The 69,451-nt window shown below is 35.7% G+C and overlaps 9 protein-coding genes and 1 long non-coding RNA gene across 14 annotated transcripts in view; 6 read left to right on the top strand and 4 right to left on the bottom strand.

Moving 5' to 3' along the window:
• The first annotated feature begins 6,344 nt into the window (after positions 1-6,344).
• Positions 6,345-12,056, top strand: LOC143470105 (CTD nuclear envelope phosphatase 1A-like). Its single transcript, XM_076968004.1, has 8 exons — positions 6,345-7,052; positions 7,565-7,631; positions 7,861-7,985; positions 9,094-9,165; positions 9,395-9,511; positions 9,825-9,936; positions 10,288-10,372; positions 10,609-12,056. Exons 1-8 carry the CDS (start codon positions 6,915-6,917, stop codon positions 10,670-10,672), a joined length of 780 nt encoding a protein of 259 aa, XP_076824119.1. The 5' UTR covers positions 6,345-6,914; the 3' UTR covers positions 10,673-12,056.
• Positions 12,057-12,737: 681 nt separating this feature from the next.
• LOC143470104 (uncharacterized) lies at positions 12,738-24,059 on the bottom strand. Of its 4 annotated transcripts, XM_076967999.1 has the most exons (8): positions 22,932-24,059; positions 22,678-22,780; positions 21,135-21,237; positions 16,343-16,510; positions 15,616-15,839; positions 14,939-15,012; positions 14,258-14,850; positions 12,738-13,987 (listed from the first exon to the last, which is right to left on the bottom strand). In XM_076967999.1, the coding sequence occupies exons 1-8, from the start codon at positions 23,105-23,107 to the stop codon at positions 13,437-13,439; spliced, it is 1,992 nt and encodes a 663-aa protein (XP_076824114.1). In that variant the 5' UTR covers positions 23,108-24,059; the 3' UTR covers positions 12,738-13,436. The 4 variants fall into 4 exon arrangements, with proteins under 4 accessions (XP_076824114.1, XP_076824117.1, XP_076824116.1 ...); XM_076968002.1 differs by lacking the exons at positions 21,135-21,237; positions 22,932-24,059 and having other exon boundaries at positions 22,678-22,753; XM_076968001.1 differs by lacking the exons at positions 21,135-21,237; positions 22,678-22,780; positions 22,932-24,059 and adding an exon at positions 20,593-21,097.
• A 571-nt stretch (positions 24,060-24,630) lies between these two features.
• LOC143471326 (uncharacterized) lies at positions 24,631-27,244 on the bottom strand. The gene is made up of 3 exons (XM_076969774.1): positions 26,959-27,244; positions 25,903-26,035; positions 24,631-25,767 (listed from the first exon to the last, which is right to left on the bottom strand). The coding sequence occupies exons 1-3, from the start codon at positions 27,136-27,138 to the stop codon at positions 25,607-25,609; spliced, it is 474 nt and encodes a 157-aa protein (XP_076825889.1). The 5' UTR covers positions 27,139-27,244; the 3' UTR covers positions 24,631-25,606.
• Positions 27,245-31,999: 4,755 nt separating this feature from the next.
• On the top strand, positions 32,000-34,860 carry LOC143470567 (uncharacterized). Its single transcript, XM_076968788.1, has 2 exons — positions 32,000-32,957; positions 33,231-34,860. The coding sequence occupies exon 2, from the start codon at positions 33,238-33,240 to the stop codon at positions 33,805-33,807; it is 570 nt and encodes a 189-aa protein (XP_076824903.1). The 5' UTR covers positions 32,000-32,957; positions 33,231-33,237; the 3' UTR covers positions 33,808-34,860.
• On the top strand, positions 34,861-36,513 carry LOC143470568 (calcineurin subunit B type 2-like). Of its 2 annotated transcripts, none has more exons than XM_076968790.1 (2): positions 34,861-35,330; positions 35,632-36,513. In XM_076968790.1, the coding sequence occupies exons 1-2, from the start codon at positions 35,328-35,330 to the stop codon at positions 36,169-36,171; spliced, it is 543 nt and encodes a 180-aa protein (XP_076824905.1). In that variant the 5' UTR covers positions 34,861-35,327; the 3' UTR covers positions 36,172-36,513. The 2 variants fall into 2 exon arrangements, with proteins under 2 accessions (XP_076824905.1, XP_076824904.1); XM_076968789.1 differs by having other exon boundaries at positions 34,861-34,938.
• Positions 36,514-36,558: 45 nt separating this feature from the next.
• Positions 36,559-39,922, top strand: LOC143470566 (protein GUCD1-like). The gene is made up of 5 exons (XM_076968787.1): positions 36,559-36,706; positions 36,796-36,896; positions 37,879-38,090; positions 38,324-38,525; positions 38,627-39,922. The coding sequence occupies exons 1-5, from the start codon at positions 36,576-36,578 to the stop codon at positions 38,710-38,712; spliced, it is 732 nt and encodes a 243-aa protein (XP_076824902.1). The 5' UTR covers positions 36,559-36,575; the 3' UTR covers positions 38,713-39,922.
• A 7,765-nt stretch (positions 39,923-47,687) lies between these two features.
• LOC143470400 (m7GpppN-mRNA hydrolase-like) lies at positions 47,688-51,506 on the top strand. Its single transcript, XM_076968514.1, has 2 exons — positions 47,688-48,003; positions 49,187-51,506. Exons 1-2 carry the CDS (start codon positions 47,738-47,740, stop codon positions 50,133-50,135), a joined length of 1,215 nt encoding a protein of 404 aa, XP_076824629.1. The 5' UTR covers positions 47,688-47,737; the 3' UTR covers positions 50,136-51,506.
• A 2-nt stretch (positions 51,507-51,508) lies between these two features.
• LOC143470402 (uncharacterized) lies at positions 51,509-52,846 on the top strand. Its single transcript, XM_076968515.1, has 5 exons — positions 51,509-51,699; positions 51,777-52,038; positions 52,133-52,222; positions 52,430-52,557; positions 52,637-52,846. Exons 1-5 carry the CDS (start codon positions 51,529-51,531, stop codon positions 52,823-52,825), a joined length of 840 nt encoding a protein of 279 aa, XP_076824630.1. The 5' UTR covers positions 51,509-51,528; the 3' UTR covers positions 52,826-52,846.
• Positions 52,847-52,964: 118 nt separating this feature from the next.
• On the bottom strand, positions 52,965-54,483 carry LOC143470403 (triosephosphate isomerase B-like). The gene is made up of 6 exons (XM_076968516.1): positions 54,303-54,483; positions 53,980-54,103; positions 53,809-53,908; positions 53,615-53,732; positions 53,346-53,519; positions 52,965-53,229 (listed from the first exon to the last, which is right to left on the bottom strand). Exons 1-6 carry the CDS (start codon positions 54,406-54,408, stop codon positions 53,111-53,113), a joined length of 741 nt encoding a protein of 246 aa, XP_076824631.1. The 5' UTR covers positions 54,409-54,483; the 3' UTR covers positions 52,965-53,110.
• Positions 54,484-68,879: 14,396 nt separating this feature from the next.
• Positions 68,880-69,451, bottom strand: part of LOC143471086 (uncharacterized) — a 723-nt gene continuing 151 nt past the window's right edge. Inside the window, exon 2 of the long non-coding RNA XR_013119474.1 lies at positions 68,880-69,398. This is a non-coding gene — a long non-coding RNA (uncharacterized LOC143471086). The remainder of the gene's footprint in view (positions 69,399-69,451) is intronic.

Below are 69,451 nucleotides of genomic sequence, written 5' to 3' on the forward strand. Positions count from 1 at the left end.
ACTTCTTGCACGATGACCATTCTCTGCACGACTTCAATATCATTGATAAGATTGTTTTGTGCACTAGGATATTGCATTACGAGGAGCATGTTTTAGATGTTTTTGCAATAGCCTACATCAGCGTGGTCCAACTTCTTTTCATCGCTGGCCAAAATCAGAAAATTTTTTTATCTTGCGGGCCAATGTTTTAAAATTAGAACTGAAAAACAATATGACATTGATATTAGAACTGAAATTAGAACTGAAAAAAGTTCTCTTTTTTTATTAAAACTGAAATTAGAATAGTTCAAAACTTAGCTATTAAATGCTGATCAATGTGACTTCTGCGGTCGAGGTTCTTCCTCGACAATAGCGACTATCAAAGCTGACTATGAGTTCGCGGGACAAAAATCGGTGCTCGCGGGCCAACTTTGGCCCGCGGGCCTGCAGTTGGACCACGCTGGCCTACATCATTTCCGCATTGTATCATTAAATGGATAGGAGCCCGAAAGTTATTCTCGTTGAACGGATAGCTCACCACTATCCCCGTGTCCACTCAAAGCTTGCCTAAGTCGTCCCAGGTGTTAAATTGCTTTGAGGATTTGTTTGAAACACTATCGATTCTTCCCTCGCTTCCCTGCAAAGATGTTCATCAACTGCATAGCAACGCTTCTAGTGTCATTTGTCAATCGAAGTTGCAGCTTATTTGCCCGTCCCACACATTGTGCAAAGAAATCCGTTTGAGACCACTCAGCTTAACACCTTGAACTGCATTCACGCAAATATCACGCAATATTTGCAAAATAAGCCATTTTTTAAGAGAGAAAGCAAAAGATTCATTTAAACCAGAAACATGTTGCTTTCCCAAATAATTTTTTCGCTATTTTTCGTCGTCTTTGCGCTCGATGATAGGCCAAACAAAGCTGTCAGGAGGACTTCACACATTGTCCAACAGTTCAAGACGCTTTCGGTCATCTAACACAGGAATGTCACTGGCATGTCCAATGTCAAATGGTGACACTGCATCCGACAAACATTTGACATCCTTTTTACTAGAACAGGGAACGATACTGTGACCACTTACAGCCTTGATCGTTTCAAAAACTAACAACATTTTCTGCATTTTTGACGCTGAAAAATAATCTTTTATTCCTCGTTTCATGACTGACTTCCCTATAGAGAAACTGAAACGATGCTATCGGCAAAAACTCTTTATAAATAACTGTATTCCTTGAAAAAGCTGAAACAATGGCCATTTGAAACAGTATTAAGAAAGATAATTAAATTTTTCATATTTCAATTAAATACTGCAGTGGTTCCCAAATAGTGTGCTGCGGCGCACTAGTGTAGGAAGGTTCCAGGAGCGCTGAAGCTTATGTGTTTCTTCTAAAAGGGAACACAATTAAGAAGAGGGCTTTGCGTATTTGCATGTCACCCACCCGTAAATACGCTAGTGCGAAATAATATGATGGGTAAGCTCCGTCTCAAAACCTAGCCATCCGTACCGTTTGAACAAAATTGCGTAATCCACACCAGCAAGCACATTTCAAAACAATCTTAACATTGTGTATAGCTTTAAATCAGAAATGCAAATATCATTTGGCATCGTCATATTAATTATTATCAACCGCTCAGTTTTCAAAAATTCCCGTATGGGCCTATACATTCTGCAAATCCTGTTTTGCTTTGCCTGAGTTGTTTTTTTATCGTAAATAGAAAAGCTCGTGGCCTTTCGAATCTTATTAGCAAAGCTGTAAAAGTTAAACTTCTTTTATGTTAAGTTTGACTCAGTACTGTAGTACGTTGCTTACTATATATTTACGATGAAGCTAATTCGAACACACTAGTGAGACACACAGTGATGAACGAGCAATAGAAAAAAGCATAAACGATTCATTACTTAACGCTTCGCCATAATAGTAATGGTCTATTTATGTTGACCGTTCCTGTAACAAATTTTTATCTCCAAAAACTGCTAATGCATATTTTTTAAATTTTACGGTCTATCTCTCATAAGAACACACTATTATGAAAAACTTTGGAATCGAAACCATATTTGTCAAAAGTGTTTTCATTTAAAAATTCGTAGCTGTAAAATCACTAACTTTACCACCAATGGCGCCAGACCCCTCACTAAAAGTTCTGCTTGCAATCTTGTACCGGTATGTAGAAATGTATCATATGAAAATCTAGACCTATGCCTCAACCGATTTTAACTCAACAAGGTAAAAAGTTTGTTTTGTTTTGCCAAAGAATCCTCTGCACCAATCTTCGGGACGAAAAAAGGATCTAGTGCAAAAGTGCACAGCCGCGTGATGCATTTATATCCTAGGTCTACCAGAGACCCCTGCTAACCAAATTGTGACGTCAATTTGTTGTGCAATTAATTATACTCATTAACGTACTTGACAGTGGTCAGGTAAGTAGCCTAAGCATTTTCCCCGTATTGTGTATGCATGGAAGAAGGCATGTCATTGGTCAGACTGCAAAGTTAGGCATAGGCGCACTCGGTGATGCAATGGTATAGACTGGGCTATTGTATTTCATGAGCTTAAGTGGTGTACTTACAGACTTAGGCTTACCAGTAAGTTGCGTTTTTTTTTTGCACCTTGCACATGACTTGGACAGAGCTCTTGTGCACTAAATTTTCAATTAATTTAAAGGTTGCATAAGTCAAACTTTGTACATTACTGTGTATGAATTGCGCACATAAGAAGGTGTAGTGCCATTGTTTCGAACAGACACTTGTACACTTTGTCATTTTTGGTTGTTTAGCGCACGCAAGATCTTGCTGAAAACGGCCATAGCCTACTCTGCAATCAGAGACGGGTGAAATTTTTAAAGTTTTGGTGAACGTTTTAGTTTCTGGGCTTTGCCATTATTTTCCGCTTGTTGATTGGTTGTGCATATGTCTAATTATTTTTTGCTATAACAAGATCCAAAGCACTGAAGCACCAATCTTTTAGTTCCCCACAGGCAATGGCAAAAAATAAAATAAAGAAAAAATAAAGAGATCTAGGCCTAGCTTAGATAAAATATTTTGTACCAGATACTGTATTAGGCCTTTTTCCCAGCTAAGCTTGTGATGACCCGACAGGAAAGTTTGGCAGTTTTCAACGAGTATTTTTGCGTGCAGAGACACAAATTTTGGTCTCATGGTTACATAGAAGGCTCAATTGTTTATTTGTCATAAATCGGTGTGAAGTAAAAAAGTTTGACTTGCATGTTGATGAACAACATGTGTGTAACAGCGCAAGGAATGTCATTTCCACATTTTCCACTATGAGGACAAACTTTTGAGTTACACCACCAGATTTATTTTTTAATTGTCAAAAGTGAGACTAATAAATCTATCAGCGAAAACCTGATGGTCATGCAATTGTGATTTTATAACTTTGATAAGCAGTTGCCGGTGAAATAGGGTCTATTGGCGCTATTGCGACCAACAAACTTGAACTTAAAGTTAAAAACAACCCAACAAAAAATTTAAACTTTTTTTGATTAACGTTTACAATCTAGTTTTCCTTAGGTTAAGTTAAGCAAAATCAAATGTGTTGCTTTCTATCGTGTCGCATATGTAACGTTAGTTATGGGCCGAAGAATACAAGTATCTCAAAAACTGGTTTTGCTGATGTTTGAAAATAAAAAAATAGGATTTTGAGCACAGTGCAATACCGTTATTTTGTTACTTTAAAATTTTAGATTTCTTTCTCAATTTATTCTTTATCTTTCTCCAATATATTTTAGGGTAACAATAATTTCAAAATAACCCCTTAAATGCGTAAAAGTTGGGTTTTTCCTTTGTCTGATGCATGTTGTTCGTACATGTTTTTCTGTTTTTTTTTCATGTTTCTTTAACTCATGTTTACAGAACAGTTGTCTTGAGCTTAAAATAAAATTATTTCAATTAAAATCTAAAATTAAAGTTTGAATGTAAAAAACCTTTTTTAAATAACTAGTTAAAAATCTCTTGCAGCAAAAGCCTGGATTACCCTTGAAGCGTGTACAGTACACGAATATCTTTCACTTTAAAATTTTAATGTCTTACTTGAACCCTTACAAAACAGTGTTACCTTGGCGGCATAATCTCCATATTATCTCAATAATTTCAATATTATCCTGTGACCTGTGGTCCCATGGCTTGACACAATAGTTAAGCCAGAGAGTAAACAAATTCATAATGTCTGCATGGAGAATGTACCGAAGCTGAAACACGAATTTTAGAGTTTATACCCTTGACCACTAGATGAAGACATTGAACAACACCCCCTTCACCCAAAACAGGAAATTGCCCCAATTGCCTTTATGATAAGTTGTCTTCAGATAGCTTAAAATTAAGTTGCCTAAAGTACATACTATACTTCAATTATTATAAGTTGTTAGTTCAGGAGTAAATAATTTTGGTTACGTTTTGTTTTGATGACTGGTTTTTGTTATGATTAAAAGTAAGTGAGTGATAGTTTCGGTTATAGTAAGATGGACATTCTATGTATCTATAAATAGCCTTTAATGTCATCGAATGCAGAAAATGGTAGCATACACTTTGTTTATGTTATACAAATCTTTTCACGATTTCTCTAAAAAATTGGGCAGCTGTGAATAGGCTTATTGCTTACGTTAAGACTATGTGGAATTTAGGCTCTTTGTTATACATTACTTTGACCAGACATATTCTTTCATTTTAAATTAGTAAGCTTAAAAAGACACGTGGTCTGTTGTACCAAGTGTTATTTCTCTGTTAAAGAATTTGACAATATGTCACTCCTAAAACAAAAAGAGAACATGGAGAATAAACAATGGCAGGAACACGATAGTGTTTTAATGCAGCTCATATTTGGAACTTGCTAGCTCTACATTTGTAATAAATTTAAGAAAGGCATTGATGTCGGTTGCTCCAGTTCATTGGTCCTGGTAAACGGTTTAAAATTTGGGCTATATGGTTTAACAAGACAATATGAAAACAAGTAAACAAGAATATGTATGTATCTATCAGAAATTGTACAAAATTCCTGGTTAACCAGCGCTCGAGCGATGAAGAACCATTGCCAGGTTTAATTCATGCAAAAGACTTTCCCCAATCCAATTATATAGATGATACCATGGACCCATTGAAGCGTTTGTTGGCGTTGATGCATTCTTTTTGAAACATTTGAAGAACTTGCTTTTCACTGCATTGATCATTTATTGAATTAAGGCTTAGGCTTAGATTGGAATAAACACTACTTATTCTAAGTGACAAAAACCAGATACGTTGTGCAAAACAAGCATGTTAACCTGGACAGACTCTGGCTGCCATAAAGCATGTTAACCTGGACAGACTCTGGCTGTTTGTGCCCAGGTGAAAACTCTGATAACATGGTGAAACATTTCAAAAAATAACAATAACAACAATCAGAAAGTAATGAAGTTAAGTATATTCTGGTGTAGTGGTACTATAAGAAGTTTCCCAAACTTAAAATGCAAGTACTACACTCGAAACAGGCCGTTGTGTAGAATTAGTTGTTGATATGCAATCTATACAAGTGGGCTTGAGCTAGCTGTTGGTTTCTGCATACAATATCGTGTCCATTAGCACTTATGCATGATGTTAAGTATCCAATGACACTTGCCTAAGTATTTGCCTCATCTTTAGGAAGAATATTTACATTTATTAGTTCTTTCATTAACAATTTGTTTCTTTCTTCATTTAATATTTTGGTGCTGGTTTTACAAACGAAAGTTTTTAATAAATTTCTTTTTATGTATGCAAATGCATGGCTTTACCTGAGTCAAGTACGATTAAAGGTTTATTATGTCATAACTCTACCTTTAGGAGTTACCTTTCCATTTAAATCTTAAGTCCTCACTTGGGTGTGCAATTGTGTATAGTTGTAAAATTGATCTTAGATTAATTATCAGACCGTCATTGTCTTAATTTGTAGATGTACCCGGTCTTCTCTTCTACAAATTTTTTTAAACATAATCTCCAGCTATAGTCTATGACATAGACTCTATGTGATGCAATCGTTATGATACATATGCATAAATTCAAATAGCATAACATTGTAAAGTTTTTTGTATAATTTTATGTGGCTTTTGGTTGAACGTTTCTCATTCTTTTTGTTACAAGTAATAGAAATTTAATTACCGATATCTTTTTGAATTCAGTTTATTGCAAAATCGTACAAAAGTATTGTACAATATGCATAATAAATAGTTATAGTAGTATTGGTATCATACTGGTATCATATTCTATTTGCTAGAATGGTGGTCAAAGTAACTGCAGAAGTTACTTAAGCATAGAAGTATTGTTAAGAAGAAGTATTGCTGTTTAAAACTACTCAAGTATGAAGTAGAAAGTAACACATTTTGAATTACTTAAGTAAGAAGTAGTTTGGGAAATCATTATCGATCTAAAATATGAGGTTGTAAAAGCCCAAATTACCAAGAGCTTACTAAAAGCAATACGACTGCAAGGAAATACATACTTTTTATGAAGATAAATAGTTTCAAACATACGTTTGTCCTTTGTCAGAGTATTGTTGGGTGAAAATGAAGTTATAGACTGTATATACACGCTTTGTGCGGATGTGATGGCAAATGAAAACTACCGCAAATTCTCTTCGAACTGAAACACTGACTACTTTCTATTTCAGCATTGGGAAACCTACTCAAGTACAATACTTTGGCCTAAAAACTACTTAAATAAAAGTAGAATTACCCATGTACAGAACTAGTTAAGTAAGTTGACAAAGTAGAAGAAATTTAGTAGTAATGTAGTAGAAGACTTAGGTAAAACTACTTCGTTACTAACCACCACTGATTTTCTCCTTGTTCTTTAATACTATATGAATTTATCTCTATTTAGCTTCAAACATTTAGGGAATTTATTGCTTTTACTTGTAAAAATTGGTGGATCAGTGGCATAGTGAAGCACTGTGTCATTACGGTGTCATATGCATGCCACAAATCTATCCGAAAACTCACATCAGTCATCGAACTGGCTCGAGCCAATGTTTATAAAAACATTTTGCAACATTTTATCCGCCGTGTGGAGTTTCCTGCTCTACTTCTTCCGCAAAAATGTCAGAAAGGTATGTATTGTTATTTGTCTGTTGTAGCAGTAAAAGTAGTTGTAAAAGGGCAAGATATTGGATGACACTGTGGAGTTGACTTTATTTTTAATTTTTCAACACAAGCTTTCGCAAGCAGAAGCTTGCCTCATCGGGTGTACTAAGAGGTGGCTTTTTTATAATTCTTGCTTTTTTATTACTAATTATACTGGGTTAACACGGTTCAGCCACCATCAAGTTTTTGTCTGTCAGTGAAATACTTTTGAATAATGCGAAATTGCAGCATGTTTTTAGGAATATATATATCATTATGCCTGATGATTAGGTACATTATCTTGATGAGCACTAAATTTTAATTTGCCCTTAAGCATTTTATATCAAGGTTTGAAATTTGCGGTTTCAACAACAAATTAAGCATACACCTTACGTGTTAGATAGATTTATGCAGTATATTTGATCTAATGCATTCGTAAAGCTTATTGGATACTTTTTGTTGATTACGTGTTTTCTTTATGTTTACTGGTTTTAAACAGGTAATTGCCCACCAAACTGTACGTTACGAAATCATGCCAATCACTCCAATATCCAGACTGCGACTAAGTAAGAAACTAAATATCCTGTTAACTGTACAATAAATTTACATACTGTTTATTTTTCAAGTTTGAAACTCACCATTATACAGAGAATACATTGTTTAAAACCCAGCAACAATGACTTTTTAAAATAATGAATCTCTCAAACTTTAAAATTTGATTTCATAAAGAATTGATTCATCGAGCATCTTTTTTTTCATAGCAAACTATGTATTTACAATCAATTTACACAATAGATCAGTTGAAGAAAAAAGTTCTTGTTCTTGACCTTGATGAGACATTGATTCATTCGCGCCATGACAGTGGAGGCTTATTACGACCGAGTGTAAAACCTGATACACCACCAGATTTTGTATTAAAGGTACAGTAGTTCTACTACGTTTTAAATCTATCTTTTTGTGTATAATGCACTTTTCTATTTTTCTGTAAAATGCATTTTGATACATCATGTTTAGTTGCACAGGCAAGAGAGAGCTAAGATTTCAAAACAGACATAGTGATGGAAATTTTTAACGCCTCTCTTAGATCAAGCTCGCATTATTAACTGACCAATGGGTGGTGATTAAATTATGTCGAACACTCTTTAGCATTCTGTCATATTTTAAACAACACAGCTGCAATAAGCCAATGCATGGAAGAACAAATGCACCAATGTTAGAACATTTTTATGGATTACTTCCAACTGTTTGGACATTGCAAATAAGTTATTTTACTGTTCATTATTGGTTCACTCAACAACGATCGACTTTCATTGCAGCAATGTAAACACAGTAGGCACTGTGAACTGACACGCCTATTAACTGCAGATATCAGTATGCATGAACCATTCCGCCAGAGATTTATGTTCGGATTTGATAATTACATTATAGTGAGCATTTCTTACTAAGCTTTGTTTAAGGATTTTAGGCAGATTTTGTCTTAACATACTTTGCTGTTTTTACATAATTTATAGTGTGTTTTAAATGACCACAATGCTATTTATGCAATATAATTGCTGTAAGTTGAATGGCATACTATTACTATTTGACTAACAAATACAAAATAAAAACTCAGCTTTGTATGAACTTCACCAAAACCTAGAATGTTTAATTTGACCGCTTTTTCCTGGAAAGTTTGCTTAAATTACTTGTATTAACTGGATGTTTTTATTTGTATTTATTTGTATTTCTTGCAATTTCATGCATATTCATTCAGCCCTGTTAAGGTGTGTGAAAAATATTACTAACAGCAATTCTTTTAAAACAGTGTATTTGGATACAAAAACGATCAATCTGGTATATTTGTCCAACGGTCTCTCAAAGTTTATATTTTTACATAATAATAAGCAGTTAGTCTTTAAACGTTGTATTTCCTGTTTATTCATAAATGCATTGTATAGTCGTTAAGATTCAGCACTTGTTGTGTATATATGTGGTCACGGACATGTTATGGTTTTAATTCCTACTCTATGTTGATGTTATATAACACAGGTAGTGATTGACAGACACCCTGTAAAGTTTTTCGTTCATAAGCGACCACATGTTGACTTTTTCCTAAATGTGGTAAGTTTGTTGTCTGCTTCTACAAAGCTTTAGTTGTGATATACAGAGCTGCAAATGCGATTTATAGAAAGTTTGAAATATCCCGTCATAGTTTGTAGATAGCATAACCGGAAGTATGTTGTTATGAACAATAAAATTCCGTTTCACAGCCCTTTGTAAACTACCATATATTGTATCCTATTGGACTTGTATGTATTTCTTAAAACAGCTGTATATTTGAATAAATTAGGTCAGTGATTGGTATGAATTAGTCGTTTTTACTGCATCAATGGAAATATATGGATCTGCTGTTTGTGATCGTCTGGACAAAAACAGGGGGGCACTGACCAGAAGATATTATCGACAGGTAGTTATGAGTCATACTGCGGTTAGGAAATATTTGTGCAATGTTCTAAGTGTCCTAACTCTCCCCGCTGTCCTGATTTATATTGTGAAGATTTTAAGGAAAAAGCCTGGTGCTGGCCAACAATGAGACATCATTTTTGTCAATGATAACATTGACTATCTTAACATCAGTCTTTTTGCGTTGCAATCTTAGAATGTAAAAGGTGGTTTTTGTATGCTAAAAGCTTTTCAGTTAATAATTTTGATGTTACAATTTCAAGTTCATGTGTGACTAAATGATATGATGCTGTTAATGTACCTTTTTCTTTATTTAGCATTGTAAAGTAGACACTGGCAGCTTTACAAAGGACCTTTCATTTGTTCACAACGACTTATCCAGCATTATAATTTTGGACAATTCACCTGGGGCCTATAAAGGATTTCCTGGTATTGATTTTAAAATTTTACAAGAAAGCTGTTAGCCTTATCGCCATGACAATCATTATCTCGTATAAGTTGATAGCTTTTTACTATCACCATTCCAGCAATACTACGTCCAGTACAACTTCTTATTAATTGGATATTTGCTTGTATTAATTTGTAAGGCAAAATTTAGAGTGATAAACAGATTAAGTTCCTAGGAGCTCGGACGAAAATTTCACTGAAGTTTTGCAAAAATCATTGTACTTAGGTTTTACCTCACTCAAACTTGCACTCATCAATAATACCTTATGTCATGGTTTCAATCAGCGTTATGTATTGTAACATTGATTTTGATGAATCTTTTCATTTCAACAGAGAATGCTGTTCCAATTAAATCCTGGTTTGCAGACCCTTTTGATACAGCGCTTTTAAACGTTTTACCCATGCTTGATGCATTAAGGTAAGTTTTGATGTAGGCATCTTTATAATGAAAATAAATTTTGTTTGAGCAAATGATAAGATTCTTAACAATATTTAAAAGAACTTGCTGCTATGTTAATGTTTTTCTTTTTAACATGCAAAATATATTTGTATATGTATTTAAAAATATTATTTATGTGCATATGTTATCTAAAAACTTTCTGTAACTTTTGATCATAAAGCCGGTAAGTTTGTTTTATCTGTTTTCATTTTCAGGTTTTGCAATGATGTTCGTAACATTTTACATAGGAATAAAGTCCAGCACATGCAGTGGCAATGACAACCGAAATGTGGTGTTTCAAGACACCTGAAAGTATTCTGTTTTTTCACAATTATTTTTGGTGAATATCGACCACTGCCATTAAGCATTTACTTGACATAGTCTCCGACACTTCACAATCACAGCATGTTTTTTGGTCACATTTTGGGGCCCACATAAACTTTTTTGGTATTGGCTGTGCAATAAGTGATCACTCACGCATCTTTACAAATTCCAGTGGCTGGATATGTACTGCTTTTATAAAAACTCAAACGAAACAATGCAGTTTCCACTTACTCAACCATACTCGCCATGCAACCTCACGTGTATGGAATTCGCTGATTGAAAAGGATTGTGTGGTTTAATCAGACCAGTTTCAAAGTCATTTTAAGAAACCTGAGGCCGTGGAGATGCGGATTAGCTTTTTTACACAACTTATTGCTTCTCTATAGCTTTTTAAATTAATAGGTTGAAATTTTTGTGCAAGATTAACAACTAATGTGGTTGTTTTCATGTTGCCCATGTTTTACTGTGAGCAAGATCATTGTCACCAAATGTACAAACTAAATTTTATTTTGTATCATTTAGCATAATTTTAGTCATATTTTGTATTCTTTTATTCCTCGTAAACCTAAAAGCTATTGAAAATGCCGTTTAATTTTCCAGCACTGCTTAGCGTGATAATTTCAGTAGACACAATCCTGTAACCGTTTTCAAAACCGTATTTATTTTTTCCTGTGCATCACATCAAACTATGCTTATCCCTGCTAATTTAAGACACCTATTATATTTAGTTCCTGGAGGTGTTGTTAGCACATCGTCTGCATTCAGTAGCAACAATTATTTGGACTCTTGTACGCGTCTGAAAAGATATCTGCGATCCGTGTTGAAAAGAGTAATTTTCCATATTTCTCTCAACAGAGGTCTTGGTATTAGGGCCATGTACAAACAGATTGCTTTACGATAAAGTTTTTTTAGCCTGTTATCCAAGCAACCACGGTCTGGGAATTGTTTTAGTTTGAGGTGGTTGCAGCCTTACAAAGATCACATCTACAGCTTGTACTAAAATCTCCGCTAATTATTTCCACCGGCATTGCACTATTTTTGTGCTGTAACTTGTCCAAAGAAACTCCAGATGGCTGAATTGAAAAATCGTGTTTGTTTCGACGTCATCAGCAATTTTTTGTTACCAATTTTCTCGTTAAGTCGCGATAATCTTACAGACGTTGGCAAGTTACCTCAGAAAATGTCCTTATCTTTGCAAACTTTTTCCATCTCGTATTACTGGTCAATTTCTCCCACGATCGTAGTCGTTAGTAATGTGGTGTTATATCTTCCGACATGTAGTTTGTAGATGGTTCTTTTCTTGGCCACGGTTTTATTTTCAATAAACAAATGACAAGTCTGTTGTGTTTGTTTAGACTTAGACGAAGAAACTGTGACAAGTAGCCGATACCCATCCTGCGGCAGTATTTAATGGCAGTTTGGTGATATGACGAACTCTTGCTTATTATGCTTATTTATTACGGAGCTAATAACGGATAGCGAATTCCAATTGAAACGACGCTATGCTACTGTTATGCGATAGTAAATTTTCCGCCCTTACGAAGTATTTCCAAAGCTTGGTTTTAAATTTTCATTAGCTCGCTAAAAGAGTGCAACGAAATTTTATATGCAAAATTGTTTATCGCTTGATGGTGTTTGTAAACCCTCGAATCTACGTATCTGTGTATTGCTAACCGCTAGATGACGCTTGTGCAATTTCGACACTCTGAAATCTATTGCTTGATTTGGCAAACTTTTTCCTTTCTCTACGACTGGTAAAAAAGTAATTCAGATAGTAAGCAAAGCTACCACACGTGTCTAGCAGCTATTGTATTTATCAGCGTTCCATTGATTGCCTTTAAAGTTGAACTTAACTCTCATAACAACAAACTTATTATTTAAGAGTATGCTATCATAGCATACTAGTTAGTAATTACTAATTAGCAGTTATTAAACGCCAAGTTTATTGTTTCTCTGGTTGATACAATAATTTTTTTTACAAACAGCAAAGGTTCATTCTTACCGTTAAAAAATCAAACTGTTTAATCACTTGATTACAGTTTATTGCCATAACAATTGCAGCGGCACAAAAACTTTTTAGATCCAAAATCAAATATAAAAACGATTGGTCTTTGTATAACATATATAGGCTTATTACAATTACATTTTGAAGTGCACTTTTACAGCATGCATGCGAAAAAGCCATGTACCGAGAAATTTCATGCATAACGGCGGAAATATAAATTTATAAGTTTCACAAAAACACGGCACCACAAAAATCGCTTAAAAGCATTGCAGAAGCTCAAGTTTATGCAATACGACATGCTAAATTCATACGGCGTGTGACACCTACTGTGAAGCAACAAAAGCTATGTGAGGCGAAATATACATAGGCTATATACAGTATGCAAAATATCCTTGGGCCTTAGAAGATAGCCAGTGTGTAGTTAAAGCTATGTTTTAATAGAAATCTGAAATGGTAAAGCTTTATTCAAAAATAAAAAAACATACATCTCTTGCAAAAATTAGCCTATATTTGGATGAAAACGGTGGTTAATTTTAAACATTGTTCGCATTTGTTTGAATCAAAGGTTATTACACCTTCTAAGTCACCTAGATTGCAGACTGATTTTACTGATGTTTAAACACTGCACGGTAAGAACAAAGTAGTTTGAATTTAGGCTCAAATGCACCGAGAGTGTGTTAAAAACGTTTAAGAGTTACAATGAACTGGATTGGTTTAAATGGGTCGAGGGCCTACTGAAATATGGTCATGAGGACTTTCACAAGCAGGATAAACTTGACCGTCAATTAAGCTCTTCCAACCGGTTAAAACCGGTTTCCATTCAATCACGGGCACAAGAGGAAAAGCGACGTCAGAATATAACTTTGTAGCTTTCGATGGCGGCAACAAACCGCCAGGGGGCGCCCACGTTGAGTGATACCCGGCTCTTTTAGAGCGGGGAGAATAGCATATTTTTGGTGAATCGCTGCTATCGGGAGTTAGATCGCATGAGATGTCTTGACAGGTTTGCGAAGGAGACGAACTTAAAGATAAAGGTGAATAAGCGACATCTTCTTCGTTAACGCTTGACTGCCTGGAGGTACTTCTTCTTTTGGGGTCGTTGTCTTTTATTAGCTCATTTTCGTCATCTTCGTTCTCTCCTTTCTTTAACGGACTTTTTTCATTTTCTTCTACCGCTGTAAAATTTCGAAGAGGGCCTTCTGAATGTTGATTTGTAGATAATTGGCTCCAGTCTTTAAAAAGATTGCGCTTCCATTTGTAGTTGCCTAAAAGTATGTTTGTTAAAACTAACTTAGCAACTAGCAAGTATTTATCTAGTTCTTTACTACTTTAAATATTTATTGTAAAATAATTAAATACAGTACTAGAAAATAAAAATAACAATTATAGACACAGTTTTCAAAGTATCATCCCTTTGTAACCTTTCCGCTTATTTGTGTTCTACCTTTAAACAATTATGCTAAATTTAAAGGTAATACGTTCAAAACTTGTCAACCAACAAATTAAAAGTAAAAATAAGATGCTTAAAAATTTACCTGAATGAAAAGATGAAACATCGTTTTGCTCACTAACAGTATGTTTTCGATGGTCTGCTTTGGGAGTTGCGCATCTGCTTGCCATATTTTCATCCACAAGATGACGCTCTTGTTCAAAATATTCTTGCTGTGGCTGATTGCCAGTGTCACGTTGCTTGAGAAATTGGTTCCAATTTAAGTTTTGGTTTTGTCCGTCAAATAGCGACACTTGTTGATTGACTTTTGCAAGCTGTTGCAAGTAGCTTTCGTAACTTCGACAAAATCTTTTACGGGAGCCAAATGTTAGAGGCTCTTCGGCTGACATAGGTACATTTCCAGCCGCACTCTTAAAGGAGTAAGAGTCTCCTGAAGAGTAAGCTCTAAGAGAGGGTTCAACATCTGCTCTATCCGGAACGGTATCAGTCGCCATGGTAGCGCCATTACGATCTCGATTTTTCTTTAAAAATTTGAGGAAATGAGCCGCACCACTGGCAGGATGATCACCGAACCTGTAGCTTCTCATCACCCCTTGGACGTCATTTTGCTGCGGACCTCTGTCGTACCTGTCCCCTTGATAAATAGCACTGAAGTTGTTTTCCATATTTTCTCGTACTCTGCAGAATTTAATCGAGCGTTCACAAAAAACAAAGAAAAATGTTTCTAATAAGTTTGTTGCTATTTTGGTTATTTTTAATGTTTAACCTGTTATTTTGTTGGTTGGTTGGGTTATTCTCATGCAGCAGCACATTGCCGACGTAGTGAAGATTTTTTTCATTCTATAAAAAAATATAACGTTACATAATGGGTTTACTTACGTAACGTTAACTTTTGGTTATGCAACGCGTTAAATTCCTTCCACAACACAAAATACGAAGGCTTAAGATGTTGAGGTTGATAACAGATCAGCGGTTGATAACAGTCAAGATGGTATTTTACTAGCACTTTCTCACACCACCGATATCTTAATCTTGTACGACCTCAGGTTGACAAGATTTATGGTATACTGCACTTTGGCTAGCTGATATTTTGAACTAGGCATTGCTGTCAAGATATGAATTTTTTCTGAACAAGATGATATTTAACTGTTTAGAGCGGAAGGTCAGTTGGCTGACATTACCTGCAATAAACATTTTTTGTATATTTTTGACTCCTTTAAAAAGTTTAAGCCCAATACTTTTTTCACATATTTAGCAATAAGTTAATGGACGGATTAAAAATAAATTTTCAACCACAATTGGTCATTAATTCCCATTAAACGGATTTCTTATACCGAAAGCCGCAAAAACGTTTTAAATGCTGTAACAACTTAAAGCCCAAAACTTTAGATTTGTATTTTCTACCCTAAAGCCTAATGTAATGGTATTTACAGTTTGACTTACTGCTTGGGTTTGGTTTCGAAAAGTGCGTTTGGCACAAAAGTCCCTTTTTTTTGTTTTGTTATGGATCATTTTGTGCTGTTTGAGAGTGAAAGAACGGCGAAATTCCTTGCCGCACTGGTCGCATCGATATCCTTTTATTTTGGTGTGAGTTTTTTGATGAGATTTAAGATTCGAAATCTGGCAGAATGCGTGCCCGCATGTGTGGCACTTGTACGGTTTTTCACCTATAAATAGACAGAAAAGCAGTAATTAGATAAAAGTTTTACGGTTTCTGGGATAATTGTTTGTGTAAAATTTACGGAAATGTGACCTTTCCCAATGGCGTCACTTTAAGTACAAGATTATTACCTTCAAAGAAATGATTAATTCTAAATTCCTATTGACCCAGTTATCCTGGCTCACGCCATACAGCTATAGTTTCTCTATTCTTTGAGTCACGCTAATTACTTTTGTGGTATTTAGATTTCATTTTAACTGAAATAACACAAATACAGGCACAAAAAGTGAAACTGAAATGCTATTCAATCGGTTGCGCATTTATTTTATTTAATAATAGGACTGTAGTTCAATAACAAAACTAAAACTTCTCTTGGAACAGTCTTTTCTCGTCTACTGCATTTTCACCATCATTTTTTTGCTGACAATACACACTTTTAGTTCAAATTACGTCGACTCCGATAAATAACAACAACACGCACAAGTTTAACGTAAAAAAAAGTTGATGTACCTGTATGAATCCTGATGTGTTCTTTGAGGTGCTGTGAAAGTCTGAAGCTCTTTGCGCAATGAGTGCATCTAAAAGGCCTTTCATTTGTATGAATCATTTGATGTCTATGGAGATTTTCTATCAGAGTAAAACGTTTCCCGCAGGTCTCACACATATGCTTCTTACCACCTTCCAAAAATTAATAAAGAATAAAATTTACTACACAAAAGTTTGGTTTTCGACAGAGAGTGCTTTTGTCATTTAAACATAGACATCATATTTTGCAAAGGACGTTACGTCAAACAAACAACCCTCGGGCGAAATTGAAAAGTCAGTTGCTTGCCTAAGTAGAGGTTGTTACGCTCTGCTCTTTAGCAACAATTTTTCTAATTCGATTATTTTTAATGAGTCGTCTTGACACCTACTATTATCGTCCCGCTGATTCCAACGTAAAATCTTTCTCCACAATCCCTTGTTCGGATTAAGAGGCTCTGGCTCATAGACACTGCAAAATGAGTCATCGCTGTCGTCCCTCTCACCCATTACTTGAGCGTAATTGTACAAAGTACGTAATTTTGACTAAATTACAATCTATCAATTGATCCCACGACTGCTTTGGCTTAACTGCTACTTCGTTGTGTGATGATAGACACCAATTTCTGCCATAACATTATCCCAGAAATGTATATAAGATAATCAGAAAATATGGAAAGAAAAAATACGCATGTTACATAACCATTTGACGTTTTTACGTCAGTTATTTTTTGGATACAAGACCACTACTTTCACGTCACATTTTTCCTGGAAGTAGCATACTGAACGCAAACTATAGCGAGTTCGAGCAAATGTCTAGTGAGCTATGAGCCATGAACTACATATTGGGTTCATTTAAAATTAACTTTTGTCAAACTCTTTTCATGTTTAAACTTATCCTGACTTCATCACAACTGGCATTAAAACGTACAATTGCTGTTTTGATTTATAAAGATCAGGGTGGCTTAATAAACGAAAACCACAAAAATATATATTTATAACTGTCAAATCAAATACTCCAGCAATAACGAAGAACGTAGGCTACAATTGCAATGGCAGAGCCTGTATAAGATCATATCAATAAAATATTGAAAACAGCTGTTAAGTTTCAATTCAACAAATATAACCCTAAAAACTATATAAGAGATATTATGTGTATTCCAGTGAATAACGCAAAAAGGAGGTAATATAATACTAACCGTTTGTGACAACGATGTCATATTGGCTGACTTTGTATGTGAACTAAATTCTTAAATTCTCAGTCATTAAACGCTTTGTAACGTTGCACGATTTGTTCACTGTTTTATGTCGTCAATTCTCCTCAATTCAGAGTTTAATTTGATATCGCATTGAGAAAGAAGCAACACACCGATGGCCTTGTACGCTACGATGACCAAGCATTTTGACTAAACTTTGCACGTATTAAGGTATAGTTACCATATCAGATTTAAAGCGACAAGCCAGGGGCAATACGATATGATTTAAAAACATTCTAATGGTATTCAAACATAGCAAAGCGTTAGGAGTGTTCAGATAATACATTTGGGCTGCCCAATGCTGTGGTAACGCACCGCATTTTCTTGCTAATCTTTGTACAACAAATAGTCTAATATTATAATCGAACAAAACTGGCTTTGAGTTATTAATGTGCTTCAGCATTTTTAGATGTACACGCCCCTACTTTTAGTTCAAATAAGGTACTATGCGTATGGCTAACTGTCCTATTCCATAACCATATACATTTAAAGTTTAGTTTAATACTAAAGTTGGGTGTATAATTCCGGAATAATAATAATTTATTTTATCCTTAATTTTGTGAAATCATTTTGGCACTCATACCGACTCAAAAATGATTTTTCAATTCGATATTAGGCTAAACGCTAAAGGCTGCAGAAAATTTGACAGTAATCTCAACCACAAAGTCACGTGATCAGTCTTAGGCGTTATGTAACGTTTTGTTTATATGTTTATAAGAACGCCAAGAATTTTTTTGCCGATAGCAAAAACTTAACTCAGACACCACAACTCACGTTGCATAGTTCGCTTAAACCAAAATTGTTGACCACCAAACCGGTATATTGCTGTTTACGGCAATTTATCTCTTGTAGTTGGCTATAAGCTGAGTTTGTAAGTTGTATTTCCGCTATAGCATCACTGTCAATGTTATTCGAATCCATAACGTTGTTTTTAACGTTTAGAATCACTTGCAGTATTCTGTTATGTTAAAACTGGTTAAAGTAACACACTATGTTATGTAGAAACGTCTTTATAGTAGCATAAAATGGAGCTTTCTCGTTTGTTACATTTACATTCTATTTTCTGTTGTATTGTGTTTAAATGTAACATGCAAAACATTGCAAAGCTCTGTTTAGCGGGCCTAGAAATGCCAGGTAATATACCCGGTAAATTTTTCGATTCAAAGTCCTGCGTAATTAAAAAGGTGCTTCTTGATGTAGCTACGTGAAAATCTACTACTACAAGTTAACAGCTCTCGGCCTATATGTAAGTTTTATTAAGTTTAGTCACATTGTAAGCGCACTTATACAATTATACCATCTGCTGCCATCCATACCTGCTCAAAAACCATTCAATACTTGTTAATTCTTACGATCGTATTTAGTACCAGGTAAGACTTTTAAGAAGGAAGAAAAATTTGTACACAGCGGTAGAGGGGCAATTCAAATTAATTCAAGAAAAATATTCAAAATTGTGCCTTTTTTAAACATCGGCATTTTTACAGAGCGTAATGCAGGGCTAGTCACTTGCGGGTAACATAATGTATTAGGCTACTCACTGCAGTAAATGGCCATTTTCTGCTAAGCTTGGTTTAACCAAATGTGTGGTTTCATACTGGCGAGAACCTTGTCGTAAATAGACCTATAGTGTTACTGTACCCAAACTTAACACTAAAGGTCATAAGAAGATATACTGGAGTCTTAACCAAAAACGTTTCATAGGCCATAGTTAGAGGCGGGCAGTTTCGCGTTACTATAGTACCAAATTATTGTACCGCGGTCTTTTTTGGTATTGAGATCAATACCGTCTGTACTTTTGGAAAAAAGTACCAAATTCCTGTACCAAATTATTCATTTTTAAATATTTAGTCGACCCCGGTACTCGATATACAAGCGAATATTCCAACGTTTGACGAGCATGTTTATTAAAAAATCATTTTTATTCTTTGTTTTTAATCTACAAAAGTCTAACGAAGTCACAAGAAGTCAAATATGTCTTGATTTGATGTCTCCTTTAGACAGGGCCACAGTACAGTTAAGAAATACACTTACAGCATACGCTATGGGCTATACCAAAAGTACCGGTATAAACTAATGAAAAAGTACCAAACTACTTTTTTAAAATAATACGGAATACCGGTACCGTTGGTACAGTTTTTGTCAAGTGCTGGTACCGTTACCGACGGTACTTTCAAAGTCTTTCGACTGCCCACTTATGGCTATAGTATATACTATATAGGCTACATAAGGAATGCTTGTGTAAAAAATAAAAAATATTCATCGTGATTAAAAAATCCCACCATACGCATGTTGTCGATTTTAAAAAATAACAGCTTTTATATAGTTTCATATGTGCTCCTTTCAATGTAAGTTGTTTTTAAGTCGTGCACAGGCGCAATAGTTTAGTTCGCTCTATGAACTTCACTTGGTTGTTGTAGGAAGAAACTGTGCGAGCTAGAGTTAATCTATTCAAAACCAATCGGAAATAATAATACGAAATTTTGCAGGAAAATTTCAGTTATAATACCTTTAACTTTTGTTATTGTCCAACGACCTGCTATTGCATATCAATACGAAATAATAACACATTAATCAATACAAGATAATAATAAAGACACTAAATTCCAACGGTAGACTATACCCAGGGTTGCCATACCGTCCTTTTTTTTAAGATTTGTCCTTATTTTAAAGGTCCGTGTCTTAGAAAATATTTTTGTCCTTTTTTCAAAGAAATATCCTTATTTTCATTTGCGTCCTTATTTTCGTCTTATTTTTAGGGCAGAGGTTCGTATTTTGGGCATTTTGACACCTTTAGTATACCATTTTGTACCAAAGAGATACCAAAATTAAGAACATGCAGATAGTGTCTCGTTTTTTTTAGGAACATTGGTTGCTTTCTCCTGTTGTGCACTGTTTAAGGTGGTATTCGTCTTTCGTTTCCTGGTCGTGCTTATATGTTTGAGTTGAGACTGATGGCAACCCTGACTATACCACAAACTTTACCTGTAATCTGACAAATATAGGCTTTCGTTGCGAAGTTCGAGCAAGTAGCCAATATGTTACTTTTGAACTAGAACTCACCAATCTTCTTGTTTGAAACGAGCTAAAATGTCTTTAAACTATAATCTTACATATCACATCAAAACTACTAAATTCGATACGAAAGTTTATTTTAAAGAGTTTTCCTAACTTTTCCAAATTCATAAATTCGAAAAAAGGGAAAAAAGGTGTGTATTCGCGATCCAAAAGAAATGCCAAATCACGTGACTCTAACGTGAGTCACGACTAGACTCGACGACTCTAACCTGTCGTATTTGACATTTCCTTGTACAATAATTACGACAGATAAATGCACGTACTATAACTTTTAAAATTGCACAACTATAGCCTTCCCCAAGCTATCTGTATCGTTTGAATGTCTATAGGAGTGCTATGCGTTTTTTAAGAAATGTACAAATCTGTGAGCTAGCTTACACAATTTTGATCACTTGTTAGTAACGGAAAAATGAAAGTTTAACAGTGATAAGTTTTTTTCAAGTTCCTACCTTTGTTTATGTCAAGATTTTTTCGATTCGTTTCCTTTTTAAAGTATTTTAAATATCCCTCAAAATCTTGAAAAGCTGTTTTTGTCTTCGAAATGTGACACAGCTAGAAAATATAAACAGACGTTGTCAGATTAGAGAATTCAGCATTTCCGGCAAACTTTAAACAAAGTACCATTTTTCTCTACAAACTGCCTTTAAATTGAACTAAAAATGTAATTTTTAGTGGCGTCTCATGTTCTAAGAAATTCCTGCAATGCTTACTTGCCAAGTTGAAGTATGAATTTTACTCTGCAATGCTTAAACGCATAAGCAATGACGCAGAGATGGAATGCCGAATTTTTCAAAATTGAATTGTTTATGCAAAGTAAAGAGTTATCACGTATCAGTATTAAGATTAGTAAAAGGGTCTTTCGGTCGTATAAAACTATGTATAATGTGTCCATGTGTTTAGTGCAATATAAACCTACTTGTACCAGAAACCAAAGTTACTGATGCTGTATTGAAACATTGCCAACCTTTTCCAAGACTAGCACGCGTCATCATCAACAACTTCTCACATAGGCTCCAAAAAGCCTAACGTTATGTCGTTAATTTTGGGTCGTGCGAGTGACCGGTTTCAAGTGCAGACCACAATGGATTTATGGTGATTCAGAGGTGACCAATGCAGAAATAATTAGTGCATTTGTTACAAAATGTCTCTTGAAAATGTTTGCTGACCTATATTTTTGCCCTCCACTTAAATCTTTAATTTGTAATTGCCTGATGTAGCCTAACTAATAAGTAAGTTATAAAAAGATTTTGATTCAACACTAATAATTTAAGACTTATTTATCCCACTAATAACACTTTAAGTTGCCCAAGTAGTTATAATTGCATGTACAATGTATGTTTTTGCCAGTTAATAATGATTTTTATACCAATTGAACTTGAAAATATTAATTCTCAGGAAAATGTCGACGAGATAATGTTTTAATTTTCCAAGAATTTAAGAATTGCATTCAATTATATATTCGCGCTCAGTGTAGCATTTTTCTGATTCCATTTAGCAAACCAGGTTATGTACAGAGATCAAGGTTAGGCTGTACGCTGTTTTCGATAGAAATTTTAGCCAAAAATTAGCACATGCATTAACAGGTGCTCATGTTATTATCATCAAAAAACATTTTTTCAAATTTTACAAGAATTGCTATTATACTTTGATTGTAGGCATAATTATCATGTCATATGTAATAGTAACATTTTGTAACCATTTGAAAAAACTTGTGTTTATAAATTTAAAATCTCAGTTTTTATAGGTTACATTATGGCTATACCAGAAATGGAAAGACCCAAAATTTATCTTATGGTTTATTTTATAGCTTATATAGTAAATAACTGAAAACAATGTATATATCAGGGAGGCAAAAATTACGTTTTTCTGCAAGTTCATCATGTATAAGCAAAAGCGTCTTTGTCTTTTTCGTGTAAAAATCTTATATTGCATCCTATGTTTGTATGTACATCATAAATATGAAACTCTTGCATGGTATGAAATAGTACATACTTCGTGCTGATGTTGAGATGAAAGGTAACTACATGCCTTGTCACATATTTTACATCGAAATGGTTTGTTTCTTTGGCATAAATCGGTTGCTCTGTGTTGACGTCTAGCGGAGAAAAAATCCAATAATGATTCTATTTGATTGTTTCGAAGTTGAAACGAGCACATAAAACAAAAACGCACTAAGATAGATTTGTTAATCGTTCGTAATAATCGTTCGTTTATTAACTTAATAATGCAAGAATAAAGCAACTTGCCTTGGAAAATTTCTTGGCGTAGGTTTTGCATCATATCTTTCTCCTGAATTATCAAATTTCTCTTTTTGCCTGTTCTCCTTTTCTGCAAAGCTGCTTCTCGAAAATTCTACAGCGCCTTTCTTGTTAAATATAGCGTTGTCACTCCATGCAACATCGTGCACGTTTGCGGGGGTCATCACTTTTTATACCGTATATGTGAATTTAATTCGAATAAAGATTAACAACGTGATTATTTGATTTAATAATTTTATTTATTATTTAATAATTCAATTTAATTACTGTAGCAACGTAAATTTTTTCAATGCCTTGTATTACTGTCTTAGATAATTAACACTATCCTAAGCTATATAGTCCCAAAGAAAGTACCGTGTTCTTCCGAAAATAAAACCTATCCTAAAAATAAGACCTATAGCCTGAATTTCGAGAATGATTTTAATATAAGCCCTACCTTTAAAATAAGACCTAGTCAATAGCGCGAAAGTGCAATGACCTGAAGTTACGTGAATAAACATAACTCTCAACTTTGTTTTTAATAAATGAAAATAAAAGACATCCCCTAAAATAAGCCCTAGTGTCATATTTTTAAGCGAAAAATAATATAAGCCCTGTCTTATTTTCGGAGAAACACGGTATTAGTAGTAGAACAAAAAACAGTAAATCAGACAAAAGTCACAAAGAACATATGAATTAGTGTAAAATTCCCAACAGTTTTAAAACATATTGACTATGCATATTACAAAAACGATAGCCCTGTAAATGACAGCATTCGCAAACGAGCCCCGACTTTGACGAAATGAGAAGAAATAACAAAAGCATTACATGGCGCACTTGTAGACTGTTTCACAGCGGCACTGACCTTTCTGTATTTCACGGACAAAATCATGCGATTCAATTTCAATCTGTTCAATGATACAATAATTTGAAAATCTTCCCATACTGAAGTAAATCCGTTCATCCTAGCATATACACTCGATGCAATTAAGTATCAAGGGAACTATATTAGTCAATATTCTTTTCTCAAACCCAATTTAACCACGAACAAAGCAGTCTGCCGGTAAAAAGCCGATTTCTTTTCCGAAAAGGATGAGACATGACGACAACGACTTTCTGTGCTTTAATCTGATCGAAATTATACTTTTCGATTGAAAACGTTTTTTATTTATACTGTAATGCGGTCAATTTGGTTGAGCACTTGCTAATTTGTCCAACGAGCGTTCTATTTCGTCACAATGTTGTCAACCAGGCATTAGAAATTAACTGCATGACGTATTTGCGATCGTAATCGTTCACTGCACCAGACCTTCTATACTCCGGTAAACCAACTAAACCGTCACTGAAACGTTGCCGGATATCGGCATTTTCAGCTTGTTGCGGTTTGAAATCTACACGTGTACGTAAATGGCTTCTTTTTTAAACGTCCGAAACTTCTCATCCATACGCGTTTGTTCAGTTGTTAAGAATAATACATATAAATATAATAAGAAGAATAAGAAAAGGTCAAAACGTATTTATGATGACTCTCGCTTTTCCTGGAAAAACTCAAATAACGTTAATAATGCTGTGGCGTGGTACTTAAAGGAGAATTAAAATCATACGTGTGTATAATAATAACGTTATAAAAAGTGTATTATCTGCACATTAAACTATAACTTGTTTTGTTTAAAATTTTTGACATATAGCATAAATTGTAAACAAAATAGCAATTGGTAAATTTCCAACTTTATTTGTATGTTCAACTTTCTGTTGTGTTTGCATTACGTCGACAAAAGCAGCAGATAATTAAACGCATACATTTACAGACGTTCACTCAATTAAAACAATTTAGTAGTATCAGTGAAGTTATTAAGTTCACAAAAACCCTGAGGATGCACGATGGGTTGAACTGATTTCTCTTCAAGCGGACAAAGAAATAAACAAACGTCACAAAGTCAAGGAAGTTATACAAGCACATAATGCATCAAAAAAGACAAAAATTGAATTTTTACAACTATCCTGAAGCGTAGCGATGGTATAAATAACGAGCGCTCTGTCAAAACAGATTAATATACACATAAAAATAAAACTTAACTATAGTTAAGCAAACAAACTTGGACAAACCCTATAATGTATAGATTTGATGTTAACACGTGTTTCTGATATCGACGAGTAGAGGCACAAAGATAAACCACAAATGCAAACAAGCCCACCTGAATATACAAAATGTTTGTAAAACACGCCAATGAACGTTTAATACTTTAGATTATAAAAGTCAGCAACAACTTTCCATTGCTGATACACCGGGAAAAGTTGGATGACAATAGTTTTTCTGGCAACAAGATTGAACAGCGTTAAAGCAGAAACGCTTTCCAAACAGTACGTAATAAGCAATTTTTCTCATAATTGGGAAACTGCAAACTGCATTAAATTGCAAACATTCCAATCAAAATCTTTTAAAAACTTTAAACTTCACAGTGAAAGCTCGTTTACTCAACACCCTACATATTAACTTAAAATTTCAAAAGCCTAAAGTAGACTGACTTAATTGATTGCGGCAAAATGCTTCTGCACCAATACCATATTGTATCAACTTTGGATAGCTCAAAGTACTTTAACTGGTTCTTTCAAGTTCAAGTTTGACGAAATTCCATGATATATATAAGCTAAATCATCTGTCGAACTCTCTGCGGTAAGTATAGTTAGTCTGGTCCGTATATTAAAGTCCTGGATAGGGACTCGTAATTGACGAATCCGTTGCACATCGGATCCGCTTCTCGGATTAATTCTTCCACCTCCTCCTCCGTCAAGGTATCGCCTAATGACGTCATAATTGATCGCAACTCTGAACTTTTTATAACTCCTGCATGCCAAGAAAATGCATCTTAACATTTAAATCAACAGTCAGAATAGGAATAAACAAACAACTCAGCTCATATATATATGTATACATATATATATAGTATGTAGCTTATTGACGAAATCCCAATTATGACACCTGTGTGTCCTTTATCAAATCTTCGAAAAGCCTCTAATAACTCTTCGTCAGGATTTCCTTGCACTGTGGATAGATGCAAAATTTTCACAAATCCATCCCATTCCACGATTCCTTTCTCCTCCGGATCCGCCACCTGTAGCAACACAGTTGGCTGTTTTGTAAACTACTTACAGCATATGTCGTCTGGTGAATATAATTTCGAGAATAAATATATGATTTTGAAACGAGCAAACAGTGAGAAGTTGCTCGGATTTCTCTGTTTGACCGAGCATACTTATGAATTACAGAAACAACACGTTGCGGTTGCATTCAAAAGTTAATCTCAATGAATGCAACATCGTACGTAGAAAATGGTTTGCTACGAGAAAGGTTACGTTTCATTACCTATGACCACAATACAACTGTGAATATGTTTTTTCTGTGTTAGGTGGTACTGTATTTCGTGACAAAAATCGGCAAATCGGTTAATGAAACGATTCAAACATTAACAAAGCTTGAGATTTTTGAGAACGGTGTTGACTTAAGGTTCGTAAATGTAACTTCTTGACATACCGCACTCACAATAGACGTCCCAACAAAGCCAGTTAATAAAACGTCGTAATTTATTGGCCGAAGCCAGTCCTCTTTAAAAGTTGGGGATAAGAAGCAAAGTAAACAAACGACACACCAATACATCTTGGAAAGCTGTTCAAGAAAACGTTCTTATGGTAACCGTGCTTTACAAATAGAAACATATAGATATATGCTTTTATAGCGTATATATACGTGCTATTCACAAGAATTACTAAAAAAAACTTTTGCTGGTGGTGTTTGCTTAATTATTATTTATAAAGAGATATTCTAGGCGGTGTAGTTGGTACGTGATTCTTATTCAAGTACCATTTTCTATTGTTATTCTGAGTTCTCGCTCTACGTCAAACATGTACTTTTTAACTCTCCATTGTTACTGCAAATAATTTATTTTTCAATTTAGATCTTACTGTATATAGTAACATAACATTTCTTTATAAAAAAGAGACAACGAGAAAAATTGATTTAATTCAAGTTGTCATATACCTTCATTCTTTCTTTCAACCAACCTTCCGAAGGTACTTGACCGCAAGCCCTTAATACAGTTCCAAGATCTGTAGCTTTTATAGCGCCTTCTTGCTTCAAATCGAAGTTATCAAAATGTGTTTTGTAAACAGCAAGCTGCTCTTCCGAGAGAGGAATAGATTCTTCCTTTGATTCCGTCATTCGGATTTCTTGTTTTTCAAACAGATATTGTTTTCAACAGCAAATTTTGGCTGTGTTTAAAGTCCTAGAAGTTGTTATTTTCTTTAAATTTTTTGGCATAAAAATTTAGTTTTCTGAGCTGAATACAACTTGTAAAGCTAATTTAAGCTACTGCTTTAACTGGGGAAATTAAGGTTGCAGTTCTGATTATTAATTGTCTTTTTCGATAGCGAATAATCACAGATAGGCCAAAAACCCTTAATTTCTATTCTAGTACTGGCCCATACATTATATTAAAAGCATTTTACCTGAGCCCCTCAAGGTAAACTTTACAGTAGCATTTAACGATTGTCTAAAGCGCGCGCATACTGACAAACGAGAAAATTAGTGAGAATGTAGCTGAGCAAATATTGTGAAAATTCCTGTCTCAACACGCCAGATCGCCTGGTTGATGAAGAACTACTACTAACTTTTCATCACTCAGATTTACATTATGAAAAAACCCCTTTCCAACGTCTTTGATACTGTGGTACGTGACCAACATCTATATCTATTTACTGAGTTCCCAGAAAATCAGCTTTTACCGGGAAACAAATTCCGCAATATAAGAGTGCGCTTTTTTGCTTCAAATCTACTCCTTGCTGATTGAAATGCCCACCGTACCTCTGCTTCGTTTTTAAAGAGACAAAACTTTTTAAAGCGCTATTGTTGTGCATTTTAGCCAAATGAATGCTATCTAAGCCTATATTTTTATTACGCGGGGACTTCAATACCGATAATGACTTCTGAAAAAACTTCTTTTGTGGTATTTTCTTTTGTCAAAGCTTATCAAGTGAAGTTACGCTATTCTGTCAGGTAGGCTTCCAACGTAAACTTCACCAGATTTTGTTAAACAAAAAGACGTAAATGTTTGTGTAATTGACTGACTACTTTGAACAAAGATCACATTTTAGCTTGTAAGGTCAACAACCACTTAACAGGTTGAAGTGAGAAAACATTTCCCGACTTCGTGATAGCTCCAATTTCTTTGTTTCTGCGGTTATTGTCCAAATTTTCAGTTTTTCTCTTGTGTTCACATTGTGGCACTTGAGTTGCCACAGAGGTTACGTTGGGATACTTTCACAAATGGAATATTGCCAAGAAAGAAAATCACTTTATGACCTCAACCGTAAATTATTCTAGACCAGTTAAAGTAGGCTATCAATATATGTTTAGTTTTTTTATTGCTTTTACACTACATGTTTTCAATTTCTGTATTCAAGTCGACATCAGTCTTTCTCAGTTTATAGGCCTGTCTTAAATACATGTGATTTAAAGATGGGAAATTCCTTCATTTTGTGGTTACTCCCTTTGCCGGCAACCTCTTTGACCAGTGTAATGTTTACACTTTCTCTGTGTTAATGATACTTCATATTTGTTCTCACGACGCTTTCACTGTGCAAACTCGACTCGCTAGCGAAGCCGTTAGAGCGCAGAACTCACAATAATATGGCCCATGTTTGATACTTACTGGCACTACCGTTGTAAATCCTCTTGGACAAGGCGTTAACAACGCTTGCCCCTGTTCAACGGTCGAATTGGTCGAATTCAACAGAATTGGAATTAGTTGCCATCAGGGCCTGTTTTAGTCCAATTTCACTGATTTTCTGAAATTCGGCCCCGCGTAGCCACTCAAGCATGAAATGAAACTATTTTAACTTTTCCTTTTTGATCAGAAAGTTTTTTGTATCAGAAAATATGATTGATCCTTGCTAATCACCAGATACGCAAGTAATACGGCGTTACAAAGTTTCTGTACACGGCGTTTCAAGATTGTATGCCATAAATTGGAAACTTTCTTGTCTGGCTTGTTTTTGAATAAAACGAACAGGTTTTGGTTTGACAATTTTAATCTAATAAAGCTCTTGCACAGTAAAATACTTGAATTAAAATGTCGGTCACGTGACACTTTTTGATGACAATCGGCTGTTTCGCCCATCTTTTGCAATGTAGTGTAGACTTATTTTTTGTTATCTGTTTCAATGTTGAAAATAAGTAAATTTTAAAAACGCGTGTGTATATTTTGATTAGGCTAGATACTTTGCACTGAATTTTGCCGCAAACATTCTCACTTCAAGTAACAAGCGTATGGCCTATATCACCGTCTACTGGTAATCATGTAATTAGGTATAGCCTACTCAGAGGTGGGTAGTCGGTACTTTGAAAGTACATCGGTAATGGTGCCGGTAATTGGCAAAAATGTTCCGACGGTTCCGGTGTTCAGTACTATTTTAAAAAAAGAGTTTGATACTTTGTAGGTACTCAGTACCGGTACTTTTTGTGTGAAAGATGCTGCTGCAAATGCAATGTTTGCCACTATTGGTATTAAGGATTAATTGACAAGTAAGCTATTTTTGAATAGCCTACATGCTTGTTAAAATTTTGAATTTATCACTTAAAAAGTATCAAGTACCGGGACCAACTGAAATTTCTTAAAAAAAATAATTCGGTACGAAGATTCGGTATATTTTTCAAAAGTACCGACGGTACTGGTATTGTTATTGAAAAAGTACCGCGGTATAGTAATTCGGTACTGCCCACCTATGGGTATACCGAAGGCCTACATTATTAAGCAAATTTGTAGCCTAAAATTATCTGTATGAATTCAAATTTCTTTTATCTAAGTTTAACTCATCTATTTTCTTTCAGCAGTTTTTAACGTCGATCCCTAATATGGTAAAACAATTACATAGTTCATTTGTTTGTTATAAGCTTGTAGGCTATAAGGCTACAAGCTCCTCCATTAGCTCATAGCCTGATTTTTGAATGGTTTACCACTCAGGCGTACCAATTTTCCGGCGTTTGTCGGAATGGGTAAGCCTATATGAGTCCGCAATTTATAATTTTTTGTTAATAGAGAATGATGCGCATACTTAAAAGGAACAAACACAATGCCTGTAAAAAATTTCATGGACATTTGTCATCAAATTTTTGGACAAAGAACTTTTCGCACAGGCGCACAACAGATTTTGCAAACGATCATTTTGCATTCAGTTACATTTTCATCACTTATAGATAAGTTTTTAAGTTAGTGCTATGCTACCGGTTTTAAATTAAACCGGAAATAGTAATCTTGTATTTTTGTATGTTTTTCGTAATTTAACGAGATAGTGACGTAATTACACAATGGTAGCCTATTACGGTAAAACTATTTCAATATTAGGCTGGAAAAACTTGGCCGGCTAATAGCCGCCAACAGCTATAAAAGCTGTTAGCGACTAAAGATTCTGTTCGCCATTAGTCAAAAATGTACATGCTGAAGAGAATTTTGAGCAAAATGTTTGGTAATCTATTGATTAATGAAAATTTGTTGCTCTGTTAATTATTTTAATGCTTGAAAACTTTGTTTTGCGGATAAACTTTGTGGTCTAGCACAGCAGAAATTGCTAATATAAGACATCACAGTTTTCAAGAATGAATAGCAGTTTTGCCTGCGATTAACAATGTGACTTGACAATTAGCGGCTACGGCAGCTAACCACAAGTTAACTGCTAATGGACGTACTAACATACCATCTTGTAGAACAATTCTACTATTGCTATATTGCATTAGGCTCTTGAGCTTTGCCACTTTTCCTGCTCGTAAATTGTCCGTGAGCATGTGTTTTATTGCGCTATAACTACAACGGTTAGCGTCGTAAGTTTCGCTCCGCACAGTTAATGGTGAAAAATAAACAATAGAAAAAGTACGACTGAAATGCCTTCCTGCTAACCGCTATAGAACATCGGCTAAATTCCCAGCTCTATTCAAAATAGCTATAAGAAAGCCGCTGCCAGTTGGTTGTAGGTTGACCAGAAAAGAACATCTTTCGCTATCTTGGCGCAACATAGCCAGCCAATTTTGACTGTGATAAAGCCATTATAGTAAAAAAGTAAATCTACTGGGAACAGGCCTAAGTAAAATTTGAGTTTTTCTATAGGCAATTGCGATTCCTTGCACGCATAAATAACCTGTCATCTGCAATAGAATAAACAAAAATATAAGAGAGATAGCAGTGCAGAAAATAAAAATTTTCCATGTATTACCATGTTTAATTTAATTTGATCGTCTTCGCAACAATGTTAAACAAACGAAAAATTTTTGCAATTCTTATAGATTTGAACTATTTCGGTCTTCGGATTGAATGAGCGGCCTTAGTTAACAATACAAAGAAATTGTCTAATTTATCTTATTTTTATTTCTGTATCTTCGTGTCTCCACTAGTTTACACAGATTTTTTTCACTGATTCTATACGAAAATATTTACAGCAAAATAGCTTCTTTAAAGTGTGGTCTAGCTTATAAAATAGAAATAAAAAATACCAGTATAACAAGGTAGGTTGTTGATGGTTATATCGCGCAAATTAGATCTAACTCCTAACTCCACAAGGTTGCTACCTCAGCAGTACGCTATTCTCGCTCATATATTAAATAAATAAAAGCCGTCTGAGCTCAACACTTTGATGGCGTAACAGTTGGGTCGTAGAATAATCAGAATGAATGGCAAACGTGCATGTAGTGATACAACGATTTTACGCCAAATGCGAGGTGTACTTTAAGGGCTTCAACCAGCGACGAAATAAGAAATGCTTACTGGCCGCTACACAGGAATGCAAATTTATGCCCAACGAAACCTTATTTTAATACTTCAAATATTTAATTAATAAAATTTCTAAGCAATTTATTGCATATGTAAACTAGAATTATATCTAGCGAGCAAAAACAAACCATACGAATCGTGTTACGTATGAAAAATTAAATACAAACCCCCCAAAAAACTGAAGCGTATTTACATCGAAATGCACTCGCTTGGAACGGATCCTCAAACTCTAAATTTCCCCAAGCTGATACCGTATATAACTGCGGCCAAAGGCCCAGTACTACAAGAGTGGTCTAGTACTCAAGTCCAGTTTTTCCTAAACTTTTTTGTCCGCGGAAACCTGCAGTGTTATTTAAGTTGACAAGGAACCCCCGACACGCCAGGAACGTCAAATAAACATAAACGTTTTTTCACCTTAATTGTCGTTATTTAGGTTTCATATAGTAAAGAAAATTAAGCACAATAAAGTGTTAATTTCCTCATTTCCCAATTTCAGCCATCTCTCCATGATATTTATGCAATACAGTTTATTAAAGCAAGTTTATATATTAACAGAGAGCCAAGCCTGATTGACACAAGCATTGTATGTAAAGATTATGCAATAGTTTCACTCGCGTATAAACTCATCACCAACTAATGAACTAAATACCTTATCAGTAGGCAATTGGCTACTATATTTGTTTGTTAACTTTGCTGTACTAACTTTGATGGCTAAGTACTAGGCAACTAGCCAGTAGGCCTACTGTAACTTCTTACTCAAACAGAACCGGTAGGCCAGACTGCGTTCATTGCATAGGCTACTGTATGGTGGAAATAATTTTCGACTTTTGTAATGCGCAGTTGACCGATTTCATTATCAGTTCCGAAACAAACTTGCACAGATACGACTTCTTCTACTCCCGATACATTTCTTTGTATGCTAACTTTTTGCCGTATGTCCTCAAGTTGTAGTTAAGTAGCGTCAGAAAAAACTAAACAGAACAAAACCACGACGGTACATTTGATATGCGCAGCCAAGACGCGCATTAGTCTGCGCGGTTGAGATTTCAGTTTGGTTGTGCGCGGATGCGGCTGGAATATTGACAAAAAATGCAGTCGGCTGGTATGTAAAACTATCGTAACTTACGTGACAACTACGTAGTGAAGGAGGGATGGGAAGACAGTTGCCCACAGCAAAAATCTTCCCTCCGCCGAGAAATATTAGTGCTCTTTAATGATTTGGGTAGGCTATTACACGACATTTCTAGACTAAAATGCGATTTTTAACCGTCTTTTCTGGAACCCACTGTGGGAAACTCTGGTCTAGTCTCTTATAGTAGTCTATGCTACAGTGGTGATTAATGTTGTGAAATTTCAACTGTTTTACTCAAGTAGTTACGTTGGGTTTTACAACACAGTCCAGAAAACAACAACATAGCTGTTATAAATTTTTATGAATATGTTATAAATAAATTGTGAAGTGAAATAAAAGTTGTGAGACAAGTAACTCTTGCAGGTGAATTATGGGTGACCAACATGAAGCTATAAACCCCGGCTTGGGTATGAGAGTTTGTCTTGCTGGGATAAGAAAACGCTTTTCTACAGCTCCTCAAATGTCCACTGAAGAGTTTTACAGCATGTGGATAAAGGCAAATAATAGGGACACCCTTGAAGCAGAAAAAGTTTTGTTATTAGACATCAGAAAAAAAGAAGAATATGAAGTAAGTAAGATTTCAGGTGCGGTTTGGATCAATGCTGGATGCAATTTGGAAGAAAACATGACTGTCGTTAATGATCTGATAAAACAAAACTCAAACACCACTGGAGCGGAAAACCTCATTGTAGTCGCCTATTGTTCATTGGGATACAGGTCCAGTCAATTAATTGGCCAACTTAAAGAGAAGAAAATGCAAATGTCGGGACCACATTTGGAAACAGTTAAATTTTATAATCTGGAAGGAAGTATATTTAAGTGGGCAAATGAAAACAAGCCCTTGGTTTTACCTGACAATACTACAAGCACCTCCTTTGTACACCCCTTCAACAGTTTATGGGGAAAATTGCTAAGAGAAGGTTTACATAAAAGATCTTGACCGTGAAAGTGTTTAGAAATGTTCAAATGTTTGTTCAGAAATTGAACTTTTTAAAGATAATGCCACCCTCTTCTTAAATTACAGAGGTTACCTAAAAATTGTGGCATTGATGCTATATAAGTGTGTAAGTAATATAAACCATAAGCCTTCATATTGTATTCATTTCAGCCTTGCATATATTTCATATATATCAGTTATGCTTCCTTCAGTTAAACATATGCTGTTTGGCCTGAAACATGTGCTACTAATTGCAACTGCATTGCATTGTGGTATTAGTGTCATAGACTTGTTTTGTTTCGCATGCGTCAGTTGTAAACAACAATTAATGATACCTAGTATAGTATTACAGTACTGTAATAAGGAAACTAACATTTTTACCAGTACCTTCTGATAATGTAACGCACTTATTATCCATTCTATTTTGTAATTAGGGCTTAACCGGTTAAGGAAAAATACTGTTTAGATGTAAGACAACTGGAAAGCCTGACAGGTATTTTAAAGCGTTTTTTACATATAGTTTTTGCATTTTTTTGGGTGAATATTGGGATTTCATCGGTGAATAGTTTTACCCTAGAGATTATATTTATTCATTTATTTCTTACACATTGAATTTATGTACAAGTTAAAGAACTACTGCTGGATTTTGCTCAAGATCAGTTACAAGCTAGGCTCCAAAAATGCATACTCCCTCCGAAATGCCCAATGTTTTAGATGTGGCTTCGGCCGGCCCATCTCAATTTGTGGCTTTATCATGTGTGAATAGTTACACAAATATCCATAATTGCATTGATTGATTGCTTAAGCATAATAACGCATATAACAGGAACGTTTTCAAAGCAGACATGTTCTCTACCTTGTGAAAGGACATTTAATTAAATTGGGTCATTATTTACTACCGATACTAGTTTTTACTGGTATTGCTTGTTTTGATGTCTTTTTTCTTGTACTTGTATTGTATTATCATCGTTCCTGATGTAAACTGTGGTTTCATGCTTTGCATTTTGTTACACAACTATATTTTTTCATTTAAATATTAACTCCTGTTTTGCACAGGTCTTGTTATATATATATATATAGGAAACTGGTATCTCTACCAGATATTTGTTATCTATTGTTCCAAGCTGTATGAAGGTATAGAAGTCAGCTGCATATCTGTTTTCACAGCATGTATCATCTGCTTTTAAAGCACATACCCACAACTTCAAATTTACACCATGCTTTTTACAATGCCCCGAACTCAAGCGGCTATCCAGTAGTCGACTATGATAATGATATTGTGCATGGAACTTTAGTCTTACTTTAATTTTTAAGCCTTTGAAAAAGATTGGTCAAAGGTACGAATTTGCATGGGTACATCATTTTCGATACGCACAAAAATTAGTATTCTTGCAACTTGTAAAGGCACTTGCTGGTTATCTTGTTATTTAATGCATGCCAGGTCTGTGACTGTATTCACTTTCTTGCTAGAAATCTCATTTAATATCTCTGTTTAATAAATTACCCAGTTTGTACACAGAATCATGGTAAGAACACTAATAATTTAACCCGGGCATAGTGCTAAATATCTTGCATGTTGTTACTCTTTGCATTGCAGAATGTATTGACTGCTTCTGCTTACAACACCAGAGTCAATGATTGAAAATTATGGTAAAATGTGTCAGTAGAGTCATGTTTTATTCACCAATTTCTGTTGAAAATTTAATAACAATATTCAAAATGAGACTATATAGGCTATTGCCTTACTCTTTATCTAACTTTAAAGCAATATTTAATTTTCAATTAATTTTGTTTTTAATTTTCTTAATCCAAGAGTTTTTCTACTAGGGACAAAGTTCATCATATTTCACTGAAGAGGAGGAGAAGGAAATTATAGCAAAACACAACATAAATGCTCGCTATTTGCAAGAGATCCAGAAGCGTTATAATCAACTTGAAACATCAAAGAAAAAGGATGAAACATCAGGAGTGACAGTTCAAGACACCTTGCTAATCCGTGAGGTACATGGGAACAAGCTTGCTACGTTGCTTGCTGAGAATTATGGTGGGAAAGATGGCGTTTTGTATCCTCATGATTTTGTAAACTTTTTCGGAGACATTTCATCTCAAAAAACGCCGAATGAAAAAGTGGAGATTCTTTTTCATCTTCTTGACGTGAAAAATTTTGGCTATCTCGCTGGTATAGAAATGTATCGCTATTACCACACTTTGCTGTCGCCTTCCCTTAATAACGAACAAATTGAAAAAATCACTAAAAATGCACTGAAAATTGGAGCCAACAAGATTGACTTGAAAAAGTTTAAGCAACTTATGCCTGCTTGGCAGGTGGCTGAGAAAATGACTGTTAACTTGCAGATTACTGAGTGACATCACTTCTTTTTTTAGCCATATGTTTCATGGTTTTTAGGTTTTTGCTTAAAGTTATACTTTATCTATTGTTGGATATATTACGATCTATTTTAATTGTTTGTGGATTTTATTAACTTTTTGTATTTACTGTATGCAAATTGTGTCACTATTTTGGTGAATGATAATATTTGAAGTGCCTTGTAATTTGAAATATAACAGGCAAAAATATTTTTTTGCATATTTGTAAAAAATGTTTTTTCTGTGTAGAAACACTTTTAATATGGTATTGCTCTTAATTTTATACATTCTGTTTTCTTTGTACAAGTTTTTATTTTTTATTGCAGTTTGTATCATTTTTAGGTTTTGAGACTGTATGTCAATAAGTTGTTTTAAAAAATTGTATATCGGCATACTCTTACTGAATGGATGGTTTATTGTCAACTTTGAAAACTCAAAACAATGATATTCCAGACAATTTATCTCTATCAATATCACATGTCAAACAAGGTGGAAATTGGGACTGTGGCATAGCCTGTCTTCATATGCTGCTTAAGTAACTAATTGCTATAATTTTGACCATAACTAAATTAAGCGGCTTTTAGCTGCTTACGTTTAAAATCACTTGTGCTTTGTGTTTTACAGGGGCAGTATAACCCAAGATGAAATTAATTTTGCTATCAAAAAACATTTAGTCGACGAACAAGTGTGGACTGTTGACCTTGCTTACATATGTTCCATGTTGGGTGAGTTACTTGTTGAATGTTTGTAACATTTATTATGGAAAAATATCTATCTTAGCATAGTTAATGTTTCTATGAACTCGTAAATCCGGAAATCAACTTACGAGTTTTTGTCACACAAGTCCTCATTGAATGTCTTTTCTTGAATAGCTTTATATAAGCTCACGCTGTCATAATTAGAGACCTCAGTCTACTTGATTCTGAGAACATTGAGAAATCTGTGGATGTGGAATTTAATGTTAATTATCTGTTCTGGTAATGTCACCTTATGAAGCAAACCTTAAAAACCAGTTTTAAATCCTGCACTTTTAGCGCACTCGTTTGATTGTAGTCCAGATTTCAAAAGTATATAGACATGGTTTGGAATGATGACCAATGAAAAGTTAGCGATTCTGGAATTGTCTTGTGTCGTGGCCTTAGAATATTAAAGGTTTTGCATGGATTATTCTCTAACTCTACATGAAGAAATACCCACTGTAATCTATGCGATATCACTTAGCTTCGTCAAGTAAACCATGTTCCATTCCTATTTAAGTGAAACTGTTTTAGCTTCCAACTGCTTGCCTTTGATTCATTACAGTACTAGCTGTGATACCCAAGGAATGTAAATCTAAAATGTGTAGCGCTTTAGCAGATCTTTTGCCAGATTTCTGATTATGGTTTGATTTTGTGTATGAATAATGCTCAGTTTTTGAATTAACTTTGCTGCATTAACCCTTTAACATTAACTTGTGTGACGACCAATGCTGTAATTTTTGATTGGCTTAGTGTTGTCTATTCGTATTTACTGGGTCATAGTTTTAGACTAATTTTCTTGGGTCCCAAACTTTTAACTTATGTTGGCTTACACAACCACTCAGAAACAATCTTTACACCAGGATAGCTCAAAACATCCATTGAGGCACTGAAGTTCTTCTGCCATGACTAAGCGGTAAATTTTGAAGAGTATATGAAAAGTAATTTTGAAACCCAATCTTCTGTTTAGGTGTACAGCACAAATTATTCACGGTAACATTGGGTGCAAATGACAACTTCTCTGAAGAACCATTTTACGTAGACAGATTAAATGAAAAATTTTCAACTGAAAAGGAACGAATAAACAAGCTCTTTAATGAAGCTACTGCAAACAAAGTAACTATTAAAAAGAAATCTATCAAATTGGAGGAGATAATCATACATTTGGCAGTTAACAAACGGGTAAATTTCTAATATTAGTTTGTAAATGTTGCAGTTTGGTCAGTTATGTTTTCTTTTAATCTTGAAATCATAAATTTAATGAGCTAAAATTTAATATCCAAGTTCTTCAGCAATCTATTTTGCCTGCTATCGCCATTGTTTGTGGTTGTAATAACAATAGAAATGCTTTGATATCAGTTTCCTTATGCTGATATGTTTATGTATTTTGTTCCTTGCTGCAAAATATTCCTTAGCCTTTGATTGTTCTCATTGATGATACAAAGATGGTCCGAATCTATAGCAATCCTATTACATCACTCTGCAATAAGTTGAAATCTTTAGATACTGTTGGTGATACTGCTGTTGAACCGCGGCCATTTTGGGGGCATTATATATTAGTAACAGGATATGACTTGACAAAGCAAACAATCAAATTTAAAGACCCGTCAAACGACGGTGGGTATAAATCAAACTACAGTATATTAGGGTAGCGTTTCTTTGCAATTCTTCTTTAAAAACTTGTTAACGAATTTCCCATTATAATTAACATACTATAGGTGAGAAGGTCTATTGTTCAATGCAGTGCTTTGAAGAGGCAAGAAAGAGTTTTGGAACCGATGAGGACATTCTATTTACATATTGAAAGCAATCCAAACTTTCTTAATGGTCAATACCAATGCACTCTTTTTTTAGCTTGGATTAGTATTGATTGAATCTGATTTTTAATTTTTTGCTTTGATAGATAGTGTTGTGGTGGCAAGCGCCACGTTTTGGACATTTTCCTTTAAGTTCTCGTTTTCCGTTTTAATTTACATTCCTTCGTTGATTACTTTTCTTTATATATCCTTGCGTTTTCTACTTTTCTACCTTATTTTATGTTACGTTTATCAGATAGCAAATAAAGTTTTATCAGTTTTTATTCGTCGGCCAACATGCTTCTGTAAGAAGTAACTTAGTTGTGCTTACCGAGAAGAACATGCAGCTTTATTAGGAGTCAGATGAAGTCATCATCGTATACTGACATCGTGTTTCGCCACAGTGTTATTAAATTGTGTTAACACGGGCTCTTTGTTAGTGCTTATCTTTTCTTCAAAATTATGCTGTTCATTATTTTGATGGTGAACGTTTTGTGTTCCATGTAAATTTGATTTGTGTAATGAATAGCCAGTTATTTTGCACTAGCTTTTTTCATTTACTTTTCAAATTCTTTCTGGTGTATAATTTCTGGGGTGGTGTGATACCACAATCTCTCTCCTCAAACTACGGAAATGTTTGCATGACTTATACTCGGCGATGATTCCTACCTGCTCGAGCTCGGGCTAGCTTGGGCTTCAATATTATAACATTCAATTTTGTGGCGAATCTAGCAGAAGTAATGTGCTACTTGTAGATTGAATTACTTTTATGAACCGAAGCTGTTTTTCTTCTATTGCTTTGCTTATGAGTTTTAATTGAAACATATTTAGCTTATTTTACTACATACTCTTCATATCGATCCACGCCCCACCCTAACTAGTATATTTACAATTGAATATATTTATACATACCTATTTAATTTAGATGGTTCTTATGGGAGCATTGAAAGTGTGTGTTTATGTTATCAGAGTACATCATATATTTCTTTGCAGTTAATAAACTTTTCTTGTGCTTTTCATGAGTTTGTGGCGTTATTGCCACGCTGAAGAACAGTTTTACTTAAATTTTGTCTTATTCCTAACGTTTGTTCTGGTGATTATTACATTTCTTTCTTAGCTCTTGTGCCCTGGCGTCGGTGATATTTAGTTATGAGATACGTTTATTTTGGTATGACATTAAAGTTCTGCTAGCGGTAATAAAGTATTGTCACTTTTCTACATATGGACTGTTGTAACCTGCTCAAGTGCTCAACTTAACTTATCATCTGGGAGTCGAACCGCAGTGGAAAACGGTTTAACTACGGTTCAGGTTTTACAAAATTTTATTTTATTGGTTTTACTCCCGTTCAGGTTTGCATCGGGTGCACATATTCATTCCGCTCCGGGCAAGCTCACTAATATACGGTTCGCTCCTGGTTCGAATGACATTGTCTACCTAGTCATTTCTTTTATTTTTTCAACTACACTGTCCGAGTAGCAATTCGTTAGCTCAAGGAATTTCATTACTAGTAGACAAAAGTTTTCCATGTTTTAAAATAAGCAAAACAGACACCTTTTCTATAACTAACTTAATGAATGAAATTATTGTACTGAAAAAGTGGTTACAATTGAGAAAGGTTCGACTCCGGTTCGTTTTTTTCTCGTAGTCTTCAGTGGTTCAAGTTCGGTTTGAGTTCAGACAAATTTAATATATTTGATTCCGGTACCGGTTCGGTTTTCATAAACATATGCTCAAACCGGTTTTAAGGTTCAGTTCCAGTTGGATACCCTGCTTATAATAATCATTTTTGCATGAATCGTTGGTAGTGGGTACGCATGTAGTTCCGTAAAGCGGTGGACAGTCTGCGAACAGCTAACCATCACATGGCACTTGTGTTTCTCGACTTTGATTTCAAGCACCTGAGTGCGCCAGGTCTTTCTGAAAGTGCTATAATAATCTGCTGACAGAGAAGCTTATCTACTTCAGCCGTTATGAAATCCAAATTTTAACGCTTTTAAGGCTAACGGTATGGATATTTTTACTTAGGAATTGGAAAAGATCCAATATATGCAGCGGCTATCCCGCAAACCTTCTAGGTAGGCTACCCACACGATTTGATTGCAGTTGGCCACCTGTATCAAAGATGGTTGCCTCATGGATTTAAAAAAAATCTTGACCCAGAATTAAATTGGCGCAAAGATTTTTAATTAACGACCCCTAGTCATAGAATGCATGTTTGTAAAAAACATCTACTTTAGTAGACTATTTACGAACCCAGAGACCCAACTCCTAACCACTCAGATGAAGCTAAATGAAATGCAGCACGCAGCGCCCTGGGCCTAGCATTGGTGGAGGACCTTAAAGTTTGAAACTATTAAAACAAAATAAACACACAATTCTATTTAGATGTTTATAAAATTAAAAATTAATTAAGGCAGAACTTGTAATTTAAAAGAAAATCAAAATGAGTCGACAATTTCCTTTGTTAAGTATAGTAGATCGAAAAAATCTTGCCACTCAAAAAATGGTGGCCGTAACTTGGAAAGAGTCAACTGCAAGGTCGCATTAAGTTGAAAGTTGTTAAATGTTTCCCAATGTACTTCCCCATGCTTTACCACTTTACATATGTGGGAAGTATGTTACTGTAATGCTGGTATTTGGATACTGGTTCAGTCAATCAGTATGAAACTAGATATGAACTGTATGGTCAACTACTAGCCCAATGGTTCGATCAGAGCGCGATTGTGTCAGCTGAAACTGGAAATAAAAGCGAAAAGAAACCAAAGAAAACTCGCTTTTATTACGACAGTTGTTTAAATATAGGCTTTACTTGGTGTGGTGAAGAAACACAACCTACACCAAACTGTCTTAGCTGCAATGGAAAATTATCAAATGAAGCCATGGTCCCAAGCAAGTTGACCAGAAACTTTACAAGTAAACATGGCCATCTTTCTTCAAAATGAATTTTCTTGCCTTGGAGAAAAGGCATTGATGATTTTACCACAGTTTTCCTCATCATACTTATGCGAGATAGGATTTTCAGTTTTAACGAATATCAAAACAAAAAAAGACGAAGGCTCCTTATAATCGAGGGAAAAATGAGGGTAGCTTTATCGAAAGTGCGTCCAGATATGAAGGGGATTTGCGCAAGAAACCAAGCACAAATTTCACACTGATTTTGAAAGAAATTGTCAATAGCCTACAGTTTATATTGTGTTTTGCAAAATGCATTTTCAAAGTAACATTTAAACTCCAAGTAAAATATCTGTGTTGCTTATGTTATGTTGATTTTTCAATGTGTAACTACTAAGTAAGTGCCTTTCCTAATGGCAAAATTAGAAAACTTGTTTGAACTAACAACCTGCTGCAGTCGAAGCGAATGACCTTTGATTGCAAAACGAGGTGCCGCAAAATATTTTTCTCTTCTGTAGGGTGCCGGGAGCCGAAAAAGGTTGGGAACCTTTGTACTAGCCTCTAAATCTGTATACAGATGTACTGTACTATGACAAAGAAATTCGTTCGTTTGTGTACTACTCGTGTGAAGTATTACACAACGAACTTATCTGTCATAAAGACCGCGAATGCTGGCGGTTATTGTTAGAATATGAGCGAGGACGATAGATGGTTGATAAAATGATAACTTGTTTTACTTCTGCTTCGATGGATGAGTTCTCATTTCTCAAATTTGCGTGACTATGCTGTTAGTTGCTTGATTCTGTCTATACAAATTACTAAATTATAAAGTTCCCATTTTTATTTATTATAACACAAAGGCTTTTGCCTTTGGGCAAATCTTACTGAATGTTACATAGCGCTGTAGTAACCAGTGAAATCGATCACATGAAAAGGAAAGATGGTAAACATTACAACGGTATTTATATGTGGCAAATCAGTTCAAGCGAGGAAATTATCTGACGTCATTAAGGAAAACTCAAGTCTAGTAAACAACTGAATTCCAATATCCCAAATTAAATTCCAAACATCTCAAAACAACTCGTGAGTCGTGACGTAATCGTCACAGTACCAAACACAATCAGTATAAGGTTATTTTCATTTGTTAAGTAAGCTTAAGGGAAAGCAAAACATGACATTTAACTGTATCCAAACCGGGCTTGCGACATTATTATTTTAACTAGGTGTGGCCAACACTGCACACAAATTTTCAATCGTTAATTACTCGAAAACTAAACATCGTAAACTGATCGGATTTTTACAGGTTAGTAGCAAAAACATCTGGTTTCCTGTAGCCTATACATCATAATTGTAAAACTAAAGAAAGTGCATTTAGTGTAAATTAAGTATTTTTACAAGTGACACATTTCTAGAAGTTTTTCTTATTACGCCGCGCCCCCGCTGTGCGGAGAACCAGCTGACCGCGAGAAGACAACGCAAGAGAATAGTTAGTCGAGTTAGTAGTGCGTAAATGAGTAAACGAAAACGATACGCTTCAATGCGGAGAGAGAGTAAAATTATGAAAATATGACAATACTGTATCTCAAAAATTAAAAAATCCAACTTTATAAAACAAACATGCACAGATAGCTGAACATTTTTTAGGAAAAGTCACCAAATTTCAAGTTTCTACAGCAAACAATGCAACTGTACGCCATGTTATGCTGTGACTGTGTGCAGGAGAAGCCACATTTAGTGTAAATAGGGTTAAAAAGCTGCTATTAGGACAGCCTAACTGTTTTGTCAGATAAATTAAAATTGAAATCGAGTTTCAACAGAGGGCTGGGGTGGACCTCCTAGTATTACGTAATCGTTCCAAGTATGAAGGTGATGCAATAACGAGAACAGAAGATAAGTTATCCCATGCGAAAGGTACACTGAGGTCTCGTAAACGGCCTTTGACCCCATTTAAATCAATCAATTTCTGCTCCTAGTAGTGCAATAGTGCACAACCAAGTTGTTCCCGTTTTTTGATCACGGTTTGTGAATTTCGGGAAAGTTAGTAACGTTGGCATCGGGAGGAATTCCTCTGTTCGCAAGGATCTTCGTTTTTGCGTGAAGATTCAACACAGCGCCAGCTACCGGTGGCTATACTTACTCTAACTTTGTTAGGGAATAACTTGCCAATTGGTATCGCATCTACAATCAGGTTTAAACGGAGGGCTGGGGTGACCCCTATGTATGCTTCCTTCATTTGAAGTTGTTTTGTTTAAGTTGTTTAAGCCATGTTAAAGTTTTAATGAAGACTATTAATTGTTTCGCTTGTTTTGTGGCATCTGGTAGACGCCATTTAATTGGTATTCACCCGTTTTCCACATTGAATATGGAAAACATATTAACAAAGTATTTGCAATGGTTTAAGATTGCAATGAAGTTGATATTTAGGTAGACAAGTTTAAACCTTGAACCTATAACGTTATTAGGTTTGTAGCTATCTCACACCGAGTGATTTTTTTGGTTTTAGCCTTTGCTTTGGAACTTGCTGTAAAAGTAAAAACAAATCTTTTTCTCTCCCTCTTCAATTAGTATGATCTCAAATAAAATTTAACGAGACCAATAATTTGAAACATTGTGACTTTTGCTAAGAATTCTCCATGCAGCTGTTGATGTAGCCTATTAGGTGTCTTCGTCCAGTAAAAATTTTTTGAGTTATGGCTGTTTCCTTGCCTTTAAGTTTATAATTTTGCAGAATTTGTTCGATTTCTGTATGACGTAATGGTTTTTCACTCTGTGTGTTTGGCGGACGCCAAAACATGAAATCTTCATCGCATTGTTCCACTATTGTGGCTTGTCTGCGTAACGTATCAATCATCTGTGTTGTGTAACTTGTGTCACATTTTGACCCAGTACGAACCAACAGCAGGTCAGAACAAAGGTCTTGTGCAAACCTCGCCTATCTTTAAACAAAAGCACTACCATTCTTTATAATTGTCGGTTTCATTGAGCTTGATATAATTCAATGACATACTTTTTGCTTAGTCTTTTAATCTTGCAAAGTTTTTGTTGTAAATTTTTCACATTTTGCCCCCTTTTTTCAAGAGTAAAGCTAATCAGAATGCCTTGAACTAGATTTCTGCTTATTGCATTCATTGTAATTGTATTTCACATGAACAGTTATATTTATCATTATAAGATCTTTTGTTGAACAAAGGTGTCCAAAATACATTCTTTGAGAGTTTAGGATGCCGAACAAGTTGCAGCGTTGATCACTGAAAATACCGATGATGTAGATATTGGTAGTTCAGCTGAAGGACTGAGTGATGATGCTGACCGTATGTTTCCAGAAGGTGAAAATGAAGCTAGGCCTATCACTTCAGAAGTTCAGAGGGTAGTGGTGATGAAGAAATTTAAACAAGTTGACGTCGTACTTCTAAGAAATTGGTGAGGTCTATTGATAGTGCCATAGATCTTGATAACTAGCCTATGCTACCATTCCAAACAACCAAGGTAATTGAAAACAAAAAAGAAGGAATGTATGTCCTGGACAACAACATCGCCGAAGGCAGCTGGAAGGCTAATAATGCTAACAAGTGCTAATATTATTCCAACCAAACCCAGAGTGAAGCATAAATTCCAGCAGATTATGTCATTCTTTGATGAATGGCAGTTACTCATCACAACACAGATTTTTAAAACAATCGTCTTCTGTACAAATTCGGGTATTCAGGAACGTTGTTTTCGGTTAAAATGAAGCAGATTGAATGTTTGTTTACGTCCAAGAAACCACTGTAAAAGAAAACAAAGCATTTATCGGGCTGATGTACATCAGAGGTTTTTTGCAATGGGCACTTTACCATGTGTCACGAATATTCTTCGCTGAGTTTGGTCATTCTGTTTTTAATGCAACAATTTCAATAAATCGCTTTAGGGTTTTGTCTGCCCAGATTTTCTTTGATGACTAGGCCTAGATGACCCAAAAGCAGCGTTAGAAATGTGATAGTTTTTCTGCAATGCACGCAGTGTTTGTAACATAAAAAATTGCGTCGATATTCTAGAGCTTGATGATTTTTTGTCTCTTGACAAAACCCTGTATTCCACTCAAACAGATGTGTCATTTTGTCAGTATAACAAAAACAAGCCAGCAAAATATGGGCTTCTTTTTAAAAGTACAAATAGTGCTTGAATGCCTTACACTTATACAGCTATTGCCTATGCCGGTGAGAGGAGAAAGTCGATGAAAACCAGTTTTCAAAAATCCGATTATTTAGTAACCCTAGTGTATGCAGCCACTATGTCCTGGGTATATGCTAAGAACGTGTTCTTCCTGCATTTAGTTACGCATTATTTAGAATAACAATGAATGCATAAAATTATTTTAGTTGTAGTGTTTCATATAATTTTAATTATTTAAAATATATAAATTAAATTAAAAACTCTTAATAATTTTGATTCCTTTTTTTATATAGTGTGTTACATCGTTACTTTGCCCTCTTGAGTGATATTGATGCTTGCGCAAACAACCAATGTTTCACTTTCACTGCTTGAAATTGGATTGAGTAGGATGTCTTGCTGTGGGCAGCAGGACAACCACAGTAGCTGTGGTTTATTGTACTTCTGTCTGTGTGTTAAATAAAATACTTCAATGCAAAACTTTAAACCGATTCACTCATATTAGTTTTCACATGAGAACAAAGCAAATCAGTTGAACTATGACCGTCAAGAAATCTTTCTTCGATCAAATATGACGGGCAACCTGCAGCAGCGTTGGTTATTCAGTATATAATAAGAAAATATCGGTAACGTTGCAGTTAAGTGGTGTTGTTGTTTGTTTACTCTGCGGTAGTTCAATCAATTTGGAAATATAGTCAGCGAGATACGGGCGACGTAATTGAGAAATCAGACCATGTTTTACACTTCATTTCTACACTGCTACGCAAAGCGATAAAACCAGTTAGCATGCCAAATGTAATGTTTCCTCATTTTCGTAACACAGTTTAAAACTTCAGGGTCATAAATTAGTTTAAACCACTTGGCATGTTAAAATATGTCCACTAAACCCAAGCGAGAAAAACCTGAAAATGAGATGTGCCGTATAAGGAGGAAGTACACAAAAAGTTACACTAGTTCTTATTTAACCTGACGTTATGAAAAGCATAAAGGCTCATTATTTTTATACAAGTAACTTGAAGGGGTTTGTTATTAAAACTGTCAAGTTTCATAAAACTACCCTAAGCAAAACATGTGTTTTAGAGGGAGGTGGACGAATATGCCTCTCAGGTGCTTCTTGAGCATCTTCTGCACCCGTGTAAAATAGGGTTAAAACATGAAAAATTTGTGCATTTGCTCTTGTTACGTGTACTTACTGGCACTTACTAGTACTAGTACTTACTGGGCTGCAAAGTTATCTTTTAATCTAATCAAAAGTTTCATCTTATTTTCAAATTGCTTCTGCTTTGAAATGCCATAAATTTTGTAGATTTAACACTTGTTGGTTACGGCAGTTAAAACCAACAAATATTTAACTACTTTTAGTGGGTTTTTTTTTAACAGAAAAGTATGATACAAAACTTTGTCAGCCGACATATATTTATATGTCTGCACGTTTTTTGTGCTTAGTTTTTATTGTTTTGTCTCACAAAATATGCAATGGGTGTAGACAAGAAAAGTCAATTAAATGACAATCTTATGACTCTGAATTTATTTAGAGCCTAAAAGGTCTATTATTTTATACTCAACTTTGACAGACCTAAGCTTGTCATTGCAAATAATCCGTGCTATTGGCTCGTGCCGTGGTAATAAACATCATTTTTTTAAATTTGCCACTTGTTTATATGCATGATTATATTAGATGAAATATAAATCATATCATGTGCATAACACCATGATGACTAAAACCATTTCCATAGAAATGTTTAACAGCTTAACACTTGAGATTTTTTTGTTAAAACAATCATTGTCATGCTGTGTAGGAACATTAGATCAAAGTGTTCAATTTAAAAATATATTTAGTTAGCATTGAAAGTGGTTACATTCGTAAGTCTCAGTCATGCTTGAGTTGACAAATAAATGAAAGTTTTGTGTATTTTTTTGCGATCTAATAAGTTTTTATGTTTTTTTTTTTGTAATTTCAGAGTTTTAGAAGGTCACTTTTATAAGGAAAAATGTCATCTCAACTGAAAATAAAAACAAGTGTGTTGGATGACTTGTGTAGTCGATTCCTGTTGAACATACCGCAATCAGAAAAGGAAGACATGATTCGATTTTGCTTCCAAATAGAAATTGCACATTGGTTTTACCTAGACTTTTATCGACCAGAAGATCCCACCTTGCCTGATTGTAGAATGCGAGAATTTGCCAAGGTTATTTTCACAGAATATCCTTTTCTTTTAAACCCAAGGGATGTGGATGTGGTCAACGTTCTAGATAGGTATATTTTCTGTATAAAAACAGACAGGTTTTAAAAATTTGATAAGTTATGCTGAGATTTCTCTTAGTTTAAAAGAAATTTTATTGGTTCTGTTGTATGGTATGCACCACTGATATGGTATCACAATCTTTATTTATGGACCAATGAAAGTCTGCGTGACGTAAACATGGTGATAATTCCTCAGAATCTTCTTCAATTGCGCCCTGGTTACTGAACTCATCTTTGTGCAAGTTCCGATTGATACACATTTTTCTCATAGTTTTTTATCTTTTTGTATTGCCCGAATTCGGAACTGTCCATCAGGGGTGAGGCCGCGAGCGTCAATTATGCCTTGCTCAAGGGTGTTACAACAACAGTAGCATTAATCGAAACACTGATCACATTATTATGAGTCAGCCGCTTAACTACTGTGTTGCAATCAACATGTTCCACGTGTAAGTCAGTAACCTTCCAAGTTTTTTGCAAGTATTTGTGGCTAAATTTTTGAACCATCTTCATTGCTGAGCTCATTCTTTTTTTTAGCGGAAACACGGCTGGTTGATGTGGAGCTGCACTTGGCGTGATAATTAAGCATGGTTAATCGACCTCAGGAATAACGAGTGACCTCAGTACAACTAATTCTCAGACGAGCCCCCAGATGTCACAAGTGAATTACTGGATATAACCAATTATTTACTGATGTCCGGAAGGAGAAGCTTTCAGTACAACAAGCAAACTAGGATGCTGCTACAGTGCCCTGAAAACCCACGCGTATAGCTCAATTATCATATGTAGCATCGCCTTACACCAATCCATAAAAAACAAATGAGCTCGGCAATGAAAATGGTTGACAAATTAAGTTACAAATACTTGCAAAACCCACGGGGAGGGGAGGGTACTGCCTTACATGTGAAACAAGTTGATTTTGACAAAGTGCACCAACGAGCCTTCCAAAAATTTATCCATGCATATGTGTGTATAAATATGATCGCAATTTTGCTTGAGTAATTTGTGTTTACAAGCATATATTTTTACTTCGTAAACATTAAACTGTAGCAATTTAACTGTTTTCCACTTTTTTCTATTGGAAAGGTAAGCATAAAAGTGGTATGCACAGTAGCATGTACACGAAATAGTGCAGTAGCTAGTAACATGTATATAATTTTTAATAAATGAGTTTATAAAATATTATTTTATTTTTTAGGTGGAAGGAATACAAAAGAACTGTTCCAACCTACGGGGCCATATTGTTAGATTCCAGTCTAGAACATGTGCTTCTGGTTCAAGGCTTTTGGATAAAAGCAAGTTGGGGCTTTCCAAAGGGTAAAGTAAACAAAAATGAAAACCCGGAAGTCTGCGCAACTAGGGAGGTTTTAGAAGAAACTGGCTATAATATAAGTGGAAAAATCGACAAGACACAATATGCAGAACATCACTTAAATGAACAGTTGAGCCGACTTTATTATGTGCCGGGTGTGCCAATGGACACTACATTCAAGCCACAGACAAGAGGTGAAATAAAAAGTTTGCAATGGTTCAACATCAACGACTTGCCTGCACATAAAAAAGATCTCACCCCAAAGCATCACCTAAACATGGCTGCCAACTGCTTTTTCATGGTGATCCCATTTATTAAACAAATAAGACGATGGATTTCTACAAAAAAATCCACTCTGGAAACAGCTGATCAAATTCCCAACCCTGCTGTAAGTGTAGTAAAAGTGAAGAATGAATCCAAGAGAACTCGATCGAAAGAGAGGCTGAAAGGTGGTCAAAGCCCAATAAAGTCGGGCCAGGGCAAGCACACATCAGGTTTACCTTCAAAATCACCAAGCTCAACAAGCAGCAAAATGGAACCGGAATCCGTTCAGCAGCAGATGACGTATTTTCAATCTTCCAACAATGCCCATTTGGAATTGTTTAACAGCTTGTCAAAGGATACTAACGGCAGCTCTTCCAGACAGAAGAAAAGGGGAAACAGCCGATGCCGAGGTGAGAGATTACTTCACCAGGTTTCTACTACTCCTATGGTGCAAGTAACCAGCCAAGCACGAGGAAGAATTTTGCAAAATTGCTTTATACCAAACGCATGGAAGAACTTCACTTTTAATCATGATGCTTTGTCCAGAGCTATTATGGGATCGCAAACCTAATTTTTATTTTTATTGTTTTTAAACTTATTAACAGCTTTCCCCGTGGTATTCGAGAGAAGCATAAGTGAGTTATTTCACAATATTTTACTGTGTCGTTTAGTAAGCAGAAGCCTAATGCTGCAGAAGATATTTTCCAAAAAAAACTTCCGTCTTAGACATGGAATCTTTATTGATATTCACAGCAGTGTTTCACGAATGCAAATTTTATGTCAAGGCATTTGGTAATTCGAGCTTTGGCAAAAATGCTATTGTAGCATGTTACACAACTCTGGATATGAAGTGACTGTAACTAACCGAAGAGAGATGCCCAAGATTATTGCCACAATTAAAATATAGTGTCGGCCAGTCAGTGTAGGTTTTACTGTCACCTGATAGTGAGCTGTAGTTGGAACTTGGAAGCATGTTTTTATTCTTCTGAAGATTTTTAGTTATTTGTTATTCCCATGTGACACAGTACACTGTTTTTACGCCCACAAAAGGAACACTTAAAACAGTTTTGTAAGAAAAATGTCGAACTGTAATGTGCATCTAGCACAACATTGGTCTTTTATATATTAATTGCACTGTTATAACCAATTACAGATTTCACGTTCAGGTTTGTTTTGAAATTGTTAAATTTCTATGTATGATTTCAGCAGCTGGTATGTTCTTTACGCTTTTCATAAATTTTATTATAGGTTACGTATGTACTTTTTTGATTTCTTCATTCTGCAATTTTTCTTGTAAAGTGTACACATAGCCAGTAAGCCTATGGCATGGCCTCAATTCTTGACCTAGTGCAACTTTGAAGTTACGTTTTAGCCGAAACTTTTTATGCTGTTAAATTTGGTCTACTTGCTTCCTTATTGACTTACATTTTGGCCTGCATGCAGTAACTATAAAGTACTTTCTAGTTTGAAATTGTAACTGCATTGTATAAAACGTAGAGCAATATTGATTCTCTTGCTGTAATTGGTTGTATTATTTTAGTGCATTTCGTTTTTATTTTGACCTACACATATTTGCCAATCACTTGTATTGACGAGGCCTGGTTTTACACGAACTTATTGCAGTGTTACAGATAGGGATGTGCCGAATTGAACATTAATATTATTCAACAATGCATTGTTGTTATTCTCACAAATTATCCAAATTCTTTATCCTGTAAAAAGTAAAATAACAAAAGCAAAATTTTCAAGTTTGCGTTTGTTTGTTTACTTCACTGCAAAGGCAGTGGAATGTTTGCAACTGTTTTTGTAATATCACATGCTCCAAAAGAGGTCAATGTATATCATTCATTAATGATGCAACCCCTTTACTTCCATGCATACAATTTTTTTCGCCTTGGCACATCGCTAGTTACAAACACTGTGTATTAAATTTTTTACGCAGCTGATAATTATAGACTTTAACAATGATTATTCATGCTAAAGTTGCACTGTTGTCTATGCTGGCTACATTTTCATGGAACGGCATATTTCGAATTCATCAATACAGTAGCTTCTATTTTACATCTACTGCCATCATCCTGTTTGTAGCAACACACGGAGTGCTGCTAATTTGGTCTTACAAATTCCTTATACAGGTAAGATATTTTGCAGTGTTCAAATTACTTTCAACTCAACTATTTTTACTCACATCTGTGCAAATCTTCTTTATCAGCATATGTGGCGAGCCTACCTGTTTGGTGCATTTCTTTGGATTGGTGCAAATATAGTCTGGCATGCTCCACCACTTTACTTATCCACTGGATTATACATTTGTTTGCTGTCCACTTTTCACCTCGGTGAATATCTTGCAACTGCACTCTTCAATCCAACCACGATCACCATTGATTCTTTTTTGTTGAATCACAGCGTTGAATTTAATTTAGCTCTTGCGGTCAGCTGGCTTGAGCATGGCATTTTGGTCTTTATTTGTCCAGGTATATTTTTTTGAGTTAACTTGGCTTGAACATAGACCATGCATGTATTATTTATACCATAAATCGTTCAAAGCTTTTTCTACTTCTTGATTAGGAATGAAATCCTGTGCATGGATTACAACGGTTGGTTTCCTTCTTACATTTACCGGAGACTTTGTGCGTAAACTTGCCATGTATACAGCAGGTAACATGAAACTTATCAGCATCTCTACAAGGGGTTCTGGCCTTTTTTTTCTAGCGAAAACTGCATTACAGAAATTATGAGTTTTTTTTTATTAAAAATAAATTGGGAAAACCTGTTTTATCTTCTAACTGCCAACAAACCCGAAGTAGTGTGTTATGGGTAAAACATGAATCGATAAATTTGGTAATATTATGTCGATGCTTGCAGGAAAAAGTTTTAATCACATTGTACAGTACCAAAAAGAAGAAAGCCATGGCTTGGTCACCAGTGGTGTGTATGGTTTGGTTCGACATCCATCGTATACTGGCTGGTTTATATGGAGCATATCCACACAGGTTGGTGGTTCTATGGGGACGCCTAAAGATTCATTTTTTCAAGTACTTGTAGGATGGATAATGATAAATAACCTTTTAGATATTGCTTTGTAATCCTGTCTGTTGCGTGGCATATGCAATTGCATCATGGAAGTTCTTCAGTGAAAGAATATTTTACGAAGAATCAACACTGCTAAATTTCTTTGGGCAAGATTATGTAAATTATCAAAAGAAAGTACCCAGCGGTATTCCGTTTGTCAGTGGATTTATACTGCAGTATAGGAGTTAACCGAAGTGGTATTTAAATATTTTTTAATCTGCCTTCGTCGTACTTTGTGTTATTTATATTTATAAACTTTTTTGTATGCAAGTTCTGTGTAATCATCAATCATTCCACTTACGACAAACATTCTCAATAAAGCAATAAACACAAGGAAATTGTGTTGTACTTTGGCAAATAACACCATTCATTTCATATGCAAAGAGTGTCTGGCTATGCATAATTAACTGACTGCAACAAACAACGAGAAGTATATGTATGAAACTTTAGTGAAATTGACAGTATACTGATAACTTATGCATTTGCTTTTACAATTTCCAAGAAATCAGGCTTAAGAGAAGCTCCTCCAACAAGAAAGCCATCGATGTCCTTTCCCTGTGCAAGTTCTTTACAATTTCCCGAATTCACAGAGCCTACAGGAAGTACAAATGCATGGTCATATAATGACTCTAGTCAGTGACTTGGTTACAACACTGGTCATATTATGGATTGATTGTGAACATGAAAATATCAATAGTTATTGTCTCACCCCCGTAAATAATACGTGTTGATTGAGCTACTTCATTTGAAACATTGTCAGCGAGCCATTTACGAAGTTTTTCGTGAACTTCTTGAGCTTGTGCAGGGGTGGCAGTTTTTCCAGTGCCTATAGCCCACACAGGTTCGTAGGCAATAACGACTCGACTCCAGTCTTCAACATTATCTAAAACATACACATGAGGACTAGATTCGTAGTACTATGCATTAAATACATTACAATTGCATACAAAACAGGCAACTGCAATTGTAAATAATAACCTTTTATGTGTTTCATTTGTTCAAACACAATCTGTTCTGTAACACCGGCCTCACGTTCATCAAGTTTTTCCCCAATGCAAGGGATAATATTCAGCCCACTCTGAAGAGCATGTTTAACCTGAAAACATTAAATGCAAATTGCAATATTGAAGGAAAAAATTTGCACTGGATGCAACTCAGCAATTCGAGCTTACTTTTTGTCCAATGAGTTCATCCTTCTCATTGAAAACATGCCTTCTTTCTGAGTGACCTAGAATAACCCATGAGATGCCTAGGTCACATAACATTGCAGGGCTGGCATAACAGAAAGATGCTTTAACGCAGCGAAATGAATGGTGAAAAACATGATTCTTTTGCTACTGTACCTTATTTCCCCAGTGTAGGCACCTTTTGCAACCTTATAGCAATTTTGGGCAGACACTTTTACATTACTTGTAAGCTTGCTTGCAACATATGAGAGGTATGGACTTGGTGGGGCTACTACAACATCTGTAAGTAAATATGACACAGTTTAGTCAGATTATAAGTGAAGTTATGTTAATTAACTAAAGACCATAAAATTTTGAAATACTACGTTATCAATTTATTTTTTAAATAGAAAGAATTAAGAAATATATGTTTGTGTGTAAAGTATGCATGCTTGTTACATCCCCAGCAATCTTATGTTGAAGTTATGTTCATGACTTACCATTAGGTGAATCTACTGTGTTTAAATTGTTAATGATAACATCTAGTGAAGCCTTGTCTCCATTCATCTTAAAGTTACCACCAACAAAAAAACGACGATCAGACATTTTTATTTAACAGCTTTTTACTTCTACTAGACCCAGTTGTTACCTATTCCCTTTTCAAATGAGATGTACAGTGTTTGTAATTAAATAATTCACGTAGGCCTAGAAAAACAGTATACGATCGTCGCCCACGCCTTACTTATTAAAGCTATATATACTGCAAGACACGTGAAAGGAAAGTACAGCAGTTTTTGAGAAGAAATCGTGCATGCAAAGACGAAAATAATGGTGGGCACCGAAGCCTCAATTCTTTGTTTCTTTATCATAAATTGTGGTTTAAACAGTTTTTGTTTGTTTATTTATTGCAAATTGGCTGGCATAAAGATAAAAACGGCTGCAAAGAAAGTGAGTTTCGTTAACTTTTGCATTTTGACGTAGCTATAAAGAAGCCAATTCTTTAAAGCTTGTGTTGTCACAGCATAATGTCACTGAGCTTTTCTGCCGCATTAACATATCATTATCAAACAGCATCTTTTGAGTTACAGACAATACAGGCTAGTTCTCCAGTTCTGGCCTATTCCAGTATGCAAGGTACAGCGCCTCAACTTGCCTTAGCCTACCACAACTAAAAAGTTTTATAATTTAACTAAGACCGGTAGCGCTATCGTGAATGAGATTCAAGGCCCATAACGTTTTCCGCTTTGAACGACCATAAAATCACGTTTACAGTGACGTAAGATAAGACGAAAACAGAAATGCAGATGGCTGTAGTTGCTTTAAACTCGACTCAACTTTGCTCGTTGCTGGATATTCACCTTTTGACTTTGGCGCAGTCTTGTTTTCTTTTTTATGACGTCTTAACTACTGTATAATGTTTCTATTGAAGGAACAGCTGAATCAAAGATAATAAAATATTTAAAGGTTTTTTATACTCGTTGGTCTAAAATCAAAAAAATATCTCTGGTATAGTGATGTACATCTTCGGATTAAGAAAAATCTTCACACGATTTTGCGACTCATCCGCTGTTCAATCTTTCTCCTACTTTACATCGATTTGATGTTTGTCGCTATGGTAGCAGTGAAACTTATTGGGAAATAGGGTAGAAAGAAGTAGAAAAACACACAAAAATACAAAACTTACGTTTATAGAAGCTATTTAGTCCGATAGCAGAATGTCGTCCATGTTTGACGACAAAATAATTACGTCCATGTTTGTATTTTGAAGTTTATTGCGTCAACTTGGTTGATTTTCATTTCATTTCTACAGACATCATAGATTGCGGGTTTAAGCTCAAAATTACTTCTCAGCTTTTTACGCGGATAATTTTGGAAGGAAGCCAGACTTTAATCAACGCGCGCCGCGTCGATTGCCAGGTGACGTCACAAACAAATAAAGAAACTCGTGGTCATTTTATTTTGATGGTGGCTGAGAAGGTCGCAGCTGTAAGAACTTGTGCGTTGGCTTGGTCAGTTCAACATTTCCAGAGTTGAGTGAAAGCTTGTTCTGGTACGTTTGGTGAGTTGAACATTCAGTATTTTGTTGATAGCGATAAACATGCTTATGATATTGGTATATTTTGTCCAAACTTGTTAGCTTGTCTTAACTTAATATGATGTAGCACAATTGTATTGTTGGCATCTTGCATGTTTGTAAAAGTTTGAGTTTTACCACTTTTTCCTTTTCGTTAAATGTGCGAGAGCATGTTCTTTATTGTGCTATGAGGCTATGACTAAATGGCTGAAGTTTATGAGACTGTCAGTTTTAAGTTTTGGTTTATTGAATACATTTTCGGTTGACGTTTATATCTGTCATTCAAACTGGTTTATAGCTTGCTAGGTTATATAAGTACAAGTTAGCTTTCAAACTGGTTTTGGCTTGTTATATTTTTGTAAACAATAACTTATGACAACATTTTTGATCAAATTTTCTAATCTACTATTATAGGCTTAAGTTTTTGTTGTAAAATATAATACGTTTTTAACTTGGAAACTTTAGATGCAAAATAGCATAAACGATATCTTCAATCGAGCCATTATGTTTGTAGGTTCAAGCGGTGATTCTCGGATCAACAAGCCGCCAATGACGTACACTTTCTAGAAAGGTTCTGTCTTCCAGCGGAACAAAGTTTTCATTCTTATGCAGCTAATTCTCAGAATTAAGGGGCTGTAGCAAACTGTAGAATTGTTTATTACAGTTCACATAATCAAACTTTGTTTTCTGTAGTGGATCAGCTTTGTTCATGTGATTAGTGAAGTTCTCCAATCATAATGTATTCATGAAATTTCAACTACATTTGGTGTTAATTTTTGAGCTGTCGCTATTTCAACGAAAACATTTTACGTTTTATCGTTTTATCATATTCAACGTTTTATCATATTCATAATTACCTTTCCATACCTTACGTTAACTAAACTTCAATGTTTTATCATATACTGTTGATAACTAAACCTAACTGTATATGTTTTTTAGACTAAATCAAATACCCAGTAAAATCAAAGCAGCTTCGAAGACTGACTGCGTGACCTATTTCGAGTTCGGCTGAGAGTGAAATAGTCAGTTATTTTTTTGCGGTCCATTTAACAAAATTAAAGACACGTTTAAGCCGTGTGAATTATATGGTGGGCCTCTAGTGGACACCGAATCACTCAATACTAATAGTGTTTTGGAGTTTTCAAGAAATTTTCCATGTTTATGAGGTTTAGCCACGCTACAATACGCTGTTCAAATTTTTTTCAAGCTTGTCGTTTGCTGACCTGGATGTCGTACATATTGGTTTGGTGGAGCTGCTTCGTATCCTGCTTCACCTTGTGGTTGAAACGCAGGAGAGGTCGACCAATGGGCCTGGATCTAGAGATGACTTCACTGTGAGAGATGTCCTTTGAAATTCGGACATATGGACGTCAGCGACCTTGCCTTAGCTTTTCGAGCTAGCGTGCTTTCATGTGATAGGGTAGAGAGCTGCAGCCAGTGCGCTCGGTCACACTGCTGTTCCTGATCTTGGTGCGCCACGTGACTCCTTAACTGCGTCGCAGACAGCGCCTATTAAGGTGTTAAACACCTAAATCTAAGATCTCTATGAATTTGTTGGACGTCCTACGTAGGGCTTTAAAAAAATGTTTAGACCAATCAGAAGGCAGCATGGTTAGTGTTGTTTTCTAGCCTGGGAATTACCCTAGCAGTTGGCGTGCTTCAATATCTCAGCTCGCGTACAGAATTTGGTTAAAACTTAGCATGAAAGTAGCTAAAATTGGGTTTTTTAGACCAAAAAGTCTAGTGTTTATTTTGGGCCTCTGTTATTTTGTTTTTTTGATGGCATTTTATGGAATGGCAGTTCAAAGAATACTAAATTGACATGCAAAGTTTCAGTGAGCCCCATGGAGGATTTTTCGAGTAAACAGTCTTTTAGTAAATTCACTGCTTATAATAAAACAAACAAAGATTTTATGGCATTTTTTGGTGTTTCACCTTAAAGCGTTCAACTTTCTCTTCTGTCACGTATATGTAAGACTTCTCATTTACTAGGTTGTTTGCTTTCATTACGATTTTGTGGCAGATGCTGCGCATCAGTGTTGGTGCTGATGACCATTGAGAACCTCATTTGTTTGCAAAATCATTCATGAGTGTACGGCCGCTTGTACACTTAGGCAAAGTTCTCTAAAATGTATCCTTTAGTTGTACACAAACTTTCGTGCCGTCAGTTAAGGGTCTAATGAGCACGATGGGCCGTCCTTGTTCTCGATACTTTTCTGGGTTAGTCGGATAGAGAAAATAAACTCAATTGATGACCTGTTTCTATAAAGTCGCCTTATGATTCGGGATAAAAACTGTCTGCTAAGATTTATAAACGTTCAAATTGTACTCTGGCAATAACATCGCCAACAACACTCACCAAAGAGATATCTCTACGGTTGTTACAAGCTTTTCTAGTAGCTGTTGTTGCCACGGCACTTTACAGCTCCTCGAGAGTTGTCAATTGTTTAAGCTCGTGCATCGATGGAAAACTTTGTGTTTTTCCCGGCATGTTTTTGTTTGCTCATTAATTGCCACTGTTCCGTTTCATCACAGTAGTTATTTCAAAATTATTTACAAAACAACGTCACACCTTTTGCGGATTTCTTCTTGTCGTGCTCAGACATTGGTCTGTTTCTCGATGCTCCTCCACCTACTCCACTGTTAAGAGATGTTAATGCACAGTGGTGTTGCGATCGATGTAGCACTTTTAAGTTTTCTCTGGTCCAGTTAGTTTGAGACTATAGGGCTAGGCAGTCAACAACTAGTTCTTTTTTATCTGGCCCGTACATGGACACATATTAGGTTGAGGGGAAAACGCAGTGCTGGCAGCCAAGATAGGTTCAGAAAAATGTGGTTTACAGGCGTGCTAATTTTAGCCGACGTATTCAATTAAGGTCGTAGCGACATCGACATCGTAGAAACGGTGATCAGTGGATCCACAGGATCGTTGTCTAAAGGCCCTGTTAACCCAAGCCAATCAGCTAGCGAGTAGGCACCTTTTAGATTAAGGTCGGCTGGACGGGATATGTTTTGTATGGTGGCCATCTAGTGGACGCCTAAACATTTTTATGACTGAATGGCGCCATAAATAATTTTACTGCATCTGCTGCACTGGCTGGGTATCGAACCCGCTACCTCCATGCTAGCAGGCAAATTTTATCCAAAAGAGCTATAAAAGGAATTTATTTTGCTTAGAATTTCAAATATATATATTTCGTTAACACTCAAAAAGAAAAAAGCGCTGTACACCCACTGAAACGAATCCACTCGTGACTCCCCATTCTTGCAGGACCTTCGGTTCTACATCCGGTTAATTGGTTTTTCACCTCCCTGTATTGCATTCTTTTCTCCCCCATAGCCGGGGATCGAACCTGGAACCTCAAGCACAGAGTGCAGTGTTCAAGCACACGAGCTATCAAGTTGCACACGTATATGATGTGGTGTAACAAATATAACCAACGACTATGCATCAGTTGTTAAAAATTGTAAAGGGAAAGACACAGGTCATATGGCTCCACAGAGACCTGAACTTGGTAACTTTTTCTCCGATTTCTGTGATAAACGACGCAAGCTACAACGCGTCTGGCCTAATCTACATTTGTTAGCACATATACCATCATCACATCAGTTAAAAAAAATTAATTGAAGTTTTTGAGGAATCAAAGCCAGAACCTTAGCACCGATGTCAATGACGGAAGGCGCGATCAGTTCTGTGAAGCATGCCTTGCTCCTGCTCTACGTTTAGCCCTTTGTTCGTCAGGATAACATTCATTTCAACTCACGGTCGATTCAACTCTGGAACTCAACCAGCGTAAGATGAAACCAAGGATAATTGAGTCCAAGGTTTCACTCCACACATGTTGGTTGGGTCATCCTGAGTTTAATTGTTCTAGAAGTATCTTCCTCGACTGTACTGTACAGAAATCGAATTCACCTGAAACCGTTCATCAATATCATAAAAAAAGGATAAGTGACTCGGACGTGATTTGAACACGAAATCTTATCATCTGGAGTCGGACGCGCTACTGCTTAGCCACGGAGTCATCATGTTGACAAACATTGTACCAAGATAAATGATGTAAACGTATACATGTAATCATTACACACATTATGTCGTGATGTCAGAAAGCTAAGTTTATACGATCATATTAAATACATATTTTCACTTTGCTGACTCAGTTCCAGTTTCGAAGGTTATTATCAGTCGGAATTACGTTACACTTGTGACCGTGGACCAGGCTGCTTATGTTTTATTCACGCATGAGTGGCTTAAGAGCTTAAGGCCGAGAATCGAACCTGGAACCTCCAGCACCGAGTGCAGTGTCGAGTCACATGAGCTACGAATTAACTCATGTAAACGATGTGATGTAACAAATGTGACCAATGTACATGCATCAGTTCGAAAAAAAAAAGATACCACCATTCCACTGCAGGGAGATCTGAACCCAGGATCCTTCGCACCGAATCCTGCGATTCCTATCGCGAGCTACAAATCGTCTAACAAGCGTCCTTAATCAACACTCATATGTTCACCAGGTGACAAAATTGAAAATAAATTAAGTTCAAGACTTTAAAAAATCGATTCCAGAATATTTGCACTGATGTAAACAACGACTTGTAGGTTGAGTCGTCCAGGAACCGTTCGTCAGTACCAAAAAACTGAGATAAAATATCAAGTGCCCGCTTAAGATTTGAACACGCCACTTTCTGATTTGTAGTCAGTCGCGCTACCGTTGCGCCATAGAGTCGTCATTTTTAAAAGCTAGTACCAGCACACTCGACGACAATGAAAGGTATACATGTAATAACATCACATGCTATGTCGTGATGCAAGAAGGCAGAATTTGTACGACCCTGCTATAGATTCATTCTTTTTGCTTTGCCTTATTGCAAACATGTGTGTTTCGGAATAGACGATCCAAAAAATTCTCCCTACTGCACCGCCCCATAACCCAATTGAACCCGTCCTATAGCAGGAGCATCAGTTCCAAAAACGTAGGTGACTTGGGGCAGTTGACCAGATTTCTCCTCCCTGCATTGCGTTTTATTCACCCATGAGCTGACCGTCTATAATCTATAATCTATAATCTGGTTTTGGTACATCACATTGTGTCTGTATTATTACATTTTTAACGGTGCATTCATGGTAAAATGAGCCCACAGCTACATTCTTGAAGAATAAAAATACGCTTACAAGCAATTAAACACTACTGGCATATGCGACCCCTTGATGAGTATAGCCTACACGTTAATGATATTAAAACTTTCAAAGGAATTATTTTAACTATTAAAAGGAAACATGACTGTCAAGGAATCGAACTCGTGACCTATTCAACGACGAGGAGGTGTATAAGGCCTGAGCTACCAACCGGCTTCTGTCAATGCCGTTAATTTCACTACATTGTACAGATGTAAATAGACAAAAACATACCCAGCGTGGAAGTGAATCGAACGCGAAACCTACTACTCGAAATCCTATTCAGAGAGTGTGTGCTTGCACTAAATTTTAGGGCTAATGGGATCTGCTTTGACACTGTTGTTTTTTGTTTATAAGTTATATGTTGTGACAGTTGACTCATTCTAAGAAACCGATTCTTGAAACACATGTGTCAAGGTTTTATTCTTCACAATAAATTTCTCACTTTTTAAGCAGTCAGGTTGGAAACTTTACTGATTTTAGAGCGAAATAAGCAAGTTAAACCATAACATTATCAATTACTATAACCCACACACAAAACATACAAAATCTACACAGTAAATGTCAAACTGAATACAATGAAACAGAAATTAGCGCAATAGATGCAAAATAAATATGATGACGACAGAAAACAGTATGACAAACTTAATTGTAACTTATTAATAAGCCGTGCCATTTATAAAGACGCGGGTTGCAATGTTTTATTAATAAAGCTTCCATCACTAAGCTGTTATACTCCCAAATTGCTAAATATTGTTTATATGTTTTCGATAGATATGTTTTCCAATCCCACCATTACTCACAAAGTGACGCGCAGTGTCACTAATGAAAGCTCGTTATCAGCCAATCATGGGCGGTTACTACAAATTTATTATTTATTTACTAGGTTTAAAACGTGCACGAATATGGTATTATTTTGCGAACTATTAATTTGACGAGATGTTTGTTTCAGCAAAAATGCCAAATCACAAGTCATAGTTTCATCAGCATACCAGCAAATAATCATGGTCGAAAATCGAACGATTTGCTACGAACTATGTTGCCACCGCAACTAATCGATTTGTTATATTTATATTGTTACACAACTCTATATTAGAATTTTAATATATTTTATTATATTGAACCAATGATATTGTTTTGCGGCCACAAGTTCGGAAACACTTAAACGAGTATTTTTACGAGCTAGTATATTATTTTATCATATTACAGTGACCGTCATTGGGACTCGAGAACACAGGAAAGATTTGGAAATGACCTTCAATCTGTTTCCAATCATCAATTGGTTTCGATTGCGGTTTTTAACAAGTGACAAGTGTTACCTTGTTATGTATCATGTTGTTTGTTTCATTTATATTGCATTAGCATTGTGTATTTTATATATTTTATTAAAAGAATTAGGTTACCTTGAGGCTTTGTATTAATAATGTTATTAACCAATAATGTTTTCCAGTGATTTAATTCCAGCCAATTATTTATATTGCTTTGTGCGGAAATATTTGGAAATGACCTTTAACCTGTTTCCAGTCACCAATCAGCCGTGTGGCGAAATCGATTGCGATTTGTTGACAATTTCAATTTTATTATGTATCATGCAGTTGTATGGTTCATTATTTCTAGAATTTTGCATAGAACTTCAGTTTTTTGTATATTTTGTGTATTTTATTGTAAGAATTGATCTGTGATCTTTTAACCGATGGTAACGAGGGTGGTCTACAGGATTAGCCAGAACCTGTAACCATTAAGAGCCGCGGACCATCAGTCAGAAATTAAGACCATTTAGAATGGAACATGCAAGAATTTGTGACGTAATATGCAGTGCGACGTGCAATGCAGTAACATGATGTGAGAACTAAAAACACAGCAACGGTATAAAAATTTCAAAGATAATATAGAACACTGTTATAGAAAGTCATGTTGTTGTCGTCGTTCCATCAGAGAAGCTTGAGCGTACGTCTTAGGCACAGGATCAACAAACGACTTCTTTTGGCTGAAAAAAATATAAAACAAAATCTTGATTAAAAGTACGAAGCCATAGAATTAAAGCTGATGCAGGCCTGCTATAACGCCAACGTTAAAATTTCGCAAAAAATCTAAACGATTAATGCTGGTAAAAGCTTAAAATTGAATGCGTTTGGTGATGTTGCCAAAAAGTCGACTGCTCTTAGTTTTTGAAGCCGTTCCACCGCGTCAAGGTGGCAGTCGTCGGAACGGTTCTTTGGGAAAGGAAAGAATCCCCCACTTCGCTACCGATGGGTGTAGAGAAGCAAGATAAAGACCGTTGTAAAAAACCAAATGCCGAATTCTACTTTTGAATATATTATATATTTTATACTTTTTTAGTATAGGATTTGGAACGTTACAATGCGACCTCCTTCTCTTAAAGCCAGGGGGAGTCCGCCCAACCGTTGATCATCGTTTCATTTCATATAGTTACCTGTAACCTGTAAATAACCGCCGCATTCGCGCAAAATGAAACAACGAGGTTGGGCAGACAAGCATTTGGGGACCCAATAAGAAATTTTTTAAATGTTTTCTATAAAGGAAAAGGCAAAAACAAAACAACAACTCATGACCCTACCTCATCTAAGAAATGTTGGAGGGACCTAGCCGGTATCGCGCGGTGTGGTGTGTTGTGAGAATTTTATACAAGGCAATAAGAGAAGGCATATGCTCGCGTTAGATGTTGTGGCCTATTGTTGTTGTTTCAATTTTATTTGACGGAAAATTCAGTCAACAAGACCGAAGTGCGGTCAACCTAGGATTGTTTTACTTTGTAATACTTTACCTGATAACCTGAAAAAAAATAGTTGAAACCAACACCGGTAACTCAAACCGGCCATACAGTATGTGAATCATCTTTAAGATTGTGTTTGTTTTAGGTTGTGTTGCGAGCGAAGGCACCGATCCAACCGCTGCATTAGGTTGGAGTGCCAGAATAAAGGAAAATATAGAGTCTTATGCCTAAAATAAGATACAGTATATATAAAAAATAGAAATATAACTGCACTGGAGTCGATGGACACAATGGGAATAACTAAATAGAATTGTGTGGTTCCGAAAACAAAAACCCTAAAAGTTTAATCGCAAGATTGAAATAAAATAGTGCTGGATAACCTAAGCGAGCTGCACCCTAGGAGCACTATTTTATCTGAGAACCCACAACAAACTCCATAAGCGTCGAATTGTTTGTGTCTGTGGCTTAATGCCCCGTCGGACCTACTTGTTACATTGAGTGCCGTCATCTAGGGGAGGCGCGAAATGTCGGAGGTCCCTACCCTATTCTACACGGCACTTTGTCCCCCTAGGATAGGGTTATGAGAATGCAGGCTAGTATAGGGGCGCGAGGGCAAAATGTTCTTAATTTGGGCCGGGGACACTGGATCGCTTTGGGCTTGGCGAACCCAGTGCTGCATCGGGTCCTGCACCCTCCCGACGATAAAACACAGTCAAAACACAACAATATAAGACAGAAGAACTCACTGATTCAGACTATGAGAGAATAAGACAAGCGATAAAACAATACACAACAACAATCCCATCAATTTTAAGAGATAGAGAAAGTCATTATGCCATCGACTCCAGCACCTCCACTATCTTATTGTAGGCCTATATAAGGTAATCCCAGTAAATTTGTTACTGGTTTTAGATAACTGTCCTTTGGTTAAATCGCAAAACAGTTTTATTGAAAAAATGTTTAAAATTATCTTTGCATTTATGGTAAAATGTAAATGTAACAGGTATCAAAATAAGCAATAGTTAATCTGCTCCATATTATTATTGCTATTATGTTAACACCCACAATTATTTGCAAAATTATTGTAACAAAAATAATATCATTGTAAACTATGCAACATATAAAGGGCCTAAGCAAACAATATATTTGAAAATTTACCTCGGATCTCCCAAACTTTACTACTTCAGGTACATTTGGGATATACCCTAACTGAAAAAAAATTACCATCGCATTTGCATTGACGCCCTCTACCGACGACAAAAATAATAGAAAAAGAGAAGGAAGGAAGGAAGTAGAAACACACAAAAATACAAAAATACGAAATGTCCCTGTCTTTCATAGAGGTGAATTTAATGAATTCTTATAGAAGTTATATTAGTCTGATAACATAATGTCCCATTGGTATAAAATGTCCCTTTTTGCTGCACTACATGGTTTAACATTTCTACACCAGGGGCGCAATGTGCGATGGTAATGCCGCCTGAACCGTAACCTACGATGCACTGGCGCGCCGGAAACTTGTCGTCGGAATCTTTCTCTCTCTTCCGTGTTTGTCTCATCGCTACTTCTTCTCATCGTCCCTCGTTGGTTACCAGCGCGCTCCTAACATTATAAAGCCCTGCCACTAAATATTGCTTTGGTTGGTTGGTTGATTAATTTGGTTGTTGGACTTCCATGATACCTTAAAAGTAACAGAAGGGTCAACCCATGCTTAAACAGCAAAGCCATCACCCATGATTAATAGCTTGACACCAGCAATTGATTAGTTTAATTCAGGAAACTAGTTGCTCAAACGAGACCTACCGATGGCGAGCTATAGCTGGGTTGAGGCCGCACCGCCAGCTTCTTGATATTGAACAAACGCTATCGAAGTTATTGAAGTGGAATTGAATGTTGGCTAAGAGTCTGAAACAATATTGTTATTATTAGTTGACGATCGAATACACTTGCTAAAACTTTGAAGTAGCTTTTAATCGTAGCTATATGTCTAATAATTTCATTACTGTTTTAAAGTCTTGTACGTCTTGTATGGGTACGTCTTGAAGCTTGTGTAAGATGTCACAATGTTTGGGAAACGTGAAACGTGAAAATGTTTGGTTTATACGAGAAACTATCAAGGAAATGACCTGCAAGAAATTAAAACCAGGAATGAAAATAAACAAATATCAACACCGATTCTCGGTAAAAGCGATATTTAGCATGGTGAGAATTAGATACGGGCCCAAGAAAGACATTAAATTACCACTTACTATGGGCGTAACCACTATTAGTTACTGGTTGCACGGAAGTAGATGAAAGTGACTAGAAGACTTGGAACTTTAAAGTAGAACCTTCAGCTGATGGAAGAAATATCTTGGGAAACGAGTATGAAAAAAATTAAAGTTTTATTTTCAGCAATAAAACGAACTCACCTGAACTATAAATTATCGTAGGATGGTGACGACCCACAAAGGGGCGATGGGGAGGACACAATCATTATCAAACTTGGCCTCCAATGACATCATAATTGTATTGTTGGCAATTATTAAGGCCCTGGAACTTTTATGAAATAGAAAAATTCCTAGAAATATTTAAAACACGCAAATATTAATGCCGTCGTAGAATATACGTCATGTTTACACGTCACCACTTGCGTCATCTGAAAAAGGGGAACTTTTGGCAACGTGACCGTAATGTTAAATAAAGCTTAAAATACACCCCCAACACAATCTTACTGAACTGAACAAAGCCAAAGCAGATTTATAAGTTTCTATGCTGCCTACATATACTATAGTTCTGGTACAAATCTTGACATGTTCAGTTCACAGCAAGAAATGTTCAGATTTGCAGATTGCAGATCAGCTTTGGGGGTACAAATTTTCCTGAAACACCAGATGCCAGATATCTCGAGCTCAAATTTTGAACAGAATCCAGAGAAACTGAACATATTTAAACTGAAGGTCACTGCATGGCCAGGACAAAATAAATCAATAAACTCCAACAAAAAAACTCCATAAAAAATCCAAAAAAATCACCAATTTACAGGCTCCAAAAATACTCTTTAACACAAACTGTACAAACGCCAAAGCGCAGAAACGCAACAACGAGACCAAGACGCTAAAGCGCGCGCAGAGAGCAGTTGCAACAAAGCAGGAAAAAGGTTAACAACAAGAACATCGAAGTGTACAACAAAGGTCAAACAAATACCAAACTCAACAGCAAGCGCGAGCTGTGTTTCAGCATCAAACAAAATACAACTTGCAGTCCTGACCAAAAATTTATCGTTATTAAACATGTCAGACAAATCGGCCAACAAATATGGGCCTTAAGCCAAGCAGTGACGTTTCAAATCAGCATAGACAAGCTGTTACTTCAAACCAGTCACACCAAACTGAACTCCGCTTTATTGTAAATCCATTGTATTGTAAATTCTAAACTACTCATAACCACCAACCATCCACCTCAACTGCACGAGGTAAAAGAATGAAATTGTGGAACGAACACGCGCAGTGAAGATTCGAGAAATCTTGCGCAAATTCCTTAGCTGATGAAATAAGCGTGGAACTTGCTCCAAGGTTGACTCGAAGCAAAAAGGTGCCAGCTTCTTGCTAGAAAATTTGCGACAAGCTCTCTTATTGCTTAACAATGCCACAGCCCTACACAATAATACACTATATTGTTGTGAAATACGATTCAACTGAAACGTTTGAAACTGGTTTGAGCGGAACAACGAAATGGTTTCCGAGTTTCCAAAGTATTGAAATACTCTTGCTAACATTAAATGAAAACCAATTACGACGAATTATTCGAGCATCAGAATGACAGTGCCTATATACATCGTATTTGCTAAAGAAAATGTCCGCTAGACGATGAAGCGGAGCTGCACAAATGGCGCTGATTTATAAATGAGATAAAAGAATGACGGAGTAAAAGTTCCAGTTTTCGATTTATTAGATTAAAATTAGCAGTTAACCTTTAAAATTTTTTCAAATATTTTAGCTTTCGCCGAAGTCAAACCTGATGCTGTGTCTTTGGCTGCTGCTTCATAATGATAGCTGTTACGTCATTAACGATCAGGCAATGTTTACAAATGTCATCAACAACTGATGCTTACAAATCGCGTGACCTTTGTTGGAAATAGCTAAGATTACTCTTAACGACTGTGAAGTTGTTTCTGATGACGACTGATCCAGATGATAGATTACCTGATTTTGTTCCATCCGTAAATCGGTTTTGCTTCTAAACTCTTTTCGACAATTTAATTCAAAATTTTTGAAGAGATAAGTAGAATGCTTTGTATGAAGAGCGATCAACTTCTCCGTAAAGTTTAAAGTCAATTTCCATTTTCACTCGGATCCGCACATGGCAACGCACAATGCCAGAATAATCCATACATGTAAGATTCTTAACAACAAAACCCTCGGACCGGTACCTCTTGCAAAAAGGAGTTTTATATTTTGGTGTTATTGCTTTTACGCGTTTCCGTTGGTTTCCATCGCTTCCCAACTAAGCGCAAAAAGGATGATTGTGAATGGACGTTTTTGATATGAACATCGAAGGTGGAAAATACAACAAAACAAAATAGTACTTTTGAAATCTCTTTCATTTTAACCTGGTTAATTTTAACGTTACATTCCCACAACTGTTTGCACCGGAGATAAACTCACGCTGTGCAATAAAGCTTCAGCGTAATATGCGAATGTTCCATTAATCAACCAATTTTCCAAAGCTGCTAATCACAAACTTCTACATTTAAACAAATTGATTTCAATTTTTTCTGCTTGCACGACTGTTTATACTTATTATAGGCTACATCGTTTGTTGAGGAATCGAGTTAAAGGCACATTCAGTTAAGAAATTAAATTAAATCCATTAAAATGTTCTTTGTTTGTTCTTTTCATTACATTTTTTCTATTGTGCTTGTAGTGAGGTCATTTTTTTTCGTCATGATGACGTCGTGACATCTTACTTACTCTAGCGGCGAGCATACGGATAAAAGCAAACGTTTATGTATTTGAACGAAAACTCCGGCTCCGCTACTATTTGCAACCACTAGTCTATTTGCACACCTTGCTCTTCATGCATTTGTCGCAAGCAACTACACGCCAGCGTGAAGTTCATGATTGCTTCGCCGTAATATGTGAAAAATATTGCAACGCGCTCAAGGGAAAAGTGACGACACATCAAGAAAGTTCGCGACTTAGCACTGCAAAGGAGTTTTTACGCGGAACTTGAAAGTTGTACATTTTCAATTATTGGAAAGATTTTAAATGCTACCATCGCGAAATGTTACTGCTTGTTAAATATTAACGAAAGGAGCGTGTTGACGAATTTGCAGTTAATTTATATTCAAGTTACTGATTATGCGAGCCAGACAGAAAAACAAGAAATTGACATTTGGAAAACCGCCAGATAAGACCAATGTGCTCAAAATTTCTCCACTATCGGTGCTCGGGTTCATCATAGCAGGGGTCATGACAAACAGCATCAGAAAGTTCAATTGCAAAGTCCTCGGTCAAACTGGCAAAACCTTCGCGGAATACAAAGAGATGATTCTTCACGCCGACTATGCTTTCAAGCTGGTCGACGTCAAGTTTACCACGCGAGGACTGAACTCCAAGCGCAAATATCTGAAAATTGTATATGTAGAGAGTTCTGTTACCACGTGAGAAATTTACTGGTA

This window comes from Clavelina lepadiformis, chromosome 9, assembly GCF_947623445.1.
Source record: "Clavelina lepadiformis chromosome 9, kaClaLepa1.1, whole genome shotgun sequence".
Taxonomy (NCBI): domain Eukaryota; kingdom Metazoa; phylum Chordata; class Ascidiacea; order Aplousobranchia; family Clavelinidae; genus Clavelina; species Clavelina lepadiformis.

What these genes read in the sequence shown, in the direction of transcription:
- LOC143470566 (XM_076968787.1), top strand. Translation starts at nt 36,576, where the DNA reads ATGGATGGTTTATTGTCAACTTTGAAAACTCAAAACAATGATATTCCA. An exon ending in TTACATATGTTCCATGTTGG is followed by an intron (nt 36,897 to 37,878) that starts GTGAGTTACTTG and finishes TCTTCTGTTTAG; the next exon opens with GTGTACAGCACAAATTATTC. An exon ending in TAAAGACCCGTCAAACGACG is followed by an intron (nt 38,526 to 38,626) that starts GTGGGTATAAAT and finishes AACATACTATAG; the next exon opens with GTGAGAAGGTCTATTGTTCA.
- LOC143470105 (XM_076968004.1), top strand. Translation starts at nt 6,915, where the DNA reads ATGCATGCCACAAATCTATCCGAAAACTCACATCAGTCATCGAACTGG. An exon ending in GGCCTATAAAGGATTTCCTG is followed by an intron (nt 9,937 to 10,287) that starts GTATTGATTTTA and finishes TCATTTCAACAG; the next exon opens with AGAATGCTGTTCCAATTAAA. An exon ending in CCCATGCTTGATGCATTAAG is followed by an intron (nt 10,373 to 10,608) that starts GTAAGTTTTGAT and finishes TTTCATTTTCAG; the next exon opens with GTTTTGCAATGATGTTCGTA.
- LOC143470402 (XM_076968515.1), top strand. Translation starts at nt 51,529, where the DNA reads ATGATTATTCATGCTAAAGTTGCACTGTTGTCTATGCTGGCTACATTT. An exon ending in ACTTGCCATGTATACAGCAG is followed by an intron (nt 52,223 to 52,429) that starts GTAACATGAAAC and finishes CGATGCTTGCAG; the next exon opens with GAAAAAGTTTTAATCACATT. An exon ending in TATGGAGCATATCCACACAG is followed by an intron (nt 52,558 to 52,636) that starts GTTGGTGGTTCT and finishes ATAACCTTTTAG; the next exon opens with ATATTGCTTTGTAATCCTGT.
- LOC143470104 (XM_076967999.1), bottom strand. Translation starts at nt 23,107, where the DNA reads ATGACCCCCGCAAACGTGCACGATGTTGCATGGAGTGACAACGCTATA. An exon ending in ACGCCAAGAAATTTTCCAAG is followed by an intron (nt 22,781 to 22,931) that starts GCAAGTTGCTTT and finishes TTTCTCCGCTAG; the next exon opens with ACGTCAACACAGAGCAACCG. An exon ending in AAATCTTGACATAAACAAAG is followed by an intron (nt 16,511 to 21,134) that starts GTAGGAACTTGA and finishes AATTTTTGGAAG; the next exon opens with GTGGTAAGAAGCATATGTGT.
- LOC143470403 (XM_076968516.1), bottom strand. Translation starts at nt 54,408, where the DNA reads ATGTCTGATCGTCGTTTTTTTGTTGGTGGTAACTTTAAGATGAATGGA. An exon ending in GCCTACACTGGGGAAATAAG is followed by an intron (nt 53,909 to 53,979) that starts GTACAGTAGCAA and finishes CTGTTATGCCAG; the next exon opens with CCCTGCAATGTTATGTGACC. An exon ending in ACAAATGAAACACATAAAAG is followed by an intron (nt 53,520 to 53,614) that starts GTTATTATTTAC and finishes TGTATGTTTTAG; the next exon opens with ATAATGTTGAAGACTGGAGT.
- LOC143470567 (XM_076968788.1), top strand. Translation starts at nt 33,238, where the DNA reads ATGGGTGACCAACATGAAGCTATAAACCCCGGCTTGGGTATGAGAGTT.
- LOC143471326 (XM_076969774.1), bottom strand. Translation starts at nt 27,138, where the DNA reads ATGACGGAATCAAAGGAAGAATCTATTCCTCTCTCGGAAGAGCAGCTT. An exon ending in GGTTGAAAGAAAGAATGAAG is followed by an intron (nt 26,036 to 26,958) that starts GTATATGACAAC and finishes GTGTTGCTACAG; the next exon opens with GTGGCGGATCCGGAGGAGAA. An exon ending in ATTTGATAAAGGACACACAG is followed by an intron (nt 25,768 to 25,902) that starts GTGTCATAATTG and finishes CTTGGCATGCAG; the next exon opens with GAGTTATAAAAAGTTCAGAG.
- LOC143470400 (XM_076968514.1), top strand. Translation starts at nt 47,738, where the DNA reads ATGTCATCTCAACTGAAAATAAAAACAAGTGTGTTGGATGACTTGTGT. An exon ending in GTGGTCAACGTTCTAGATAG is followed by an intron (nt 48,004 to 49,186) that starts GTATATTTTCTG and finishes TTTATTTTTTAG; the next exon opens with GTGGAAGGAATACAAAAGAA.